The sequence below is a fragment of the Vitis vinifera genome, chromosome 5, assembly GCF_030704535.1.
Source record: "Vitis vinifera cultivar Pinot Noir 40024 chromosome 5, ASM3070453v1".
In the NCBI taxonomy this organism is placed as follows: Eukaryota; Viridiplantae; Streptophyta; class Magnoliopsida; order Vitales; family Vitaceae; genus Vitis; species Vitis vinifera.
Window position 1 is genome coordinate 5,108,676 of NC_081809.1, and position 72,089 is coordinate 5,180,764.

A 72,089-nucleotide genomic window follows, 5' to 3' on the forward strand; every position below is an offset into this window, starting at 1 on the left:
ACCCATATCAATTAATGACCCAAGATACCTAGTTATAATACTCGAGAACAAAAATGAAAAGGTTGCATCTACAAATATGGGGTCATGTTTCCCTATGATCAAACCTTTAGTGCAAGATTCATAGACTTATCCTAATGAATGGATTTTAGCATTTTTAGAGTGAATCATGTTTTAAAAAAAGTAATGCTTGACTTTCTCATGGGATATTTATGTATAAATATTTTTTATTTTATATAACAAAAAACTGTATATTATATTGTTTATGTAATATAGACAATTCAACAAATTTATTAAGAATGGTATATCGATTAATGGCGGGGATAACCTAATTTTGATATTTTTGCTATTGAACTTTCCATCCAAAACATGCTTGACGAGAGATAGGAATTTAAAAAATGTTGAAAGATATTTTTGTCTAAAATATATGGATGCTAGCAAATTAATGTGATTGCTAGAAAATGGTGAAATATCATAACCTTACTTATTTGAATGGGTGAATTAAGCTATTAAAAACTTTTTAAAAAGTTTCCGTTTATATTATAAATAAGTAATAATTAATGCAAATTAGTAAAGAGTGAGGGGAAGAAAGATGTAAATGCCAGCAATCCTACTACTCTTCCCGATCTCCTTTCCAAGTAAGGGTTCTACAAAACAAAGCTTCAAACCAAGCCTCCAATCTTATACGCTCTGATTTATGGCTCCAATTGGTGTTATACTCCCTTCAAGTTCAACATCAATTTGAAACCAATCAACTTTGATCAAATAAATACAATTTTAATACGCTCAATCTTAACACATTGATGCTCAATACAAACAAATAGTTAGGATGAAATCAAGATGGGGCATTAAAGGATTTGCAAGTGAATGATTCAACGTACTTGAATTGAGAGTTTTGAATGAGAGCAAAAGATAGGTAAACAAGTTAATGCGAGCGTTTTCTTATCAATAAATGCATGAGGCCTCTCCAATTTATGGAAAACAGTCTTGAATATCTAGAATAACAAAAGTTATTATTGACCAGTCAAGTTTCGATTTAATTGATTGATTAATCGTTAATACATTTAATACTCAGCAAGTAATTGTTTGTCCCTTTTAAGATTCAATTGACTTTCAACCAAGCCTATATATATATATATATATATATATATATATCAAGGGGTGGTTAGGTGTGATTGAGCACCTCTAGATAGCACATAAGTGCTCTCAAGTAGTGTTTGAATGGCTAATGGAACACATAAGTGTCCGATTTTAAATTCAATTTCAAATAAAAAATGCTCTAACTTCTTAATTCTCTAAAGCCCATTTCATGCCACTTGTAAAAGTTATTATCATTTTCATAACTCTTTACACTTGTGCTATTCTTAATTTATTTTTTAGTATCCTTGAATCTTCATTGAAGTGTAAGTCATAAGAAAATATAAAATGTCTTAAACCAAAATGAATGAAACAAAACTCTTTAACTTACTAATCAGACTAATGAACTAACACAAACATTTTATATAGGATTAGAAAATTTAATACTAATAAATGATTGTTTTTATTAGTGGGAAGTAGATTATATTAAAAAGTAGTCAAGGTTTTGCTAGTGACATTTAGACCAACGATACATATTGCTTTGACGCTAAATTTTTTTTTGGACAAAATGTAGACTCCTCATGTAATAATGAAGAGGTTAAAATAAAATTACAATACAAATCACATTAAAACTATTATGGAAGTTTGTTTTTCCTATTAGTATTTTAACATAGACTTTGATGTAATTGTTTTCATTTTTTTTTTTACCTTTTTTACTAAACATTAACACGTAGTTCTCACATTAAGAGTGAACCAATAGAAATCTCTTGTGCTCTTGTGCTTATATATATTCAAATACTTATACATATTAGGATTAAATCACCTTAATCTTATTTTTTGAAAATAATAATAAACAAATACAAAAAATTAAAGGACAAGAACACATAGGATTTGTACTCATTCTGAAAATAGAATAACAAAAAAAAAAAGAGTAATAAATAAAATAATGAGCAAAGGTAGTAAAACCCTCTTAATTATGAGGAAAACCTTCACAAAGCAAGATCGAAAAAACATTCATTATGAAGACAAAATTATAACATCTCTTTTGATAACATAAAAGCTTACAAAAGTTTGACAAACTTTTTTTTTGGATGAATAGTATAAAAGTGGAGGCCTTATTTTATAGCATAAGGAAGCTCCCTCTTTCAAATTTCCTCCTGATTTTTTTTTCTTTTTTCATAATTGCATGTGTCGACACTTTGAATACATAGAAAACATGTTGAGAATTTCATGTTACCTTGGTTAAATTCAAGAAATCATTGAACTCAAGACTACTTTATTGAGATGATTGTATAGTCTTTATGTTAGTATCTGCTACTAACTTTTATATGGTTGTATTAGCAAAGTGCATGTTACAAATGGTGTGTCCATCATTGTTAATCATCACAATCAATCCTAAACCCATCATCTATTTTCAATCAGCCCCTTTGCCAAAATTCAGTTTCTCTTTCCCTCTTTTCAAATGTATTCAAAAGTCTTTTTAATTACATTGAAGAAATTATTCACAAAAAGCAAAAATAAAAATAAAAATAAATAAATCCATGCCTCCTATTTTGTGTAAAAATGAGAGTTCAATTCTGAGGAGTATGGTATAAGTGATGGTATTAATAATGAGGATTTGACTTGGTGGGACTTTGTGAGAATGATGCAGTCTAAATCACCCACTCTCAATCACATGAATTGGATTTCTTATTTAACTTTAACAAACACTCCCAACACCACCTAACTTAACCAATCTTCCCCTTCAGAAGACACACAATCTATTTAATGCTCTTCGTGTGGACTTTTGGGTTTGATGTGGTGGGTGATGTTGAAGGAATAGAACCGGATTACCATCCTACCACCATAGGAAATTATTGGTTCCCACTTCAGTACCTTCTAGCCTCGGCATTCCTCCAAAGAAGGAATGTTCGGATGTATTCCGATTAATTTCTTTGATGCTTAAGTTGACTTAGAAGAATAAATTTAAGAGGGGAAATTTTTCATAACTGTTTTCTTTACCATTCTTCTTATTTTATTGAATTGAGTTTCTATAACCTTCATTTTTAATTTAGTATTCATATTGTAACATCATTTCAATAATATTGTATATCCTACGAATGGGTCAAACTCGAAACAAGGTACTTATCGAAATGACCCATAAATGAAATGCCTATTCAAATAACCTATTATCAATGCGTCGACAAGATTAAAAGAAATTCATATTTATATAGTGTTAGAAACTTTTCTCCCCTATTTGATGTGGGATGTCACAAACATTCCTATATAGACACAACGTTCTCGTTTTGTTCCATGGGATTACGGGACCAAATGGATTAATACTCTTATGGGACATCGGTTCTGATACCATTTGTATTAGTTTACTCCCAACTATATAGATATTGTCCACTTTGAATCCAAATGGACCCTCATGATTTTAAAACACATTTATAGAATTAAGAGAAATTCATACTTATATAGTGTCATGAACTTTCTCCCGATATGAGATATCAAAATAATAGAATAAAATTAAGGTAAAAAGTAATTAAAAGATAAGATGGAATTCATTTTTGGGGAGGTATCTCTTTCTTAGTGCGGATGACCAAGTCATAAACAAATTGAAAAATGGAAAATAGTTGACTAATTGTATATCCCTATTGTAAAATATGGCCATTTTCAAATGTAATTAATAGGGTCAAAGGCTACATCTTTTATCTTTTATAAGAGAGCAATCACTGAAGCCCATGTTTTGAAGCTCTGTTTCAATCACAAAAGTGTGAAGTATTCTCCACCCAAAATGCTACCCAAAAGTAATCAAAGATGAAAGAATAAAACTAGATGGAAAGATGGAAGTACTATGTCATCAAACTACCCATTTAAAAAAAATAGAAAAAGAAAAAATTAAATGTGGGATATGGCAACACGCGTTATAAAATCGCGTGGGAACAGTAAAAGAGGAGCGGTGACCCAAATCGTGGAGCACAGGCAGGTGACACAAAAAGTAGGGCTTTGAAAAGGGCCGGGGGGAGTGGGGCCCAAGGTTGTTTAACTGTGTCCATAGAAGACAGCATTGTTACAAATAAGATAACAACCAGAAAATCAGGGGGGAAGTGGGTCCCACTTTCCCATTTGTCAGATGTGTCAGAATGTCCAAAATTCCACACCCACACCCTTATTTATTTAATAATATTACTTTTTTCTATCACGATTCACAGATACATATATCTCACTAGAGACTAGAGAGAGAGAGGGGGGAGCGGGGCCACATTCAATGCTGCGCCGTCCCACCATTTTAGGGTGGTCCCCACTACCTGGACAGTCATTCTGAGATTTCGGTGGTGGAGCCCACCCCACCCACATTCCCCCTTTTTGAAATTGACTGTGAGGGTGCTGTCACTCTAGCATTCTAGCATTCTAGCACTTTTGCGGTGTTCTGATTGGGCCTTGGGCGTCATAGGATGAGAGGCGGGTGATTCTAGGGTTTCTTTAAGAAAGCGCAAATGTACGACATTGGAGGAACAGCAACCGTCTTCAATCCGTCAAAACTAAAATATTGTCCTCCGTCCCATGATGTGATGGCGGACCTATGTGGCAGTTTCCTCATTTCCAAAAAAAAAAATAAATCGTTCAAGGGTGTTTTTGGTAATCAACAATTTTCATTTTTCTTTTAATTTCCAACATATTAATTCAAATCAAATGTGACCCAATCCCTCCAACCATATATAAAGTATTTTCAAGTGCCGTCTGTTTTTAGTAAGTTTAAAAATAAATAATTTTAACGTTAAAAAATATTAAATATATTTACTAATTCTAATTTTAATTTTAATTTTATAAATGAAAGGTAAAAACATATTTTGTGTTATTTCAATATTCATATGGTAGTTTATAAAATAAACTGTAACATATAATTTCTAATCCCGTGATTAGAAACTCCTAGATTAATAATTTAAGAACTTAAATTTTTTTTGTTTTTTACTTTCAGGGTAACAAGAAAATTATCTTTTTAGGTTAAAGATTTAGACCGATGATAAAACTAGTAGAATTTACCCCTTATTGGTATTGATGGAACATTTTTTGCAATAGGTCTAATTGCTTTTTATTAAACAAACTTGAACTGGGTAATATTGGATTGTCCTTAATGATAATTTGAAAAGATAAATTTCCGTATATTATTTAATGATATGAGAGAAATTTGGCAAACTAACCCACTTGAAAAAAAAAATAATTTTTAACAAAAACCAAATCATTTATCAAACAACTCTCTATGCATGTGGTCAATCTAATTTCTTAATCTCAAAATATCATTTGATTACATCAAATTATGTTAAAAAATAGTACATGACCTAAAAATAATAATTAATTAAAAAAGTCATTATTATAAGCTTATTTAGATAATCTGATTCCAGTTGTATATTCCAAAGTTCCCAAATACCCAAGCACTTAATTTTTTAAGCCACCTTGATTATTTTAATGAAATTTTCATTATTTTAACCAAAAGATTCTATGCATATTATGTATGATTAAACTAATGAAATTTCCATTATTATATTCAAAGATTCTATGTTTTTGTTTTTTTTATTCAATACAATATTACGGAATGGGAAGCCCAAAAAAAAAACTTTACTAAAATAAGAGGAGATAAGAATCATGAGATCAAATCATGGTCATCATCGCCAAACATCTCTTGGTTTTGGACTTCATTAATTAGTCCCAAAATAAAAATAAAACCTAGTCATCCCGTTATTCAAACTTTCATTAAAAATTAATAAATTCTTTTTAAATAATAAAATTTAATTAAAGACATTTGATCGTGGTATATTGAGTTAAAATTTTATAAATTTAATTTTTTTTTAAATATCGATATTTTAACATAGAACTTGATTGGATAGTTTTTGATAGCTTAAATTTTATCTGTCTTTTTATACTGGCATTATGATTTTTTTAATATAGTCGGTGATAGCGGGGAAATTTCATTATTTTGATAATAAAAATGTGACAACATATGAAGATTTAGCTGAATAGGGGCGATTTGGGACAAAATTTAGATGTAATTATGAAAATTTAAAGGTATTGTGAATTCATGGGTATTAAAAAATGCAAAAGAAATGGAGTAGTCAGAGCTTGGATCTCCCACAAAAATAAAATATGGCACCTGTCATTATCTACCCATCAACTCTTATTATTATTATTTTTAATTTTATTTAAAGCAAAGTATGTTTGAAAGTGGGCCCCACATAAAATTCATTAATCACAACATTTTTCCCAAGACGGTATTTTTGGATTAGTTTAAGAGAGGTAGAGATCGATTATTAATGGAAACTTGAAAGGGACTAAAGGCCAAATAGGCCATGAAATACTGTTCTTAATTTGGAGATTGTGGTGCCAACCAGAATAATGTTGTTTTGTTGTTTGGCAAAAGAAATTTAATTTTGTACATAGGAATCATCCATCGACCCTAAAGTATGGTTAATAGGGAGGGCCAAGGTGATGATCTAAGCCACGTGGACACAAACTTCAACACACCGTGCTGACTAGACACCCCAATGTTTATTAACAAATGTTAATATACTATGATTCGATACATTAATTAGCTTATCTTATCTACAACTGGGAATTATTGGATTATGATATTCCAATCATCAAATTAAATAATCTTAAAAAAATGAAAGTAAAAATTCAAAGGGGAATAATAAGGGGTTTTGAAAGCATTATGGATCCACTCAGGAGATGGGGGGTTTAGTGGGGGAATCCTAGAAGAGGAAGCAACTTCTGAGAAGGTGGGTTGGAAATTGTTGTGCCCCATTTCACATGTCCTTTTATGATGAATATGAACAAAGAGGGGAGGAAAATAGGGGCATGGGGCATGTGGTTTGAGGTGAGTACTTGTCATTATTGTTGTTCTTACTGTCACCGTTTTGGTTAAGGTGGGTGAGGGTTTGTTTCATTTGAACAGATGGGATTAGAGACCATGTTGTGACTGATAAACCCAGATGATGATGACGACATTGACCCCCATGGATTGAAACAGAGGAGGAAAGAGGACAGAGATGGTCAAGACCCTGTTTTTCTAGTTTAAAGTCAAAACCCACCTCCTGATATTAAAGAAAGTGGCAGTTTGATCTTATAATTTTATATGGAGTAGTAGGATGCTTTACATCCAAATGCAGGCTTTTACATTGTTGGGCTAGACCCATGATGATTAAAAGTAAATGTGGGCCTCAATAAATTTGAGTTTGGGTTGTTTTATGTTGAAACTATTGCCCATGATCACCACATGAAATTGGACTCTCTAAACACAACTTTTGACAACAAATATTATTGGTAAAGAAGTTGGTGAGTGTGACACTTGAATCCTTTCAGAGCATCCTAAATCAGCTAGATGCTATGAAAAGGGGTCTTAATGCCCACATGAATGCTCCTTTGTTGCAGTGTTCTGTACCTAAGAGTTCAGAGAATTTGTTGTAAGCCTATTCCAAAGGGTATATTGTCCATGAAAGAAACAAAAAGGAAGATTTCTAATACAGGTGGTGCACATGCCCTTGTTATAGAACATGGGAAAAGAAATAGGAGTCATAGGACAACAAAATTCACGGCAACTTCAGGGAGAAAGTCAGATGCTTTCATTATGGTAAGAAGGCCATATGAAAAGGAATTGACATATCTGAAAAAGGGAACACAAGGGACAAACTATATAAAAAAATAAAAATAAAAATAAGAAGGAAAAGAATAATGGAGCCACTACAAATAAGAATAGTGAGGCTTTAGTGCTAGAAATTGATGAGTGTTTTCATATAGTGGTCATAGACTTGACTGGATTGTAAAGACTGTTACCCCCTCTTATACTATGCTTTACTTGAAGTTAGTCGTCAAACCACACACCTGGAGACTTTGGTGTAGTTAGGGTGATAAATCTAATTCTCCAAGATTGTGAGAAGGGTAACATATGCCTTGAACGTAATGTTAGGTGCAAGTTGACCTTGAGAAATCCGATGTCTAGTTGCAGACCCAAATGAAAGTCTGCTAGAATTGATCTGTTGTGATATTTGAAACCTAGAGGTGTTGGGCCTCTTGGGGGAACAAATAACTTTGTTAGTTTCATTGATGATGCTACCAGAAAGGTATGTGTGTACTTGTTGAGAACAAAGGGATATTGGTTTGCCAATAGTTTGACACCTCCAAGCCATAAGGAATATGAAGAAATTGAAATTTCTTAGGTTTGATAATGAATGTGAGTTCCCTAGAAAAAACTAGGAGTCTTAGGTCTAATAAAGGAGGTGATCATACCACTCAAAAGGAATTTAAAACTTATTACTCCAAACATGGAATACGACATGAGAAAACAATTCCTAGTACCCCCACAGTACAATGGTATGATGGAGAGGATGAACCATGCGTAGCATGAGTTGTTTCCTTGCAGAAAAACATTGAATAGCAAATGAGCGTTCAAATTGAAAAAAAGAAAAAAGTACAAAACTCATTTGATGGTTAAAAGCTTTATGCAAAATAAGAAATTTACAAATGGCAGGGAAGGATTTGTACTGAAAGAAAAATAACACATGGTCTGGAAATTGAAGAACACTTTTATAGGCTGAAGCATGGAGTAAGAAGTTCGAATTTGGGACAACAACAATAGATGCTTCTGTCTGAGTACATTGGTGGCTATTTTGGTAAGCTATTTCCATTTGTAAATGATATTCTAGTCCTTGATAAGATGTTGAATTGATGTTCGGGCTAGAAAAAGTCGAAGAATTTATGGATCAATCCAAAATTTCAATTGCCAGAGCCAGAGCCAGAGCATATAAGCAAATAATATGTCTAACAAATGGAAAGAAGAATGAAAGGAATCCAATCTTCCAGTATAAAAAAGGTAGTTAACAATAGGAGTAAAATTCCATCCAAAACAATTCATCCCCAATATGACACCCAGGATAAATAAACCTGTGAACTCTGCTGTTGCCCTTGTGTTCCTATTTCTATGCTACTTTCTCAGAGGTACTTCTAATGCAACAGAGTTTTGGGGTAGATTACAACCCCCCCCCCCAACCAAAAGAAGAAGAAAAAAAAAGGGGTTAATAATTTTCAACAGATTGGTCATTTGAGACTGTTGATTCTGACAACTCGTCTTTCAATGCGAGTAACTCCTTTTCCTGCTGTTTCTTAAGAAAATTCTGTGCAGTTGCAGTCACAATCTTGAAAAAGAAGTTGATGAGCATGAGCCAGACAACCGTATTCCAGATTGAAGCAAATGACAGATCCCATTTCTTCACCTGAGCATGGATTTTTTTTAAATGAAGAAAATACAAATAAAAACCAATTATCAATAACCACAGATAATAATTAAATTAAAATGATTTTATCTTCAGAAAATGGAAAAATTAGAAAGATGCCCAGCATAGCGTAGCACCACCGACCTTCATATTTGAGGGCACAGGAGGTGAGGGTGCCAGGTATTTATCTCTCATTGCGTTCAGTTTGGAAATGAGGTTGGGCAGGACAGAAGCAAAACCAGGTATAAGACTAAGCACCCAAATTAACTCATTCTCTATCCAATCAAGGAGTTGATTATTGCAAACTGAAATAATGAAAACTGTCTGCAGAGAGGAATCAAAAGAAACCTGATTAGAAATCAATATATATTAGGGCTTTAAGAATGAGATTTCCCCAACAAAGACAATAAAATTCACACATTTCATTTCTTCTTCTTTTGAATTACGTCTCTTTATTTTTCTGGCTATTAATCAAAGTAGATAAAGAGTGTCAACACTAAAGCAGCAAAGGCAAAACAACAAAAATTGAAATAATTTGCAAAGCAAATAACTAGGAACAACACTACTGGTGTGAGGAAACGAAAAAGGGAAGGTGGAAAAGAAGAGCAGCAATATTACATCTATGCTATGTCTGAAATATCAAGAATATGAAAGTGAGAACTACACAAACCTGTATGTGAGTTTTAATAATTGCCTTTCCAATGAATGTTGCAAGAAAAAACTTCCAAAATGGAATCCCAAATTGTCCACACATTATGCCAGCAAGGTCAAATAGAGGATTCGGCACCTAAAACAATACAACAGTTAACCAGGAGGTACATATCAATAAATTGCTAATCAGAAATATCTAGACTTACTTTTTCTCAAACGCAAAGTCTGCATCTTCATATGAAGGTAAATTCTGCTTAAGATCTATATTATTTAAGATTATAAATTGCTGTATAACACTTAAAACCCAGTTGCCAATTTCAATCTGATACGATCTGTGCTAGAAGCTCTCCCTCTATGCATACTTGAAAGTAAAAATTTTGAAGAACTTAGCATATTTGGTAGATAGACTGTTTCTTCAGCAACATAGACCTTATATAAAACATATAAAAACATAGTGAAGTTGCTGGCACATTAAGTAGAGAATTGTTTGTATGTTTGCATGAGATATAAATGCTGAGAGAGACACAGATCAACACTATGCCTATTAGTTTGGAGTTAATGAAAAGCATGTCAGATGAAAAATCAATGTTAAAGAAACATATAATCAAGGTTGTTGATGCATACTGGCCTTCCAGGCCAATTGTTACCACAAAATCTACCACGAACTATTTTCTAATAAAAGCAACAAATTTACCCTTTAAATGCTGAAAAATATGAGATTCTAATAGAAGGCAACCATAAATTATTTAAATAAACAAAATGACTTATTATAGTAGTGGGGGTGCATTGAAGCAGTCATGTAGAAAAGAAAATGTCACTCATTGCAGCATTGACAAACCAATTCTGCAATAAAGCCAGGAAATGAGGATGATGAAACCCAAACTAACCGAAGCAAGCACCAGAATGGTAAAGAAGTTCAAGTGTTGCGAATGTGATAGAAACCAGCGTTTAATCTGTTTAAGATGAGTAGATACGACTCCATCATCTTCAGGCGAGGAAGCATCCAATTCTTCTATGGCATCTGATTTGCTACCTGACAAACTTGCTGCAGAAGTAATAGGTTAAGGTAAGATTACACTCAAAATAAAGGTTCTTCAAGCTATCGAAGCAACAATCTGTACAACCCATTTCTGCCAAATCAATCATTGTAAAAAGAAATAATCACAACCTTGCTAGTCATAGAAGCACAAAAGACATCTATCCCAGATAAAAAACAATCCATCCAATATAAAATCTAAATTAATTACTATGTAATTTGAACCTCAGAAGGGCCAAGAGCAAATATCTGAAGATGGGAAATTGCAAATAGGGTTGCTGGCAATGCAAAATCATTAATGCAGATTCACAAAAATAACTCTTGCATATCCTGTAGCAGTCTTTTGAGGTTTGTGCAACTTAAAATCTAAATGTCTATCAACTATCAACTTCTGCAGCATGCCATGCCAACTCAACTCTCCACCCTTGCCACACCCACACATAGAGATGGAGTCCCCCTGGGTGCCCAGGAATGTAATGATTTCCAAGTTTGATGGCAAAGCAGCATGTGCAAATAATAATATTTCCAAATGGTTTCAATCTACTTGACAAGATGGATGCTTGAATCAGTCTTTCATAAATCATGAAACTCAAAGATACTAGATAAAGCTTTTAACTTAAACCTTAAGTTTAGGTACACAAGATTTTAACTTCGAGTTTCAGTACCTTCAGTTGCTTCCAGAAAATTAACCCATTGAATGTAGGTGTATGATGACTTATAGAAGTCAAGTAGCTAAAACAACCCTAGGATAAATAAGACAAAGGCATCCTTACCACGAAGGTGGTGTTTTGTTACATTAAATTCCGTTTACAACTTCACATTGATCTAGACACAACATTAGGTTTCCCAAAGAATCAGAATTAATTTGTTTTTTCAATAAGGTACTTCCAAAACGTGTTCTTTATTTTTGTAATCATATCATAATAAATATCACATAAAATTCTGTTCTCATACCAGCTTTTGAGATAAAATATGGAGGAAGCTCCCCAAGTGCCGTCCCAATACCCCACAGAACAGCCTCTACCTGAACCTGGGGTAATATGCTACTAAGTGGAACCCGCAAGGCATGTAATGATGAAAACACTGGAGGCCCAAATTCAGAACAATCCTTATCAAGCCACGAGGGGCCACTTTTTAATCGTATTGTATCATATGGAGCACTTTTTATGTCGACTCGACCGCATTGCATGGCTTTTATTGTGAATAGCGCAATATGAGGCCCCAGATAAAGGACAAAAGTGTGCAAACCAGACCCTGCGCAAATAATAATAATAATTAAAAATAATAATAGTAATAAAGGAAAAGAAAAGAAAACAAGATAAAGGTTACTGATTTGTGGAATAGCAACTTGAGGTATAAGAATCCAAATGTTTCCAGTCATAAAAGTTGTACAAAAGTCCCACCAAAAAGGAACCAAAAAAATAAAGGAGATGCCTTTCAACTATCAGAGAATGCAATGATTTTTATTTGAATTCTGCCAAATATGCCAAATTAATGTACTACCACTTTTGCATTTAAAATATATGAATCATGCAAATTGATACTTTGAGAGAATGCTAAAAACAAAATGCACCATTGAAGAAATCCTTAAATGGTTTCAATTGTCCTGTCCTATATTAGTTTTAATCATGCCCTCCTTTGCTGATTAGGACAAAGAAAAAAGGCATTGAAAATGGAGCCTGACAGAAATAAATTGGATTGGATTTTGAGAAGCTATGAATTGACACTAAAATATTTTTATAGAGGGGATCCATCTTTAATGAGGATTGAAAATTAAAATCCACTGTTCATCAAAGCAATGTATGGTATTCTCAATTAAAGGCTTCTGTTGACATTTGAAAGTCGGATACGTTATTTAAGAAAAGGTGCTCCACTTCATAAAACATGAGGTGCCAAAATTAACCTTATTAATCTACAGATAAGGCACCTTGTACCTAGGGTCACCAAAAACCGTAATGTTGTTCAACTCAATTCACACAGTTGTAATTACTGTTATTGGATTGATGCAGCATCCATTCTACTAATTGAATAGTTAATCATTGTTATATAGTAGACTCATCTCATTTTTGTCTCAGCAGGAATATCCATCTTTTCATGCACAATGATTTACTTTATTTTATTTTCTAAGATAGATGTGATTGAAAGTCTATCACACAGTTCACATCTTAGATACTGACACTCATCTAATATGTCATTGTCATGTAGATAACCAACAGAGTTGAGCTCGATCAAATCCTTAATTGAGATAGAGACTACAAAAAAGAACATTAAGCCACATATTGTTCCATCCTTCCTAAAGAATTTTTTTATTTCAGAAGGATAATAACGGGATATATACATTATGACCATAAAATGTTTAGGGCAAGATGCAAACTTCCAGACTTTGGTAGACAAAGGAAACTAATATATTTTGATTTCTCCGAGATATGCGGCTCTCCGTGATCTTAATGGTTAAAGCACAGCAAAAGTTTGAAGGCATTACTAGAGGTCTTGAAAAAAAAAAAATATGAAATTTTGGACCTGTCAACTTAGTCGATTGTCAAAATGTACAAGTTGTTTTTCAGTTGGTTATTAAATCAACATGACTGGGTGCAGTTATTTATTTCAATTATTCAACTAGCTGGATCAGGTTGAATGACTATCTTTTTTGGTGGGTGGAATGACTATAGCTACATTTTCATGCATATAAGTAACGTATCGACGCACAAACAAACAACAGAAAAAAAGGTATTAGCCTACCATCCCTTTTAGATTATAATTTATTGTTATGAAACATAACAGTGCTATGTCAACCACTATTAACTATATCCAAATACCAACCATTCCACATTACCAAGATTACTCATGAGGGCACTAAATTGCATGATCTTGTATGTAAATTTTGCTTACCAAGACCAATAGAAGACGCAATGCCAAGAGCTATCCACCACAATCCAAACAGGAAATATTGATGAAGCTCCTGAACATGCTGCAGAAAAAGTCATTACCATGTATTTGTTATTTTCAATTAAAGAGTCCAAACAACATACCAAGATGGATGAGAAAAGTAAATGAAAGATCATACATTACAAACCTAAAACAAACGTGTACATGTAATTTAACATCCACAGCAGGGAAATTAAGTAGCTTAAAGATTAAAACAGTTCTTTAAATGACATCATGAGCCCCATAAGCACAAAAGTATAGAATAGATGGTTGAATTTATTTACACAGTAATGATGTGAACTGCCCTTGAGCATGATAACCAGTTGCTTAGAGTTCTGAAAAACATATTTTTCTGTCTGCTCACCAGAATTTAACATGTTACCAATTAAAGACCTACTTAAAACAAGCCTGAATATAAATACCTTTTCATGAGGCCCATCAATGGCCATCAGCACAAACCCAAGAGCCATAGCCACAACACTTAAAAGCATAACCCAACCACCTTTCGCCAAAAGGTATGCTACTGATTGCTTAACATGTTGGACAACGACCAAAATGAAAAACTTTAATACTTTGAATGGTTCTGTTTTTAGGGTCAAATTTTCCATCTCCTGCTGCTGCCTTTCACGGAGTCCTGCAAAAAGTAGCAATTGCATAACTTTACTGGAATTTAATGTCTTTAAACTTCTTTCCTTCAGAGATTGAGATCCCACTGTGTTCTCTTCTCTTTCTGTCTCTTTTTTTAAAAGAAAAGAAATACACGATGAGCATCAAAAAATATCCCCATTAATTTATAGATAAGATTGCAACCATGTTAATAAATAATGGATAGAAAAGCACAATAATTCTGCAAGTGCAGCTAATTAAAAATAATATATGTTTCTATATTGCTCAAACATTAAAGAAAATCAAAACTCATTTTTCTAACGATTTTTTTTAACCTTTCACTTGCCAATCCACAAGCAAACAGGGCACTCCTCCTTTTTACCTTCAAATCCCTTGAAATTGCAACCTCGTAATATGCTATTTATAAAAATGTTTTTTTAATAAATAAATTTTATATTAAAGAATAAGCTTAGTATATATGTAATTGCAAAAGTGCAAAACCTATAAATGTGACAAAATAGCTGTCAAGGTTTTACGCATTCCACACAACACAGGCAGGGAAAGTCCAGCAGGGAGCATAAGATGGCAACAGAGAGAAGTCATATCAAACATATAAAAAAATGTACAATGTGTATATCTAAAAGGCAAAAAACACCCAACCTCAACAATGGAAAACAAGAAACCTCAAGTTGCAAGGGATTAGGGTAGGGAAGTGGATATCCACATTCAATTTCCCGAAAGAGAAGAAAAAAAATTATCTGTCAAAAAAAAAAAGTAAGAGAATGAAAACAAGATGTAAGGAACTCCAAGCTCTACGAAAATCAGCAAGGTAGATTCCTTTAGCTATACAAGGGCAAAGTCAGCAAATTAGCAATATGGAACTCGATATTGTCCCCAAATAATTGAATTCATAAGATTCCCATTATTTAGATGAAAAGATTGAAAGGAAGGAATTCTTCCATGAAGTAAGACCTTTGGAGTGCACAGCCTGGCTGGAATGACAATGAATAAGCTCATGGAGGGCAAATCGCACACCCAAATCTAACTAGAAAATCTAATTCAAATGGCTGTACCAGGGTCCATGAATGAGAAGATGGCGTTACCTAAATGTCAGGACATTGTCTAAAACTACAGCTTCCTTATTCATTTTATGAAAACAACCACCCCATATTTCATTGTATTGTTGCATCTAACCTCCAAAAAGGGAGGGAAAAGGAGAAAGACATTTTTTTAATGAAAAAAAAAAAAGCAGAGGACCAGCCTCTAATATAAGATTCTAATCTCTCAGTGCTTGATAAATTGTTTAATATCATGATCGTATTAACAATCCTGTCGAATTTGACATACAAGTTTAGGCCACAAACAGGGATAAGCAATTTAAGAATTACACTCAAGCATTTCATACTGCTAACCAGAATGCTGTACATTGAAATTGTCTATTCTCTATGTGTTAATATGTGATTGAACATGGGGCTAAAACTTGTAATCGTCAAAGATTACCAATGCCCATAATAAGGGACACACTTTTTCTCATGAATCATATGATCTGGACCTTAATGCCCTGTTTGATTATCGAGAAAATGTAGAAAAAGATTAAAAGAAAAAACAGAAATTTTGATTTTAGATTTTCCATCATTTGAAACCCTAGAATAGAACCGATTCACTTGTTTCAGCTAAGCTTTTTATTTTTTAATCATTGCTTTTCGCCTTTAGAATCCAAAACAACACAAATCATAAACTGGAAAGAAAAGAAAAAAAATTTGAGACCCGTGTTCTCACACCGATCAGACGGACAATATTTTCCCACCGAGATTCCAACTCGGTGAAAAAACCATTTCATCAAAATTCCCCCCAACAAAAGCTCGATAAAACCTACAAATGATATAATAAACAATTCCAAGGGCTCCAAATCACAATCACCGAACTCAACAAATAAATTAACAAAGAGAGAGATAGAGAGCAGGCCGACCTGATATTGCCATCTCTAGAGACCCAGAAGAAGAAGATGCAGAAGAAGGAGAAGCGACTTCATTTCTGGACCCCATTATGCCCACATGCTACAACCAATAAACCATACAAATCCCGACCTCCTTCGACTATCCGGACGCTTTCTTCTCAGAGAAATTGTCTCTGCATGCGAAAGGGGGAGACGATCTTCAGAGAAAATTGACGAAATCGGACAGATCTAGACGGAGCAGAAGGAGAAGGGCAAGAGTTGGCGTGAAGACCCCCTTGTGAAAAAGAGCTTTTATCGCTCTCTGATGGGGCTTCATTTGCAACTGACAACTCTCCACCTATATTATGTGCTTTCTCTTTCGGTTTTTTTCACCGTGTGGATGACAAGGAAATTAATTTTTGTTTTTGTTTCCTAATGCGTAATTAACACATCATTTTCCATTATTTTTTAATTTTTTTTTCCTTTTTTACATACATATTTTAATTATATGCAATAAATAAACCTACAATTATTTATTTAAAGAGATAAATACTTCAATTTCCAATATATTTATGGAAATAATTTTAAAAATGATAAAAATAAAATAAAATAAAATACCGATATTCTATTCTTCTACACCATCCAAATTATTATTAAAATTTAGGAGTTGCTTCAAAGTAGTAACGTATGTGTAATGTGGTCCATTTTCTAGTCTTTTAATTACTCCATGTTTCCCTCATGCTTTGCAGTTGATTGCGTGCATGGTGATTAGGATATATATATTGGACCAGTTGTACACGGCATTTTAATTTTAAACGAAGGTCCAATAACATAGCCCAGCCCAAATCACGGGTCAACAATATTGGCTGTAAAGTCATATTCTCCAAGAAAAGAATTCCATTGTGCTGCTGACTGCAAGGGTGTGACATGTCGCCACGTAATCAACTTCCTTATCAACTGAAGTCTTTCGGTGATTTCCTAATTAAGATGCCAATGGTAATTTCATTCGTAAAGCAAAAGAAATGCTACACGTCAACGTCATGCAGACCAGAGCACGGGAGAAAACAAAATCGAGCTTCGAGAGAAATTCAAAGCAAGTTCCTTTCCTTGGATTGAATTGCTCCATCCGGCAAGGGTGGTCTGCAGATGGGATGAGAAGGAAGAATCCTTTGTGTTGGTGTACAACGCGAAGCAAACAAAAACAAATATATTTATTTGGAAAGCACAGGATTGGGATCGAATGGAAGAACCCCAATTGGAGGAGGAGCACCGTAGGAGTGGTGAAAGGGAGGAAAAAGAGTTGCGACCGTGTCCACAAAGTTAGGGGAAGGGGACGTCGGGTGGGGAGGAGGGCATTTCTCCCGAATTCCAAGAAGATAGAGTCAATTGATTGATTTGTGTCGTTTCAGAAGGCACGTGAAAGGAATACAATGATTGCATGGCTGCCTGCAATCGCAACTGGTAGCGGAAGCTTACCGGGAAGGTCGCCTTCTTTGGACTATATATGGAGTGTCGGATACTTATTCTCACTTTAGTTCAGCCAATAAGGTCCGGTGGGGTCTCTTCCGAGTTCCGACCTCATTTCATTCCATCTCGCATAATTGCTTGCAAACAAATTTGGTCATGCTACAGATTTCGTCATCCTTGTTACAGTTGAGAGTCATGTTTGCTTTATTATATTTGTTCATGGCTAGGCGGTTCTAAGAGTAGAGAAAGAGGAACATAGGAAAAAATACGACGTTCAGGACTAATGAATATTCATATGACAATAATGTCGAGAGGATAAACCTCGATTCTTAATCTAATTCAAACTCTATCTCATACTCCAACTCAAACTAATAACAAATAAATAAATACTTTTAATTTTATAATATTATTTTATTATCTTGATTTGATTAATCTATATCTTGGTTTTATTTTGCATGCTTTTTCATATTTTTTATTATTTGTATTCATTCCATTATTTACATTTTTGTCTAATAATTTAATTTTCTTTTAATTAATTTTGGAAGACTGAGTTTGATGGATACCTTAATTTTTTTTTTCTAAATGAATGTAATGATAAATGATTTGAAATTATATATATTTGATAGTTAATATTTTATTCAATTTCTCTTACATCTTCTACAAATAAAATTTTGAGTTTTATGACTGTTTTGAATTGTTTTTTAGAATAGATTTTTTGTTCTTCAAAACAAAAAACAATAGAAATCAAATTTGATAGTTAAAATTGTTTTCCATTTTTTATTTTTAAGATAAGAAACATAATTTTTTTTAAAATATTTTTCATTTATTTTTTTATAGTTGTTTTAAGAAATAATTATACAAACATGAATAATAATTAAAAAAATAAAACACTAGATATAAAAATATTAAAAATAGATTAAAAATATTTTATGTTTTCAAACAGATTTTGTTTTAAAAAAAAATCAAAGAATGATTTTCAAAAAACTATTCTAAAAAATTACTTTTGAAAACAATTACTAAACAAATCCTTAATTTTCAACATTAAGATGAATGATATCCTTGAATTAATTGAGTTGGGCATGAATTAATTTTTTTTATGCCTAATTTCAACCCCATGAATCAATCTTGTGGAGTGAGAGAGAAACATAATTTGATCCTCATTATGAAAATTTTTCTCTTGGGTGCTTAAGGCTATGTTTAATTTATCCTAAAGACAAAAAATGATTTTCACCTTGTCCCGACTTCATCTTAACGTTGTGGTGGGCCTAATGGTTACGGCCTGGTTTGGACTGATTTGGGCTTGCTTAGTGGGCTCCGATCTTTAATTTGGGTTGGAGTCTGGTCCAAGTAGAACGAGGTTGGGCTCCGAGCCAGTTGTTCAGTCTGGCCACCATTCACGCCTGGATGCACCAGGGGCTTCACTAATTTGTGTCTCTGCATTTGCTTGAAGGAATCCCAAATCCCATAAAACTCGAATTGAAAATCTAAAAATTCTTTCGTCAAATCCTTTGAAATCGTTTTGGTTTATAAATTCCTTCCATTCGATTTAATTTAATTAATCTGACTTAGGCCTAAAATAAATTAATTTAAAATATTATTTTTGAGAATATAATTTCCCCCATTCCATAAAATAAAATGAAAGAAATATAAATTATTAAAAATATCATCAAAATAAATCATTTAAGCAAACTTCCGAAACAAATTCTAGGTTTTTAATTTTTTATTTTGTTAATAATCTTTTTTTTGTATATAATTTTTTTAAAGTGTTTTTAGTTTATCACATTTTGTCTGTATTTGGTAATAACTTTTTGTTGCGTTTTTAGCCTTTGTAATACTTAAAAATAAAAATTTTGAAGTGTTAAAATACTTTTTAAAATCACTACTAAAAGAAACTCTTTTGCTGGTAATGTTATAATTACAAATATATATATATATATATATATATATATTTGCTTTTTCTTCTTATTTATATTTTTGTTATAACCCATTTTTAATTCATAATATTTTGGTTAATAATACTTTTCCTAGAAATGTTTTCAAAGAAAATTGTTTAAGCTTCATTGGGTATACTCCTTGTTTTTTATTTTGAAAACTTTTACATAAAAGAAGAAACTCTTATGTAAAAATTATAAACTTACTTTATGTTATTAAAAATTATTTTAAAAATATTAAAAATTGAGAGAATAATTTTTTTAATACCTTAATGTTTTTAATTAGTTTTTAAAAATTAATATAGGTCTCTAAATTTTTTTATATTTTATATAAAAGTTACTATTGTTATCCATTTTTTTAAAAATGGAAAATAATAAATGGATTTATTATATAATAAAAAAATGATTTTTATTTATTTATTAAGAATCACCTCTAAAGTGATTGTCCAAAAATCATCTTTTAAATGTTTTTTAAATATTTTAAAAGTAATTTTTAAATATGTATCAAATATGAAATACCTAATTTCTATGAGAGAGTGTTTATCAAGGAGTGCTTCTATCACCTCTTAAAATTATGTCTCAAATGACCTCTTAAACCATGTAATTTTATTACAATTATTACTACATTAGTTTGCTTAATTTAAGTAGTGAAAATTTTGTTTCATTCATCCTAATTTGGGAGTTTTCTACTTTATTATGTGTTACTCTCTATTGAAATCTTAAAGTTATTATGTAATCAATCTAAAATGACATAGCTAAGTATAAAAAAATTTAGAAATGACTAATTTTATTAAAATATGACATAAAATAAACTTTAGATTTTTAATTGAGCTAAAATATTTTTAATTAATTAAATTAAAAACTTTACAAAAGTTTAAACTTGATGCAAGAGATTTTCTTTTTTTCAAATTTTATATCCCAATTTGTTTTATTTTATTTATTTTTTTAATTTTTAAAATTTGGTTTTTGAAAACTTTAGGATTCTATCCATACGATTTCATGTCTATATATACTATGCCAAAATTCTTTGATCTTGATGCAAATTTTGGTAACTAATTATTAGCGTTTTTCTCACATTCTTAGGTTAGTGAAAGAGATATGTGTACTGGGTGTATATGTGGTGCTACATGGTGGACATGAAGACTAAATAAATACCATGGAGTAAAACCTGAGGATAAGTAAGAGTATTTAATTGTTGTTTTCTAGAAATAATTTTTAAAAATAAAGTAAAATAGGAAATAATATTTAGATAATAAATAAAATTTGTTTTCATCGGTTTTTAACTTATTTTTAAAAACAAGTTTTAAAAAGCATGATCAAACGAGCTTTAAATTTATGCATTTTTCTTATAATAGTGAATTTGTGCTCTACGATCTTGAGATCCCATGTCTTTTTATATCCAAAAAGCCTTTATTACACTTTATGGATGATTTTTCATGTAAAAATCTTGATACTTTGAGGATTGATTTTTCTTCTTCTTCCATTTTCTTTTCTTAATCTACAAACTTTCAACAACCATAAGGTTAAAAATTTATGAAGATTCCATGATACAAACAAGATTACATACAGCATAAAGATAGGAAAAGAATCTGTACCATGAACCTAGCAAACTCAAAACAATATCCAATACAATACACACATCCTAACAGGATATGGTCGGCCAGTTAGGAAAGATTTAATAAAGAAAATAAAATGTTGAACAAGAAATTATAAGAAATCAAGAAGTCACGGGATCAAATCTTTTAAATGATGTTGACTTCTTTTATAAAAGATTATTGAATTTTCTTAAAGTAAAAGTCTTTTTCACTCTAGAAATGAAAAACTTTCCCATAAAAAAAAAAGTTTAAAAAAGAAAAGGGATAATTAATGAATTGTAGTTTGGAACCTTCTTTTTGAAAGTTTTGGAGGACCATGTTGCAGTCTTCTTATTTTATCTTGAAATTTTTAGAAGGAAGGATTGTTAATATATGAATTTAGGTTAATAATTTTGTTTCGATGATTACTAGTTTGAAATATGTTACAACGGTTAATATTAAAAACACCATTTCACTAGCTCAAAAAAGTCTTAAAGTCAAAATTTTGTTTTAAAAAATTTTAAAACCCTTTCAAATAGGAAATATAGGGGTCGATGATTCAAGTTGTCAAACTTTAATATAGTTTTGAAATGTTTCACTAAATATAAGAGATGTGAAAAAGACATATCGGTATTAATCTATATAAGACTTGTATGATAATAGAATCCAGACTAAATGAAACATTATACCATTTTTTATATTAAGTGAATTGTTATTGTGAGCAATAAACTTATAATTTTGTATCTATAAAACTTAAGACAATATCTAAAGATGATTTTCCATATATATATATAGATTAAGACTATAATATTTTTGATTGGTGGATAAAAAAGGGTTATAATTAATTTTATTTATTTAACATAATTTAGGGGTAAAAGAAATTAATTTAAGTATTATTTTTAAGTGTATGATTTTTTCCATTTCATAAATAAATCGAAGAAATGTAAATTATTACCAATATCATCAAAATAAATAAATTTTATATATTAATTATGGAATATATTTGTTGGACAGCCCATGGGTCTTTTTAATAGTTCATTGTATGAACTTCCAAGGGCAAAATAAATAATTTTAGCTATCTTCCAAAAGAGAGGAATAATATTTGTATCTAATTTAGTTAAAGTGTAGTGCTTTTGTTAAATTGTCTTTAATTTATAATATTTTTGTAAAAGTAACGGTTTTATTCGAAAACATTTGTAAAGGTAAACACTTAGGCTTTATTTGGAACCATTTCCTATTTTTAAGAAATAAAATTCTTGTATAAAAAAAGTTTAAATTTACTTTATGTGCTTAAAATTTATTTATTTTTAAAAAATTAAATTTAAGATAATAAATTTTTTAATACCTCAAAATTTAATTAATTTATAAAAATCATTATTTTTTTTTGTTAATCTTTAAAAGTTTTTATATTTTATATAGAAATCACAAAGAGAGATATATCAAAATGTTTTTATAATATTTGGATATAAATTAAACAAGTGCTTGGATAGAATTTTTTTTATAATTTATTATATAACAAAAAAATGGAAAAATAATCTATCAAGTGTTATCCAAAAATCACCTTAAACATTTTTCTAATTTTTTAAAGTAATTTTTAAAAGATTTTCAAACATCAAATACCTAATTTCCAAGGGGAAACATATTTAACCTTTCTCAAAAGTACATCTCAAATGGTCTCCTAAACCACACAACATTATTATAACCCAAGGTTAAATATAAAAAGATCTCATGATACAAACAAAATTACATATAGGTCATGTTTGGTACATGAGAATGAATAGTCTGTTTCCATTCTCATTTTTTTTTAATATGAATGAATTTAGTAATTCTCATTTTTATATTTAGATGGATACAAATTTAAAGTTGAAATGATTATTAGTGATAAAATCAAAGTTCCACTTTTAAGCAAGATTTTATTTTTATTAAAAAATTATCTTATTCCTTTCTTATCGACACTTTAATTATCCAGATATGAGAATATATAAGAAAAAGAATGAGATGCTTATTTCTATTCATCATTCCCACTTACCAAATATACCAACAAGGTAATGATGGTAAAAAATCAATACCATCTGATGGAAAAAAAATCATGTAATCAATATAATTCTTTCAAGTTCACAAGAGGGAAATTTGAAATATGATTCATATATAGTCATATTATAATTCATGCATAGTTGTCTTGCCTTATCAAGGCTTCCATTGTATATGTATAATCAATACATAATACACAACCATTTTTCTATATATAGTAAACCTTCATATGGTATCAATGTATAAAACTTTGACGAGTAGAATTTGATATTTTTTTTTTTACAGTGGCTGAAATTACTACTAACAATGTCCAAAGCAATGTTGCTGGCATCCTAACCACCCAAACCATTCAAGAAGTAAATATTATCTCCTTCAACATGGTCGTACAATTGTCCCTCAAATTGACACCCTCAAACTTTCCTTCTTAGTTTGCTCAGTTTATGTCGCTACTGCATGACCCTTTGTCCAAAGGTGTCTACATGTCACAATCACCTGGTTTCATAGACTCTAATATGCCCAACCATGTGTGTAAATTGAGTAAAGCATTGTATGGACTTCGACAAGCTCCCCGAGCATGAGTTGATTCCTTATCTCTTTTGGCTTCTATAACTCCAAGGTTGATACATCACTCTTCATACACTCTAAAGGTGATGCTCTTATATATCTTTTGGTGTATATTGATGACATCATAATCAATCGTAATACAAAATCTCTTCTTAATGACTTCATTTAGTCTCTTTTCCAATCATTTTTATCAAAGACTTGAGTGATTTATACTTCTTTCTTGGATTAGAAGTCATTTCCACCCTTATAGGCATGTTTTTATCTCAACACATCTACATACTTGATTTGCTTAAGCGGACTAACATGAGTGAAGCTAAAGAAGTTACCACTTCTTTATTATCTACCACATCACTTTCTCTCTATGATGGTTCTACTCCAATAGATCCCAGGCTTTATCGAAGAGTTGTGGGAGCTTTACAATATCCTTTATTTACACGCCCTGATATTTTCTTTGTTGTTAATAAGTTATCTCAATTTATGCACAACTATCCACTCTTCATTAGGGTACTACTAAGCATTTACTTCACTACTTGAAAGGGACACTACATTATGGTTCGTTCCTGAATACTCCACTTTCCTTCCATGCTTATTTTGACGCAAATTAAGCTAAGGATGACAATTTTGTGGGTTAATCAAGTTACTCGCTTCACCCTACCCCTATTAAGATGGGGATGGAAATATGATAATCAGGTATGGAACGGGTCTGGGAGGGTATGGATTTTCTAGTGATCTACCCCGCCATGCTTCGTCCCAAATGTATAATTACCATTTTACCCTTATACTGTTACATAATACCAAGAATCTCCTTTGTATAAATAATCACTTCTTTTTACAAATTTATGGTTCCTTTCATAGCTTCAATCATATGAAAGCTCTAGATTTTCTCATTTTTGTTGCTCTAAAACCGTACTTTGTGTTCTAAAACTAGATTGTAGGCAACATATTGTTAGGGTATTGTGGATTTTTTATTTTTTTTTTCATATACGAGAATCCTAAATTTTGACTTTTAATCCTCTTTCTCCCTCTCTTTTTCTCTCTACAACACCTTTTCAATGTTGTGTTATATTTGATTGAGTTTTGGGCTTTGAGAATTTAGGCAATTTCCCTTATTTTTTATTTTTTATTTTTATTTTTTTGAAACTGGATCTTGAATTGGCATTGGTAGAAGGATACTAGCAAATAGTTTGAAGGAAAAGGAAAGAATAGTATGTGGTGGTGGTTAAGTATCTCTATGAATGTGTTTTGGAAAGTTGTGTCTTTGAACCTCTATTGTAGAGTAATTATGTAATTTCCTTGACCTAGGCTCTTGAAATTCTTTGACTTTGATACTATTACCCCCATATGGGATCCAATCCCTTTGTCCTTTTTCCTTACTATGTACACAGGATTAACTAAACATATTCAAACACATTTCTTATAGTTTTCATTCCAAACTGATGTCTTTTTTTTTTTTCCCTCTACAATTGCTCAAAATTTGCTACTAATTTTCTTCCAAGATTTGTTGTTGGTTTTCATCTGTGATTTGTTGTTAGGTTTTATTTGTTGATTTTCTTCATGACTAGACCTAACTTGCCTCAAAAACATAACTGAGACGGAGATGGTATTATCATTTTTTTTGGTAAATGGGAATAGGGTACATCAACCCCACCTCGCCCCGGGTTTGGGATGATGATGGGAAAAAAATTATAAAACTAGGATAGGAATCGGGTAGGGGTGCTCCATCCCAAACCCACTTCATTGTCATCCTTGTATTAGGCTGGTGAAAGGGATGATCGAAACTCAACTAGTGTCTACGTCCTTTATTTGGGTTCCAATCCTATCTTGTGGGGCTCCAAAAAGTAGCGAACAGTAGTCCGCTCCTCTATTGAAGCTAAATGTTGTGTAGTTACCAGTGCAACTGCAGAACTAAATTGGGTACAAACCTTACTTTTAGAGCTTCATATCTCTTTGCCCACATCCCCTATCATTTAATGTGATAATGTTGGTATAATATATCTTTGTGTAAATCTCGTCTTTCATTCCTGCATGAAGTATATTCCTTTGGATTTTCACTTTGTTAGAGATCAAGATGGTAAGGGCTCTCTTTGTGTCTTTCACATTGGTATAACGGATCAATTTGCTAACTATCTTACTAGACCACCGTTTTGACAAAGATTCTTACTAGACCACCGTTTTGACAAAGATTCTTTCACTTTTAATCCAAGATTGGTGTTCTCAATGAAATCACCATCTTGTGGAGGCATAACGAAGAAAATCATACTCTCACCCATAATCATAGAACGATTATAGGGTAATGGAGAAAATCTCACAATCATGGAGCGGTTTCTAGGTAATAGAAAAAATCATACAATCAATATAATTCTTTGGAGAGAAATTTGAAATATGATTCATATACAGTTGTATTATAATTCATGCACAGTTATCTTGCCTTATCAAGACTTCCTTTGTAAATAAATATAGTATAGTCAACATAATACACAACCATTTTTCTATATACAGCAAACCTTCATACCATCGATCTTGCAATCCGAAACAATATCCAATACAATACATACATCCAAAGGATATGGTCGGCCACCAAAGGGCATTAGCCATGGACAAACACACAAGAAAAGCATCATTTGTTTCACTATAAAAACTATAATAAAAAGGCATTCTAGTACTTTTTTCTTTAAGCATAGTGGAAATTGGAATCCTAATCTTACGAGAATTCCAATGTCTTATCACAAGGACCCTACTTCACACTGTGCCCTGTTTTCAACGTACAGGAAAATAACTCCATCAAAGACATCACCTTCATAAAATAATGATCACATGTTGGATTTTTTAACCACGACTTGGAGAGGAGTATCATTTTCCATTCAATGCCAAGAGACCCGGCGGGTGGGTGTGTGTCACATGGAGTAGCTCATCAGTGATTCAGTATTAATGAACCCACCACCCCAGAGGCTGACAAACCATGACTGCCTGTCTCCAAACCCCGACCCAAATTATTAGAGGACATCCAAGGGTCCTTATCAGATCATGAAGGCTCATTTTAATCCAAAAAGCCCACATCCGCCTGCACCTCTTCATGCATTAAAAGTAATTCCAAGGTGTAAAGTTTAATTTTCAGTGCAATGATGGCTTATAATATGAGCTTATTCGGCATTGGAAGCCCTCCGGCATGCAAAGAAATTCGGACCGTGAGTTGAGCCAAGGTGTCATGTGGAACCAAAAGGTAATGTCATTGTTGTCCTTGCCTCGTGAACCACGGAGCTCGGAGGTGACACCCTAAAAGCGAATTTAAAAATCTTGTTACATTTCTCTGTCAGGGTAATTTTATAATATTAAAAATACACTTTTTGGTACCTCTAATTATTTTCTTCCCCAAATTTTGTGTTGAAAGGTTCAAAATTACCCAAATTATCTCAATTAAACCTAAATTTTACAAGTTTAAGCTTCTAATTAAATGAATATTCAACATGATATTAAATTTAAATTTAACGAAAAATATATGATTCACTTATTCATAATTTGCATATTTGTTTTTTATCTTCTTGAATTTATGAATGTTTTCAAAATCTTTCAAACTCTTTTATGATGTTTTTTAAAAGGAAATACCGTTTAAAAATTTGAAACAGTTTTTAACTTGTTTTTTTATAATTTTAAATATTTATTAAACATAACTTTATGTATAATATTTTATTTTTAAAAATAATCTAATAAAATAAATCAATATAACTTAAAATAATTAAAATATATTTTCAGCTTTCAAAACCAATATTAAAACATTATTCTCTATTAAAAAAATAAAAATAGATTAAAAAAAACAAATAGGTCCCAAATAAATTCCTATTCTCATAAAAATAAGGTATTTTCTATGGTATTTTTTGAAAATATATTTTAATTTATTTAAGATGTTTTAAGATTGTTTTAAAAAATAATTATATAAATGTTGAAAATAATTAAAAATAAAACACCATAGTTATTTTTAAGAAATATTTGAAAATAAAAAAAATAGGTTAAAAATATTTCAGATTCTCAAACAAATTCTTATTTAAAAAAAATTATCAAAAATGTGTTTTTAAACAATTATTCTAAAAAACCAACAATATTCCTAATTATCTATTCTTTTTTGTTTTTAAAAAAAATCTATTTTTCAAACTAACTTCAAAGACACTCTAAATTTTTCACCCTCAAAAGTGGAAAATAAATTTTAGCATATTCTCTTCCTCACCTTTTGATCTTTTTGAATCGGTTCGGCCTTTTTTTTTTTCTAGCGCAAGAAGGGATTACTTTAATTTATCTTTCTTATTTTTATTCTTCCTTTTTTCCCCTCTTTCTCTTTAATTCAGATTCTTTTCCGTGGCTCACAAGCAGGGAATCATCAACCCGCCCGGAATGCAAAGCCTAAAAGTAGGATTTTGCCCTTCTGTTTTAGTTCATAGTTGGAGGGGATGAGATCCTAGACCAAAGTGGAGGCGGTATACTTTGTATTAATAAAATAGGCAAGGAAAATAGCAACTACTTCCACAGTCCCACCTAACCAATTGTACAATCGTAAGTTGGACAAAATACATTCGGCAAACAACTACAAACCTACACAATCATTGAGCAGGATCCAAGCTTTTTACCTTCAATAGTGTGGCAAATCTTCCTGTTTTATTTTGGCAGCTGTACGTGTGTGGGGGCCAACCACATTGCAATAATATTGTGAGTCATAACTCATCTGGCCATGACCCATGAAATGGAGTGGTTGGGTCATGGCCCATGGGGGGAGATATAATTGATTAATACCCACGTGTATGAGAACAGACGAGGAAGGAGGAGGAAAAGAGAAAGAAATGTCCCCTTTCCCCCATTAAAAAATTTCAGAATATTAATCTTCACATGTGTACAAATGTGGATCTAGCTGTTAAAATGCCAATTTCTTAGGCCAAATGAGAATTCATACAAGCAAGGCTTTGACTTGAATTACGAAGATATTTCCAAAAATTTTGGTTGACGAATGGAAGTAATTAAGTTAAGTTGACGGCGTTTTAGTCATTAAATATCAAATTTTTAGTTTTATCACCAACTTCAATCACCTTGAATGATAAGGGGATGGGCAAGGGCGAATAAGCCGATATTCCTTGCTAGAAAGGGAAAGCAAGCACAAGACTGTAGAGTATAGAGCACTTTTTCAACGCAAAGGAATACTTTCAGGAAGGTACTTGTGTTAAATACCTTAATTTGATCATTGGCTTCCAGAGTAGGCAAAGTGATTTGAGCAATACCTTAGCTATACGGAGACATAGGCGTCGCATATTCAAATTGTCTGGTTTCATACCCTCGGATTTTTAGTGTGGAAAAGTAAACAACCCATGAAAGTGGGTATATGGTTCTTTCCAAATCTCTACTACCAGCCACCGACCAACCACCTTGTGGCTAATGCCCAGGCCCCAAATGAATGATGCTGCCCACCTCTCATTTCAACATCGTAGTTATAACGAACGTACCCCTAGTTTCTTTTATTAAAATCTAAAATTTAAAACAATGGGGATGAGACCTAGTACAATAATTCGTCACGCGTATACAATGTGATGGTAGTTTCATTCATTAAAGCTATGTTCCGAAAAGCACAAGTAATAATTTATTAATTTTAATTTTAATTTTTTTTTTACTTTTAATTTTATTCATATTACATTTTCTTTTAAATTTTGTTTTGATATTCAACATAATCTAAGAATATATTTGACAATAATTTTAAGAAGTGTTTTTAATTTTTTTAATATCAGAGAAATAAAAAATTTCAAATATTAAAAATGTTAGAAATATTTTTTAAAACCATTGTCAAATGTACTCTAAATCTATTTATGTTTGTTTTTTTTTTTTTTCTTTCTAATTTTTCCTCTTTATTTTCTTTTTTCTTGAATTTTCTCTCAAAATTTTGAGAACCAACATAACGTAAGGTTTTGTTGGGTTCCAAAAAATACTAAAGAAAAAAAAATGTTAACTCATATTTATCCTATAAAAAATATAAAAAAAATCAAACATAATTATGATTAATTAAAATTTATATATTTTCAAATTATTTAATCTTTAATGAAAGAATTTATAGATTGTTAACTCATATTTATCCTATAAAAAAATACTAAAGAAAGAAAAAAAATGTGAACTCATATTTATCCGATAAAAAATATAAAAAAAAATCAAACATAATTAAGATTAATTAAAAATTTATATATTTTTAAATTATTTAATCTTTAATGAAAGAATTAAAATAAATGAAGTGGGCTTGAAATAATAGAAAAAAAAAATCCCATATCATGATCCCATTTGGGAATGTTTTCAAAAAAATAAAAGCAATTCTTAAAAACATACAAACAGTTTTCTAAATTTATTTTCTATGAAAATAGTTTTACATTTACATACAAAAATTTTCAAAACATTTTTCATATTTTAAATTAAATAACCTAAAATTTGTTCTAAAAAATGATTTGTTTTTATACCAAAGTGTTTAGGTCAAAAATTTATCAACAGTATTTTCCAAGTTAAAAAAGTATTTTCAAAAACAGTTTTCAAACCACCATAGTATCTTCATTTTGTCATTATTCAATGTTTGAAAATCAACCGTTTAAGTTAAAATTCCATGATGCAAAGTGAAATTGCAGGAGCATGTATGTACCAGAATTCCACTTAAAAGAAGCCAAGAACTTTAAAATCTGTGATTGAAAGTTGGCCAGGAGTGATCCATACAGGTCTTCATCGTCTACTCTCAAGTCAATATCATTTGGCTGGGTTAGATGCTAACGTGATAAGCATCCGCCTTCCCTAAACTGTTTCCCACCTTAAAATATTTACCATTTCTTGGATCTCGTCACCCTCATAAATGTCCGATTAGAAAACCCTTGGCTACTCGAAGTAATTTACAAGTTGCAATACTCCAAATATGTCTCTTTCATGTGAAATAAACAGCTATAAAGAAAGACCCACAAGCAGCACAACCAGCCAGCCAGCTTCCATTTCACACAACGGATGAAGAACCAAGAAGAAGCAGCCAAAGAAAAGCAAATTGATTTTTAAATATGATTACAGGACTATAAAGACGATTAACATGGGCTGCTAAAAGAGGAATCAAAAGTCTTCCCACGAATGAAGATGAGACCATGTGTGAATGAGAGGAGAGAGTGTATGAACCAGCGAACCCCGCCAGGGAAAAAAAAATTTAAGAACTTGAAAATTATGTTTGGGCAAACATGGGTGGAATCAGGTCCTTTGATTTCTCTTTAATAAAGAGATAAAGAGGGAAATTCCTTTTAGGACCCTACCAGTGCTTGTGACTGTTTTAAGGGTCGTCAATGAAAAGTCAGCCTACCAGATGTTAAGACATCAAAGAAAAATACTGTTTGCATCTATAATATGCAGTCCAGTTTTGAGCATCCCCATTGAAGAAACCCTCATTCAAATTTGTATTTGATTGCAGTTCTCTCAACACCCCTTTTAGTCTTTCCAGGAGAGAAGCTTCAATGGCGTCCACTTCAGAGACGATAGGGGGATTTTTTGAGAAAGTTTGTGGAAGTAATAGTAAGAAGTCGAAGGACAGGGAGGATGAAAGCCAGAAGATCGAAGGGAGAGTGGTGTTGATGAAGAAGAATGTGATGGACTTGAATGATAGCAAGGCCTCCTTGATTGACAGCGTTTATGAATTGGTGGGCAAACACGTATCTCTGCAGCTAATCAGTGCTACTCATGCCGACCCAGGTCAGCTTCTCTGCATCTAAAACTAGCTGGAATAGCCTAAGACTGTTAAAGAAGACGAGGGCTTCTTTTGAATTGAAAATTAAAGAAGTGTTGTATTCCTTCTCCAATCAAAGTAAAAAAAAAAAAATCCAATTTTTTGTTTATATCTTGCAGACAGGCTTAATTAATTAAGCAAAGCTTTTCAGTTCTATTTAATGTTCTGAAAAGGAAAATTCCAGATCATATAGTAGCTCTAGTAATGGCTTGAGAAATGTTGGTTTGATTTAACTAAAATGTAGTTGTAAATTGTGTGTACATTCAGAAAACAATTTGGGAGGAAAAATTGGGAAGGCGACATGTTTGCAGAAATGGAATTGCACAGGTCCAGCAATAACAGCCAGAGAAACTGAATTTGCAGTTACATTTGACTGGGAAGAGGGGATGGGTGTTCCTGGAGCTCTCAGAGTCAGCAACCATCACCACAGTGAGTTCTACCTAAGTTCAGTCACCTTAGAAGACGTTCCAGGACAGGGTCGGATCCATTTTGTGTGCAATTCTTGGGTTTTCCCCGTGCGATACACGAATGAGCGGGTGTTCTTCTCAAACAAGGTAATGTGTTTTTAGATCATCTGAAGTGTGAGATAAAGCTATATCTGAACTTCCACTATAATTCACCTGTAGCCCATTGCCAAGATGATTCTCCCAGTTCAATCATTAGATATCATTGAAAATCCATCAAGATCATTACAGGGGAAGACCCAAAACTCCAGACATTAACTTTATGGATTTGATTTAGCATCCTGGGCCATATTGCCTGTCTCTCTGTCATGATTTCCATCTCTCTCTTTTTTCCATGGTAATTACTGAAAGCTTTTTCTTCTTCTTTTAGTCGGAAACTCATATTTTATCTTTCCCACTACCAAAATATCCTTTACTTAGTTGACAGGGTTCAGATTTTTTAAAGCTAGCACAGGTTTTTATGGTGTGCATATGCCTCCTTGGCTCCTACAGGTTCAAAAGCTAATTTAAGGCAAAGATGGTATATGTAGGCTGGTGAAAGTCACTAGAAAGGAAAAGGGAAACTTAACGAAAGTGAATTTTACACAATCAACATTGTGTGAATTGAGTAAATATATGCTAATAAGCAAGTTCAAGATTTGTGTACAGGCCTATCTTCCATGTCATACACCAGAGCCTTTACGCCAGTACAGGGAAGAAGAACTGGTGAAACTTCGTGGAAATGGACAAGGTGAGCGCAAAACATGGGAAAGAATCTATGACTATGATGTCTACAATGATTTGGGAAATCCAGATAAGGGTCCAAGCCATGCACGCCCTATTCTGGGTGGATCTGAAGATTACCCTTATCCCCGCAGAGGAAGAACAGGGCGGGAAAGGACAAAAACCGGTAAGATACCTAAACCTTGTGGCAAGGTAAAAATAGTGATCCTCATAGGTTCATATATATATATATATGAGTGGCATTCCGTTTTGATCATCTCTATTTTACAATTTTTTTCCTACTATCATTATAACAGATCCTTGCAGCGAGAAAAGATTGTCACTCCTACGTTTAGATATTTATGTTCCAAGGGATGAACGGTTTAGTCAGGTGAAGTTCTCAGATGTCCTTGCCTATGCTGTCAAATCCCTTGTTCAGGTATTGATCCCGGAGATCAGATCTTTATTCGACAAGACTGTCAACGAATTTGACTCCTTTCAAGATGTACTGAACATCTATGAAGTAGGGATTAATGGACAAAATGGAGGAACACACGGTACAGTTAGGGACTGCATATCATGGGAGTTTATCAGGGAACTCGCCCATTCAGATGTAGGATTTCATAAATTTCCAATGCCTGATGTAATAAAAGGTAAATAGATTTTGTTTAGGTATCTCATTTGGCTTTCAATAGGTTGGAGACTTCAATATTTACTAATATTCTTAATCATCTTGCATATTAATTATGAGGCTACTGTCAAATACTTGCAGAAAATACTACTGCTTGGAGGACAGATGAAGAGTTTGGACGAGAAATGCTGGCAGGAGTAAACCCTGTTATAATCCGTCGCCTAGAAGTAAAATTGAATTTCCAACCGATAAGTTTGGATTTTATGGTTCTTTTGCTTCAGTGACTAACTAGTATGCTATATGCAGGAGTTTCCCCCGGTCAGCAAGCTAGATATTAATAAATATGGCAATCAAACCAGTACAATAACCAAAGAGCATATCGAGAAAAACATGAATGGTCTCACTGTCGATCAAGTACTATTCCTGCTTTATTTGTTTTGTCACTAATTCTAATTCCTACTATGTTCTTGTCAACACTAACAACCATTTCTTCTGGAAAAAAAAAAAAACATAGGCAATTAAGAACGACAAGCTGTTCATATTAGATTATCATGATGCATTGATGCCATTCCTGAGCCGGATAAACTCAACTAGCACAAAGACATATGCCACAAGAACACTCCTTTTCCTGAAAGAAGATGGGACATTGAAACCGTTGGCAATTGAGTTAAGCTTACCACATCCACAAGGGGAAAGTTATGGAGCCACCAGCCAAGTCTACACTCCAGCAGAAGATGGTGTTGAAGGTTCAGTTTGGCAGCTCGCCAAAGCTTATGCTGCAGTGAATGATTCTGGCTACCATCAACTCATTAGTCACTGGTATGTTTATGAGATTAAAATTCTGGATGGTGGCAAAGCAAGAATTTTGGCTCCAGTTTAGAATGGGTACCTCAATACTTCTGATTATGGTTGCAGGTTGAACACCCATGCAGTAATAGAACCATTTGTGATTGCAACAAACAGACAATTGAGTGTGCTTCACCCCATATATAAGCTTCTGCATCCTCACTTCCGTGATACAATGAACATAAATGCCTTGGCCAGGCACATTCTCATCAATGCAGGTGGGTTTCTTGAGATGACAGTTTTTCCTGGTAAATATGCACTGGAAATGTCTGCTGTGATTTATAAGAACTGGAATTTCACTGAGCAGGGGCTTCCTGCTGATTTACTTAAGAGGTAATCCGAAGAGCTGCACACAAAGAATATTGTCCATTCCATTGCTCTTTGTTGAAATCAATTTTAATTTGATCTATTTCCTTTCAGAGGTGTAGCAGTTGAGGACCCAAACTACCGCCATGGGCTCAGGCTTCTGATAGAGGATTACCCCTATGCTGTTGATGGGCTAGAAGTTTGGTCTGCAATTGAAACTTGGGTCACTGAATACTGCTCGTTCTACTACCCTACAGATGACTTGATTCAATGTGACACCGAACTGCAGTCATGGTGGATGGAGCTCCGCAACAAGGGTCATGGTGACAAGAAAGATGAGCCATGGTGGTCAGAGATGCAGACACTAGTTGATCTTACCAAAACATGCACAATTATCATTTGGGTGGCTTCTGCCCTCCATGCAGCTGTCAATTTTGGGCAATACCCTTATGCTGGCTACCTTCCAAACCGCCCAACCATAAGCCGCCGCTTCATGCCTGAGCCAGGCACTCCAGAGTATCAAGAGCTTGAGAGAAACCCTGACTTAGCCTTCCTGAAAACAATTACAGCCCAGCTACAAACCCTTCTTGGTGTGTCCCTAATAGAGATTTTGTCTCGGCATTCTACTGATGAGATTTACCTTGGGCAGAGAGACACTCCTGAATGGACTTCAGATGCTGAGCCCCTGGCGGCATTTGAGAGATTTGGCAGCAGGCTGAGGGGCATTGAAACAAGAATTAACCAAATGAACCAAGACAGGAGATGGAATAACCGATTTGGGCCTGTTGAGATGCAATACACCTTGCTCTATCCCAACACCTCAGATTACTCAAGACAGGGTGGCCTCGCTGGCAAGGGAATTCCTAATAGTGTCTCAATCTAAATTTTTTGTTGAAATGATTAGTGAGTGTTTGTTTGTGAAGCAAGGAAATACTTTTGGTTCAAAATCTTTGTATCTTCGAACTTTCTTGATCACATAGTGAAGGCAAGTAAAATATGCAGATTCTCAAACATGCTATGCAATCATCCACATGCCACATAAATGTTATTTTGCAACTATGTATGCTTATATGAAAATTGTATTTTCAGATTTGCATACATGTTCTCCATATACACACACACATGGTATCCCAAAAGAATCCAAAGGACTAAGGTGCACAACAATCAGCTAATGCAATCGAAAACCTGACAAGATATCCTTGATGGTCATTTTTCTTGGCCGGACTAGCTTCCTTCTAGAATCTGCATCCTCTCTAGTTTTGCAGCATTTCCCTGGATTTTGTCCATCCCATATATACATTAGTTACTGGAAGCCCTTGAAACCACACTCCCCTACCCAAAAGGGGAAAATACAGGGGAAGGTGGGATTTCATCCCAGGTCTCTACCACCTTCACTGGCCAACACCCTTCAAGCAGGGGCTTTGACTATCAACAGAGGCTTTTCTATAAATTGATTGCATCCATGATTCAAACTTAAATCACTGAAAGTAGAAACGTTTTGGTAAAGAAAATGCTTCTACAGATTGCCACACTCAAACCGTATTAAAATTGGTTTGATCTTTGATCCAACCTGAGTCCAATTGTAAAGAATCCCCACATTCTAAAATTATCAAGCAAAATACATAACACAATATGAGTACAAAAAAGAGCGTAGAAATCCAAATTGAATGCACAAAATAAGAGGTAAATATGGAAAACAGAAAATTAAAAATGAGAAACAAGAATAACAAGATGAATATTAATCAGAAACTTAAGGGAACAGAATGTAAGAAAAATAAAGAGAAGAATTATCAAAAGGTTAACATCAGTATTGACTTACCTGTTGCAATGAACAAAACTAAAACCCCCCAACCCAATACCATCGCCATCAAAATAACCTGAAAATTGAATGACACCCCAGCATCACAGTAAAACCTAACTCTCTCTCTCTCTCTCTCATTGTGTGCATGCGACAGGTGTCAAAGCCCTGGCCTTCTGTCACTGTTATCCGCGTCCTACCTGGATTTATGCCTAGAAATCCAAAACGGCGTCGTTTGATTCTATTTGAGGATGTTTTAGGATTATTTCCATTCCTATAAGTGTGAGTTCTTAAAAAAAAAAATCTTACTAATATTATAATCCATTTTGTTCTTCAAGAAAGAAACTTTATTTTAATGCTTGAGTACACAAAAAGACTCTCATTCTCTTGTTTATTAGATTCAATTTCCCTTAATTTTATTAAAAGAAAAAAAAAATTAAACTTTTTTTTAACTATGTTTGGTTCTCAAAAAATATCTGAGAAAAAAAATGTTAAAGAAAATAGTTTTCTCATATTTAGTTTTATTAAAATAAAATTAAATATAATTAAAATAAATCTAAATTTTATATATATTTAAATTATTTAATTTTGTTATAATAGATAAAAATAAGTAAAATGAGTTTAAAGAAATATATAAAAATAATTTATTAAATTTAAATTAAAATTTTATTTTTATTTTTATTTTTTTATTTCTACTTTTCTCCTCTATCTTATTTCCTTTACATTTTCCCTTAAAATTTTCAAGAATTAAACATAACATAGAAAATACTTTCTTTTCCTCACACTCAAACAAAATTCTCAAAAGGATAAGAATAGATTCACTTAAAATTTAATATTTCTATTTTTGGATGAAGTACAAATATAAGAATAAATTATAATCAAAATACATTAATTAATAAGATTAATTTCATTCACTTCCCTTGAAATTTTAGTTAAATACCATTAGTCTCATAGGCATAAAATTTAAAAGGGTTTTTTCTTTTTCTTTTTTTAATTTTTTAATTATGTAGGAATTATTTTATGATTAATAAAACTTTTATAATATCAATTTTTTAAAATTATAGTTATTAATTGCAGTTTGGACTTATGATTAAACCAAAAATCATAAAGTAATTTTAAGCAAAAGTTATATTTCACATGTCAAATTGTTTAAAGTGATCAAACTTAGTAAATGAAATTGATCAATATTTTAAAATACCTTTTATACATGACTCTTGTACAATTAAATACTAGAAACTTTATTTAAGAAAATATTTTAAAATAAAAAGAGAATTTGTTATCAAAGTTAGTCAACTAAACATTTATTGTAAATACTCATTCCCTTCCATATAGAGATTGTATGGTAATAAATGCTCATTCTAGGCTAGATATGTTCATATGATTTTAAAATGAGCTCATATGAATTAGGATAGTCCTCTATAGTCTGCATATACGATGTTATAAACTTCTCTTCCTAATTAATATAGGGTATTACATTCATCTTTTGATATAAATATAAAGTTCTCGTTGTATCTTATGAGATTGTAGGATCACTCAAACTGACATATACTTTTTGTAGCTATGTAAGATAAACAAAGTCTCACATTAGGATTAGAGAATGATTTTGATACTATTTTAGAGTTACTCACTCTTTTTTGTGTGAATATTATCTGTTTTAAGCCCAATAAAATGTGTCGATTCTTGAAGATATAAAAAACTTTTACTTCTCTTAAAAATAAGGATTTCTCCTTCAATTACATGGCGGTGCTTCCCTTTTTTAATGCCAATTTTTTTTATGTATTGTTAAGAATAATATTTTTCACTTTACGTGTTTTTTCTCAATCATAAGTTTGCAGTGTTTAACTTTTTGTTAGGTGCATTCTATTTCTTTTTGCCTAAGTCACCAAGTCAAGTAGTTTTACTAGTTGTTAAGAGAGAGTGATGCCCTTGAGCACTTGAGATGGATATTATCAATTTTCATGCATCTTCAGTTGTAATATTACTTATAACGAACTTTGCATTCCATGACTTTGTGCGGTGATATAGAATGATCGACTTTAATATTATTTATGATGATCCACATTTTCATTATGTAAATATTATCCGTTTTGTATCCAACTAACTCCATTTTAAAATGGGTATATATATAAATCTTAGTCTATATTTATCTTAAAAATGTTCTTCAAAGTAGTATGTCCTTGCCACATCGGTATCAATAAAAATATATTTTATTTATTTGTTTTGTTCATGTTAAAACTGTAGGTTTTGACCTTAAACCTAAAATTATAATAACCAACTATGATTTTGAAGCGAAAAATTAAAAGAAGAAATAAAGTGGGTATTAATATGATTGGAATACTAATTTGGTGAATATTTTTAGAAGTAATTTAGATTTAGAATTTCCTTTTTTTTTTAAAAAAGAATTTTTTTTGTTAAAAACCCGATATGTGTGGTAAAGTTAAAACTTAAAAGATAGAAAAAAAAAAAATTGTGCTACCACTATTGTAGAAAAGTTCGGCATTTGCTGAATAGATAAAAATAAAATACAATATTGTAGCACAATAAAATGTAAAAACTAAAAACCCTTTAGCCTTGGAATAAACCTTGACCAATTAGGGAAGATATATGAAGAAAAAGGTAAGGTATGGGTAAGAGGGCGTATCAAAATCAGGCATTCTAATTGGTCCAGTGCATATTCCCTTATCCACCAGACCTACATCACCCACTTCTCCGCCACTCATCCAAAATCCTACAAAACTCGATCTCCGACTCAAAAGCCTTCTCTCATGATCCTGATCCTCAACTCACACTACAACCCTTAGCACCACCACCCACCTTCTCTCATGGCCATGGCTACCCAAGCTTCCCTCTTCACCCCCACACTCTCCGGCGACCGTGTTACCGTCCCATGGAAATCATCGTCTTCACTCTCCTTCACCACCCCAAAACTACCCAAATCCTCCGTTGCGCCCAGGACCACTATAAGGGCCATGGCGGAGGAAGCACCGACAAAAGAAGCCCCTGTTGGCTTCACCCCGCCTGAATTGGATCCCAACACCCCTTCTCCCATCTTCGGCGGCAGCACCGGAGGCTTGCTCCGCAAGGCCCAAGTGGAAGAGTTCTACGTCATCACATGGGACTCTCCCAAGGAACAAATATTTGAAATGCCCACTGGTGGTGCCGCCATAATGAGGCAAGGTCCCAATCTGCTCAAGTTGGCCAGGAAGGAGCAGTGCTTGGCGCTTGGAACAAGGCTGAGGTCCAAGTACAAGATCAAGTACCAGTTTTACAGGGTGTTCCCCAATGGCGAGGTGCAGTACTTGCACCCCAAGGATGGGGTCTATCCCGAGAAGGTGAACCCAGGTCGCCAAGGGGTTGGGGTGAATTTCAGGTCCATTGGGAAGAACGTGAACCCCATTGAGGTCAAATTCACTGGGAAGCAAGCGTATGATTTGTGAGGAGAGAGATGGTGTTGTGTGTGAGATTAATTATGTGAGTATTTTGTGCTGTTTCTTCTATTTGTATTACTCCTTTCTTAAATGCTACTCCATAAACATGAAATATTGATTGTCTTATCTGATCTGAATGGTCCATACAAATTCTCCATTAGAAGCAGCTGAGGAAACCCCTCACAAGAGGATCATGTCCTCCTTAGGTTTCTTCACAACCAGGCCATAAACCCCAATTAGATTGGCTTGGGCTTCCATTACTCTTCTTTTACCTTCTCATAATATTTGCTGACTTCTGCAATTTAATTAAGATTGGGTTCTTTGTTTGATTTTGGGAACATTTGAAGGTGCACTTTGTACTGCAGTCCCAACTCCCAAAACCAATGCTACATAGGCAATGGTAATTGTAAATTTCTTTGTGATCGAGGAATTGAATCATGCTGAATGTTGTGTGTATCACCATTTGGTGTGACGTATGCTCATAAATAAATTTATGACCAACCTTAATTCCCTAGTGCTAGGCTCTATTGAAATTACCTCTATATATTTTTGCTTTTAATAGTCTAAACTTGTGAGCCTTGTGTTATGAGAGGGCATGAATCTTGTGATTTGTTTGTGTAGCTTCCATTGAATGATCACGAGTTTAAACCTTACTACTTATTTATTTGAGTTTGAATCTCATTATTTACTAATTATTTTGTTCTCATTACTTTAGTTCGATCTTCACTTACTAGTACTTAATTTAACTTTTTAGATTAATTTGGCTCATATAGTAGGTGAGTTTGAACTTCATTATTGGTTTGTTTAACTTATGCCATGAGTAACTTAGGTCTACTATCTAACAACTTAGGTCTAATAAGCTTGTGTATCGTTACTTTTGATGTCATTCCATCCAATGCTCTCAAAAGGGCATTATGACCCTTTGACTTATGGATCCCTCTTTACAATGTTGGTACCAGAATTATTTTACTTTATTATATCAATTAACTTGATATAATAAGATAGTACCATTTTTTGAAGTAAGTTATATTGGTAAAAGCTTTATGATTTACTCCATTGGAAGATCAAAAAATGAAAATAAGGTAAAACCCGATTATGTTTGTAATCAATTTAAACCTAATCCAAATTGGAAAAAAAAAAAAAAAACTCAATCTAAACTAGATAAAACTTTATCTTTAGCCCAATATGTTCTACTTCAATTGGACATGAGATTAGGTTAGGCTTGGTCAATCTAGTTAAAATAAAGGATTCTATATCAAAATTTGAGTTAGTTAGATTAGTTGATTCGAAGCCTCCTACAATGTTTTTTTTTCCCCTAATCTTTATTTTTATACATTTACACCAAATTTTATAATTGCATTATAATCCATTTATTGATTCTTTTTCCCTAGAGAAATGAGGTAGTACATAATATACTCGTGGTCTGATATTTTTATTCTTTAAAATTACTTAATTTTAAAAATTATATAGAATAAATATTATGTTATACATAATAATAAATTATAAATATTATAAAAATATTAAACTATAAATATTATTCAAACTTATTGCTCCATCAAGCCAAATCTAAATTGAATTCAAATTGAAAAAACTTAATCCAGTCCAAATCTAATACCAAAAAGGATAGTCAAGTTCAAATAAATCAATTCGATTGAATTGTATCCCTCCTTTTTCATACAGAGACTTACAAATCTATAAGAATATTAAACCCTGCGAAGCTAAACTCCCTCAATCCAAATATTGAAAACATCAACATCCTTAATAGATTTATGTGCTGTTAATTCTTCTTCGGTTGTGTTTCACATAAATGATCATATATATTATTTTATAGATATTTGTATTTTTTTGTGTCATACGAGATATGAAAATGAAACTAGTTAGTTACAATATCATAGAAAAATCATATTACTGGCTAATAAATCGAAAGTGGAGCGCAGTTATTACTTCCTCCTTGAGCCACATATTGGCTAGGGATGTGCTCTTAACTACCCAATACAAGTGTAAGTCACTTATAAACCGGACTTGAAGTTTAAATGCTTGGAAGCTCTACCACTGAAAAAATTAGACTAAACTTTGTTCTGTATGAATGGGTAAAGAGTATAACCTAATTGGCCATCACAATTGTTGTTGTGTTATCTCATGATATTTTATGAAGCCTAAGAAAAAAGGGAGACTTGCGTGAGATTGGCTATTGATTGTTATGTAAACTATGATCATTGAGAGCAATAATTAAGGGTCTGTTTGGTTGGTGTTTTCAAGAACTGTTTTTTGTTCTTGAAAACAAAAAATACTAAAAAGTTGTTTGGTTGAAAAAATTGTTTTTGTTTTTCTTATTCTCCGTGTTCTCAAAATGACACTTTTTAGAGAACAAAAAAAATATTATTTTCCCCGTTTTTTTATTATTTACAGAACAAAAAAAGTCATAAAGAGAACATCTGTTCTCCATGTTTTTTTTTCTCTTCCCGTTCTCATATTTCCTCTTTTCCAGCATAGTGGCAGCATCTCCAGTAGCAAGAAATGAAGGTAACTCCACCAACACATTTGTGTTTTCTTTTTATTTTTGCATATGTTGAAGTTATTTTTGGTAGATCTAGTAAAATAGACTTATTTTGATAACATTTGTTGAGAAAAATGTTATATTTGGGTAAAGAAATATTAGTTCTGTTATTCGAATGAGATCTGAGCTTTTTCTTTTTTATCATGTGTTGTTAGTTTTTTATTTTTCCCATTTATATTTTCTCGTATATAAGCTGAGAAAAGTGGGGAATGAGAATGAAAATAGAAAAAAAAATTCTTGATTTTTCTCGTTTCTCAGTTTTGATTTTTTTTGAGTTGTTTTGTTCAAGAAAAACAAAAAACTTGCTTAAGGACATGGAAAAGAAAGAAAACGAGTTACTTTGAGAGGGTTTTGTGGGTGACTTTTTTCTCAATTTTGAAGAAGACGAGAGACAGCTGAGGGTGAGGGTAGTAATATGTAAATAAGGTAATAATATTGGGTAAAGACTTTTCTCAATAGTAGAATGGGTGGAGATATTTTTAAGGGACATGGTTGGTAAAAAAAATTCATACATAAAGTGCAAATCTATTGGTCAAAGCATATTAGTTAGTAAAATCTATTGGTCAACTCGAACAAAACACCATCTTCAGCCGTGGGATCCCTTGGAAAGTGACCATCTTCAAACTTCACCTTACTTGCATTTATTTTCATGTCCTATTTATTTTATTTACAAGCTTGTTAGGTGAAAATTAATTGTAAAAATTAAATTAATTCTTTTTAAAACTTTTTATCTCATCTTAATAGAATATACTATAACTTTTAATAAAATTAAAGATTAAATCAAGAAAACAATGTTAATAAAAATGATTTTATCATATTTGATTTATTTAAAAAAAATATAAAAAAATATTAATATTGATATTAGTGAGATACATACATCATATTTTATTTTATTTTTAATAATTTATCAACTTATATAAAAATTTTAAAATGAAATAATTTTTTTAATTTAAATGAATTGTGTATATAAAAATTATTTATAAATTTATAATATAAAGTTACTTGAAAAAAACATTTTATTAATTGGAAAAAAAAACATCTTTCAAACATGTTTTTGGTTTTACTTGTTCTAAAAAACTTTTTTATTAACTCAACTAACATGTTTTTTTTGTTTTTTGTTTTATTTTGAGAACAAAAACTATTTTTCAAAATTTAGTTCCTAAACAAATTTTTTTTTTTTTCTAAAACTATTCTTAAAAACTATTATCAAAAACTATTTCCATAGTAGTTTTAAAAAACAGCAATCAAACATGCCCTAAATTTTTCTCCACCAAAAAATTAGTTTTGTCAATGTTTTAAACGATCCATTGATTTGGATCATCGGTCTTGAATATCCTTTCAGGCTGTTTTAACGTTGAATCACTTAAGGACTCGTGACTCAATCGCTTACGTTGGCTAATCATATGGATTGGTTTTTCACAGAACTAATTGGACCTCTCTTTGAACTTTTTTTCTTTTATGTGTTCCAAAATTTGTCAACACAACACCATGACGAAAGATCCGAGGACTTGACTTCATTTGATTGCAGCGACTAGGCAGAGATGGGCTTGGTGACAAATCGAAGGCCAGGATGAGTGGGCTTGGGCCCAGATCATTTGACTTTGGGCCCGCTTTGAATTCTACATCCAGGTTTGACTGCCGGATGTTCTCCGGGTCGGCATTGAACTCATAATTTGGTTATTCGTAACCCGCATCAACCACTCAGTTTTAAGCCTTTACTAATGTAAAAACATTTGAAATTGGCATCTACAGCTCCCAAGGATTGGTCGTCGAGAATCTTGAGATCAGTCCTTTTAAATTCCGGATGCTGTACTGTCTATCCATACCGGCCATTGTAATTGGACTTTTGCATTTAAAAACAAATAGTTCACCGCACCACATGAAAAGCATACCTATGAGATAATGACAATGTCTTGGAAGCAATGGCCTCGTCTCGAAAACGAATCTTACTTTGATAATAACTCTTTAGGGAGGTAATCAAATTACTTATAATATTTCGAAGAATCAAAAGTCACCCGACAACATCCATCCATTCTGCCAAGTGTCCTTTTGAGTGTACCAAGTGTGTGTTTTCTCGTGATTCAAGCCAATCTTAAATAATGGAAATGACACGTTGGCACCTATCTTATCTGCCACGTACATCCACAATCCTCAAAAGCATTGACAAGCTGGCATACATGGATGGTCAATACATAATCTCGCTGAAGCACTTATAAGTTATAACCATAATAAATATTATAATTACAAGTACAGGGAACTTATTGTTATTAGTGAAAGTACAACGATACATGCAGAATTACTTTTACTATTTGGACAATGGACGGACATTATGGACACTACAGAGGGTATCTGTACATAATCAGGACCCAGCACAACACTTAAGCACCGACGGGGGTGGTTGGGAGAGTGGCATCCAGTTCGCTTCCTGTACGCTTGATTCTCTGATCCTCGCCGTCTTTCCCACCTAGCCATATTTCAGGAATTACTTGCGCAAGATTGTGCACCGTCTCCAGTACATAATCTGCTTCTTTGGTCTTCATTGTTTTTCCGACCTTGGGTACAAAAGGAGAAATTAAATTAATAGTTATCACCACATGATGATCAGAAAAAGTTAGAACACTTGCGACTATGAGTTGGGTGTCGATTTTCCATGTGGAAGGTGGGTAACAAAAGTCACATGTGACAGCCAAGATTTAAGATCCGGTGATTTAATCAACAATGGTGAGCCCAATCATATTGACTAGGTGTTGGAATGGCAGCAGACGCCAAGCACAAAAGGGAATAATATCTCAACTTAAAATAGAAGAGGATGGAATTACTTAAGACAATCGATCTCCTAATTGATTTTTCCAAATTTAGCAGCCAAAGCCACGCTTTTCTACCTAATTCTGTTTGGAGATGTTATCAAATCAATTGCCTGACAAATCGTCATGAATAGCAACAAAAAGTAGAAGTGAGGTAAAATTACCAAAACGGTTCGTAGGCCCAAAGCTTTTCCGGCAGCAATATTGCGGACGTTGTCGTCGAGGAACAGCTGCCAGAAGAAAACAAAACTCATCAATCGATCAATCAATCCTAGTTGTAATAGATTTTTAAAAAAAAATCGCAGTGAGCTCAGATAAGATAAGGAGAGAGAAAAAAATCTGTTTCTCAGCATACCGTACGAGGAGGATTGACATTGGCAGCATCAAGGGCGATTTTCATGGCGTCCAATGATGGTTTCAGAATAACCGGAAACTCATCAAGGCGAGTCGATTTCGGGAGGTTCGGATTCATTGTCTCGAAGCAAATGATCTGATCGAAGCAATCTTGCAATCCCAGCCTGTCCAATACCTTAATCGCATGGTTTCGATCGGAATTGGTGAGAATCTGTATAAATGAGAAAGAAAAGGATTACAAAACTGAAATCATTGTATTTGAAGTTGAATTTGAAAATTGCTTTTTGAACTTACAATTTTTCTGAGAGCGATGCTTCTCAGAAGGCTACGGAGTTGTGAATCAGGTTTGATCAATTCATACGGCAGTCTTCCGTGCACGAAACTGATAGCAAGCAGATTTTGTTAAATTAAATTCACAAAAGTCAAAGCATTTACAAGCTTATGAAAATCTATTCACATAACACGAATCGAATTCACAAACCTGTGGTAATCATCAGCATCGATGTTATAGCCTAATGCCTGCAACGACAGAGAAATCGCTCAAATTAAAACTCTAAACAGAAACTTCTGGAAAAAGTAAAGGTTAGGTTGCTGTGCTTTAAAGTCTCAAGAGTAATTACCCGCAAACCGGCTAGAGTGCTGCCGTAATTTTTGAAGAGCTCGACTCGGAGACTTGAAGCTTTTGTTTCTCCAAATCCGCATTTCTGAACTAGAAATTCTGAAGAAAGAAAAATAAAATAAGAACATCAATAATTGAGACATGGCGAGCTACAGAAGTACCTTCTGTGCATAGTTTTCTAAGGAAATCGACTTTACCTTCTATGTTTCGTTTGCAAGCTTCGGAAATTCCTGTCTTTGAATGGTATAATGTATCGTCCAAATCTGCTTCGAACGACTTCAGATGATCAATATACATTACAGTGTTAGAGAGATAGAGAGAGAGAGGGGGAGGGAGAGAAACGCACCGAAAACAAGGCAATCAAAGGGAGAAGTGGAATCTCGAAGAGACTTGCCGCAGAAATCCATGGGTGAAGCCGTGAAGAAGACGTGTGAATTTGGGAGGAAGAGAGAGCTGAAAGCCTGAAACAGAGAGTGGTGGAATTGGGCATTGGGACCTCGTTTCAGGAGCTATTTATAGGCAGGAGGCAGAGAGGGGCTCCTCCAAAGAAAGAGACGTCTGACGGTGCGAGGCGTGTAGATGGGACCCACACGTTGAGTTGCTAATCGGGGGAGGACGAAAATGGGCATGACATCAACGTGGTGATATAGGGGCGCTGATTGGGTGAATTTGACTGCCCTTTCCATGTGCCAATCGGGATTAGTTTATCACACGTTTGTGGATAAGGCAACCTTAACATACCTTTAATGTTATTTTTGTAAGAAGATAATGTCCTATAATGATAATACCAACTTCATTTTTCACAAATCAGAAAGTCCTTATGGAAGGCTATAATTAAGAGGTTGCTGCTGCTATTAGTAATATCCCTTTCGTTAAACATAATATTTTTTTGTTATATTTTTTCACATATATCATTTTTAATAAAGAACTATCTCTAACATCTTCTCAACATATTAAACCTAAATTCTAGTTGATTAAGGTTATGAATCACATACAAAATATAATGAATGACGAAATTCAATCATCTTATGATAATTTTTAAGTAAGATTTATAACTATATTTTTTTAAAAACCATTCCAATTAAATATTGTTTATTTTAAAATTTTAATAATAATTTTTATTTAAAAATTGAGTTATGAATTTCACATTAAAACATTGAATATAATAAAATCATTTTACATAATATACTTTTGGTGAAAAAAATTATTTTATAATTTATTAATTAAAGAAATTATTTTGTTTTAAAATATAAGAAGAATATGAAAAACAATAGAGTGTGAAAAAATAAAAGAAATGAAAAGAAAAAAAAAAACAAAGTTTACATGGGGTGGGGGGTTGGGGGACTTCTCTCAATAGTACGGTAATTTAAAAAAGTTATGCTTAAATTATTGTAGTAGAAGAAATTATTACAAATATATGGTAGTTTTTGCCACCTAGGAGCGAGGAGATAGGGTAAACGGATAAAATTTTTTTTAAACCAAAATCATCTTTTCAAATTTCAAAAGACGAAATCGTCTCTTCAAGAGACGAGTTACATGAAAAAAATATTTTTAAATATTCCCCATTTATTAAAAAAAAATCCTTAAGCTCTCTTTAAGAGATGAGTTCTATGAAAATATATATATATATATATATATATATTTTAAAATTCTCAAATTATAAAATTAAAAAAAAAATGATTCTTCATGGGAACTCGTCTCTTGAAAAATTTCCAAATTAAAAAAATAAAAATTCCTCAAGGAACTTTGTTATTAGGAGTGGTTAGATGGCAAAGAAAAGAAAATCACCCGGGACCACCATATATTTAAGAGATTTGAGAGCAAAACATGTGGTCCCCACATATTAAATAGGTTTGGGAGCAAAACATGTGGCTGCATGCATAAGAGAGAGGATGGAAGGATATTTGAGTGGGGGAAAAGTCAAGGAAAAATATGGGTATTACGCATGAGAGAGAATAAAAAGACGTTTGAGTGGTAAAAGACTTCCATGAAAATATATATATATATATATATATATATATATATATATTTATTTATTTTTAAAAAAAAATTTCCAAATTATAAAAAAAATAAAAATAAAAACAATTCCTTAAGAGAACTCGTCTCTTGAAGAGATGAGTTCTCATGAAAAAATATATATATTTTTTAAAATAATTTCCAAATTAAAAAAAAAAATAAACAATTCCTCAAGACGAGTTCCCATGAAAAAAAATATATTTTTTAAAAAAATTCCCAAAATTAAGAAAAAAAAAAAAAAACAATTCCTCAAGGGAACTCGTCTCTTGAAGAGACGTGAAAAAAAAAAATATATATTTTTTTAAAAAAATTCCCAAATTAAAAAAAAACAATTCATCAAGACAAGTTCCCATGAAAAAAAATATATTTTTTATAAAAAAATTCCCAAATTAATAATAAAAAAAATAAAAAATAAATAAAAACAATTCCTCAAGGGAACTCGTCTCTTCAAGAGACGAGTTCCCATGAAAAAAAATTCCCCAATTATAAAAAAAAAAAAAAAAAAAAAATTTCTAAGGGAACTCGTCTCTTTTGAAATTTGTTTAAAATCATCTTTTGAAAAGACGATTTCGTCTTTTGAAATTTGAAAAGATGATTTTGGTTTTAAAAAAAAATTATCCGTTCACCCTTTCTCCTCTCTTCTAGGTGGCAAAAACTACCATATATTTGTAATAACTTCTTTTACTACAATAATTTAAGTATAACTTTTTTAAATTACCATACTATTGAGAAAAGTCCAGGGGTTGGGTGGGTAGAGAAAGGAAGATAAAAATAAAAGAAAAAGAATGCTAAAATGTAGGGTGGGGTTGGAAATAAAAAATAAAAAAAGGGATGCCATTGGGCCATGAGGTTGGGAATGAGAGAGGAGAGAGGGGAGAGATGGGGAAGAAATAATGGATGGTAGTTTAGAAATATAAAATATTATATTAATAAAAATGATGTTGCAAATAGCAATTAAGATAATTAATAACCAGCCACGCCACACCATTCTGAGTTAAACTCGACCGTGGACATGTTCTTTACTGTATGGAGCTTGTCTTCCTTAGCAAAATAATTTCATTTATTTATTTATTTTGGTATTGTTGATGGCTATCACTTCTAGTGCCACCTCATCCATGTCATCAATGGAATCCAACTAGTGACCTAAAGCTACCCTCTTCCATGAGGTGGTTTAGGAATCATATTAGCACATAACACCTATTGTGGTCGCACATTTTCTAGTGACAATTTTTTTTTTTTCCTTTTTTGAATTAACCATTTGGGAAGAAGTTTATGAGCTTTAAGCAGTTATACCGGAATCCGGATTACTGACTTTCGGCTAATTTTGATATTTTATATAATGATATTAGTAACTTTTGGAGATATCTTATGATTTCATGGTTTATTAAAACTTCAAATATATCATGAGGGAAGTAGAATTCGTCCATTGTGAATTTGTAGACTTCAAAATTTGTTTTAAGGTCTTTTTATTCAAAGTTTTAACTCCAATTTTTATTTAAAATTTTTTTAAACTCATTGAATTAGAAACATTTTTGCCCCTTGTTCTAGACCCATAGACCTTTTATTTATTTTATTTTGTTTTGTTTTTGTTTTTGTTTTATTTTATATTATTTATTTTTTACGGAAAAGATATAATTGAAAAGAAAATTATAATCTTTTTAGGGTAAAATCATAATTTTTAATGGAAAATCGTTTTTTTTTAAATAGAAAACTAAGAACATGTTTAATAATAATTTTAAGAAATGTTTTTAACTTTTCTAATACTTGAAAGATAAAAGTTTTTAAGTGTTAAAAATGTTAAAATCGTTTCTTATAATCACTATTAAACGGATTCTAAGATTTTGAGAGAAAGAAAGAGGATTATATATATATATATTTTAAGAAAAAAAATTCCAATTATGGAAAGTGCATTGGAAAGAAAGTTGGATTTCACAAAAAATTATTAAAAGAAAAGAAAAGAATATAAAGAGAATAATATTTTAAAATAGAAGATTAAGATTTTGAGAGAAAGGTACAAAATCTTTTTTTTTTTAGGCTATGTTTGGTTCTCATAAAATTTGAGGGAAAATGCAAGGGAAAGAAAATACAAAGGAAAAGTAGAAGGAAAATAAAAAATAAATTAAAAGTCTATAAATTATTTTTTTTTGTTACTTCAAACTCATTTTATTTATTTTAACTCATCATTATAAAGATTAAATAATTTAAAAATACATAAGTTTTTAATTAATTTTAATTATATTTGATTTTCTTTTATATTTTTCATAGGACAACCAAACATAAAAAAATCATTTTCTTTTGTATTTTTCTTCTTTTCTTAGTATTTTCGGGAACCAAACATAATTAAGAAAAAACTCCAATTTTGGAAAGGGCAATGTTGGAAAGGAAGTTGGATTTCCAAAAAATTATAAAAAGAAAAGAGAGGGCTAGTAGGAGAACAAGAAGAGAAAAATATATATATTTTTTTTGGCCATATAAGAATTTAATGGATTAGAGATGTATACTTTCTGTTAAATCTATTTGTTTAATTGTTTTTATTTTTATTTGTATCTTTGTTGTTGTATTGTAATTAATTAGAATGTTCAAAAGTTATATGATTTAATTTGTATAAATGAGATTGGGTTTGATAATTTAGATAATGATCTCTTGTATCATGAGGTTATGTTGTTTATTTATTTTATTTATTCCATACAGAAAGATTTTCCCTGTCATCCTAACAATAAGAAATGAGATTGAGTTTGATCTAGAATTTATTATAGATTCATAGGTTGTCTTTTTCTAAATATGAACTTACTTTTAAAGTTTATTTTATTTTTATTTAAAAAAAATAAGAAAATGAGTGACAACTCAACTTTTAAAATAAAAATAAAAATGAGTCTCCTCATAGAATGAGATACACATGAAAAATATGGATCCATATAATTGAACATAATACATTGGATGAATTTCCTTATCTATCATTGGGTCAATTGGTTTAATATTTATATTAAGTGACTCGAGCAAAATCATTATTGTATCACTTTGTCCCTTTTAGGACAAACAAGTATTTTAGTTATTACTTTGGTCTATCTTTGCATAGAATGGATAAGCTCTTCATTTGTCCTCAATTCATAGAAGCATGTGCGAAAGTTAAGATGTCACAACTGTTGAGGCCTCGCGTCCCTGGTGTTCCACGCAGTTGCCAAATGAATGGACGCACGATCTCAATCAATATAGTTTCCTGGTTCAGTCGTTCCTGCAAAAGGCGTTGGGACAGGGTGTCCGGACGCACCCTTCGATGGTTTTGTCAGCCATGGTCAGAGAGATAAATCAGCTGACCTTTTACTAGATATAACAAGCTTACCCTTCTCTTTGTGCGAAGATCCATATATATCGTATCAGAAGCTCTGTCTCCCTCTTTAATGATAGGGAGATATTTTGGCTTGTCATGATGCCTCTAGGTGGTGACAGGGCCATCATCACTCATAGGGCGGCTGACAGAGGTCGTGGGAGGCTCCGCAGCTGTCAGAGATCGTAGGAAGTGACTTGCCATCATTCTTGTCCTTTCACTCTGTAGGTGGCGGAACGTGGGCTGTGACAAGCTGTCGGAATGACGTAGTAAGACTTGCTTACTTTAGTCAACGATCCAGATAAACATATCCGGATGGAATATGTCGGTCGTCCGAATGTGATATGACGATCGTCCGGATGTAATGTTTGTGAGTGTCGTGTGCTTCTTCTTGAGGAAGTTCGGATAGGAGAAGCGCGCCACGTGCCTCCTTTGGGGGAAATCCGGATGGAGCTCATCAGGATAGAAATGTGTGTCACGTGTCATCAGGAGGAGGGGTCCCTACAACAACAAGTATTTTAGTTGTTACTTAGGTCTATCTTTGCATAGAATGAATAAGCTCTTCATTTGTACCTCAATTCATAAAGGCATATGTGAAAGTTAGGATGTCACTATCCAATGAGGATCATAAGCAAATATGTAATAATGATTTTCATATCCAAGAGGAATAAACCAACATTTCAATAACCTATTTGTTTTGTTAGTTCGTAATTATATGGTAGGACTACAATTTAGACGGATTAGTTGGATTGGTGGGTGACTCTTATTTAATTTAAATTAAGAAATAATTAACTAAAGTCTAAAGCAATTTGATCTTTGATCGGGGCATTTAATTTAGTCTCAACTTAACCTTATTTTTTTAAACTTGGATTAATTATATTTGATTATGGTTGTTTGGATTGATCTGATTTTATGATTCAAAATTGACCCATGATATTTTTTAATATATTTATATTAAATTTAAATAATAAATGAGATAAAATTTCAAAATAATAATAAAAAATAAAAATAGTTTATACTTTCATATAAAATAGAACATAATATGATATAAATATAATTTAATACTTCTCCTTAAAAATCCAAAAAAAAATATATATAGATATACTAAACATGATTGTTAAAACCCACCCAAAAGTCGGATTTGGTTAGGATTGGATCGAGTCAAGTTGAGTCAACTTACCCAAGTTGCACTTTCACTAAATGTAGGTAATTAGATTGAAGCTAATGTACCAAAGAAGTCTATTACTAAGAATATTTTCTCTTATTTTTAATTTTTTTTGTGTAGTTGTTGTAATAAAGAGAATTCACCTGATTGTTGGAGCGGGATTCATTTGACTAACAATATCAACATTCCTTTTGTCTGCAGGAAGCAGATGGTTCAATGATGGTCAAAGTTGGCGCACTTACCTATAAAAGTTGCTGTGGAAGGAAAAAGTTGTAAAAGGTTTGAGTAAAAAGCACTAAATCTTCTTAAATGCATAAAATGGATAGCATATGAATAAAATTTTAAAATAAAGACAAAAATAGAACCTTCATACTTGTTTTAATCTAATTAAAAAAATGTACTTGTTTTCTTCAAATTAATTGTTTGAAATGTGAATTAAATACTTAGAAAATGTTATAAGAAACATTCTTCATAAATAAGAAGTGAAACAAGGGACACAGAAAGGAAGTGAAATAATCTAAAATGATTAAAAGAAAGAAATGTATTGAGATTAATGGTGAGAAAAAATTTATTATATCTACAATATCAAAGTTTATTTGAAATTTCCTATTTATTAATGTAAATGATTAGCTAGTAGAAGTAAGTTGGTTATAAAAGTGTAATTTGAGTAGACCAGTTGATTGCCTATTTTCTTCTCTTATCAACTACTCTTCATCTAACCGCTTTAGTCAAGCAATTATGTGCTTGTTTCTTAATTTCATCAAACCTCGCTCTCAACGCAAACGATAGTCAGGGAGTCTACGAGGGGTAATACTGATCCAATTATGTCCATAAGCGTACCTGGCAAGACTAGCTTGGGAAAGAGGAAGTGTAGTTTAGGAAAAGGTCAATGCAAGGATCTTACTTCGAAGCAATCTCTGAAGTTTTCCCTTATCCGAATGGGTCTTGCAATAAAATAGGATTTCATATTGAGATCCAAATATATGCTTTGACAAGGATTTTGTTCGATGAGATTTATTGGTATTTCCAATCCACGGACAAATAACCTAAGCTTAACCCATACATAAAACTCACCCAAGCCCAATCCAAACTAAGGTTCAAGTTATGTTCTTTAATTCAAGTCCAATTCAAGGTTGTTTTTCGAAACTTTTTTTTAAACACAATTAATAAATATAAATTCCGATTGATTGAGTTAGTTGAGTTAATAATTATCACAAGGCTTAACATCCATTTTTAAAAAATATTTTATCATCATAACACTAAATTCAAGAACAAAAAATATGGTAATAATTTTGAAGGGGATACTAACAAGGGATTTGAAATATTAGCTATTTATAGTATTGTTTTAACTAAGATATAACCAATTTAGATAATTAAAGAAAAATGAGTGCCAAAGGAAGGCTATAAAAAGAGACATCAAATTGAATATTGATTGATTTAATATCACTTTTATTGACTCTTGAATATTAAATTATATTTTGATATTTGAAATTTTACCCACAAAATTTTTAATATCATTAAAATTGGCCTAATTGAGTTTGAAAATTAAGAATATAAAGTTTGTTTGCAAGTGATTATAGACAACATTTTTAAGTTAAAAAAAGTTTTTTGAAAAAATATTAGATGTTTGGTAAAATTTAGAAAATATTTTTAAAATTTTGAAAAATCATTTATAGCATTTTTCTTGAAAAAAAAATACTTAAAAATCACTTATAACATTTTCTTGAAAAAAATACTTGATAAACAATTCATTTACAAATACTTAGAGTGTATTTGAGAGTGATCGTATAAAATGTTTCTAACATTTTTAATGATTAAAGGATGAAAATTTCAAGTGTTATAAAAATTAGAAACACTTCATAAAATCATTATCAAACACACTTTTAGAGTGTGTTTGGTAGAAATTATAGGAAGCTCTTTTAGCATTTCGAACATTTGAAATTTTTTATCTTTCAAGTGTTAGAAGAGTTAAAAAAATTTTCTAAAATTATTGTCAAACAAGTTTTTAATGAAAAAAATGTTTTCAGTGAAAACTTTTCAAGTATGTAAGGATTACCCAAACTACTTATAGGAATACTTAAACATCATATCTCATGTTATAACTCATTCAAAATCTCATATTAATAACCAAAAAAAAAACAAGATCATGTTATAACCCAAAAACAACAATATCATATTATAACCCAAAATCAAGATCATATGTCATAACCCAAAATCAAGATTATGTTAAATCATTAAGAAAAATAAATCAGAAGTGTACTTGGATCCATTGTAATGTAGTAAAATAAAGTTTTAGTCTTTCACATCAAAACTTTTCTTCTCTAGAGAGAAAAGTCTTATTTCACTCAATGATGAGATATACGTAAATTCTCTAAAAAATCTGTTTAGATTGAGACCTTAACCTATTTATATTTATATTTATATTTTATTTTTGACCCATCATAAAAATAAAATAAAATCAAGTGGTCTTTTCACATTAATGGTCATATTTAATGAAATGCCTAAGCCCAATAAAAAAACTCTTATCAAATCATAATAATGGACTAAACAAAGATGATAACTAATAATTTATGATTAATTAATATATGTGACCCCACTTTAATAATTTCCCGATAGAATGACTACTATGATCAAGATAAAGTGATGTTTTGTGGAATATTGACACATTAAAGTATCACTTTAAAGATGCTCTTTTTGAAATATTCATATTGTGGAATCACGTGGGATAATAAAATAATATTTACGTATATAATTATTGAGAGTTAATATATTTTTTTTAACATTTATAATTGGATTTTAGTTAAAATTAATACTAAAATATTTAACAATCCACGTTGGATTTTAATGTAAATACATAAATTTTTTTATTGAAATTAGTTATTGTTTGAGGGGATCCACATAACTTTAGTAATCCTATTTTCATCAAATGGGACATAGATAAAGTTATTTATAATTAAAAGCGGGTGGTGAAGTTGGTTACTAATATTCCAAGGCACGTGAAAAACAAGACGAATTGAAAGTTACTAATATTTTAAGACATGTGATTGTTATGACGAATTTAAAACCAAGCATCTTTGGAGAGGATAGTGCTGCCAATTGCACCCGTCAGTAGCATGACATATGCGACTAAATTCATGGTTTTTTTTATTTATTTTAAAACCTTTATATCATCATTTATGTTTTAATTTTATTTTAAAAAATGAAATTATAATGAAAAAAAAAAGTTCAAATAGAGTGAGAAGAAAGAAGATGAGAATGGTTTCGTTATTTTTTATAAATATTTTGACATTTAAAAAGAATTAAATATCAAGGCTAATAAAAAAAAAAAGGAATTAGAATGCATCATGAGGGTGATTGGTCTATGACTATTTTTTTAGTTGAGAAAATTATATAAACATATACTATTTATAAAATATGGATGAAAAGAATATTAAAAAAATTATATGTATAAGGGGTGCATTTCGAGAAAAATAATTTTCATTTCATATATCATAGTGTCTTATCTTATATTACCCAAAAATGTCATTATATGTCAATCCAATTGATATAATGATGATATATCGTTCAAAAAAAGCTTTAAGCTTAAAATAATGTTACTTTAATATTAAAATAGTGATACTTTAATACGAGATCACATGTCAAGGCATTTGAAATAATGCAAAGTCATACCATTTTAATGCATGAAAGGACAATTTTTTTTTTTTTTTTTTACATTTTCATCCATATTCTGTAAATAATGTTTTAGTTGACCGTAAAACTAGCAAATGCTTCCCATGGTATTTCGTCTTTTGTATTTAATTATATTTTGTTTGGAAGAGCCGCTCTTTTGCCAACCTTCATTTTACGGAATGTTGTAGCAATTCATTGGATGGTTACACATGACAGCTGTAGAAACAAAAGCGAAAGACAATATTGATACGTTTCATAGAAAAATATTATCCAACATATTTCAATCAGAGGTGGTTTTGATTATGGACGGTGATGGAGAGTGGTACCCACCACCATGAAATGGTGAAGCACGACTACCCCACAATCAACATATACAAATAAGAAAGACAAGTACACAAGGATCATTCATGGATACATATATATATTTGGGTCCTCATCATCCACCACCACTGGTTCCTTGGAGGATGGTGATGGGCGATGGGGTGTGGTGCCCACCACATTACATGATAGAACCAGACCACCTCATGGGCCTACGATTATTGGATGTATGACGACTTGATGAACTTAATTAATGTAGACTGAAATTAAAAAACATTAGAAAAAGTTTGATAGTGTAGATTGGTCATATGAAGAAGAGTGGGGGGTCTGTCCTAGCCAACGCCCAACAGTGGGAGTGGTAACAGGTTGGGTCCTTGTCATCCACCACTACAGAGCCTGTCTGGGGTGGTGAGTTTGGATGATTGCGTTTTCAATTTTAGTGTATTTGTGTGTCTGATCTGATGTGTATGTTTTGGTGCATCTAGTCATTTAGTGGTTTAGTGCGGATACAGATCAGTATGATTTTGAATTTTTGAGACGAATGGCAGTTCAACATGGCTTAAGTCATGTTGGCCCATCACATCTCCAACAAGCCCAATTTGCCCCAGTTACTTCAAATTCAAATCTTTACCCAAAGCTTTAATTTGGGGTGGCAATCATTGCCATTTGACAGACGAAGGCTTGACTTCAGTTATAAATTCCGAACCATACGGATGGGTACTATCCAACAGCCCATGGCTTCCCCCTACTAGGCCAACCCACAAATTTTGTTCTTCAATGGACCGCACAAGATGTCTTTCCTGTCCAGATAAACTAGTGTTTCATTCTTTGTTTAAATAGAAGTACACGAAAATAGTCTTATTTAATATAGAATTAATTGGTTAAAAGGAATGAAATAATTTTTATATTTGTAAATCTAATATCTTTTATGCTTCCCATGTTTTTTTTTTTTTATAAAAAATGAGGACATTTTTTATAAAAAAAAGTAACTAAAAATTGATAAAATATAAAATTTCAAAATTTGAATTTTCAATTAAATTTGGATTTTTGACGAGCCTTTTAATCAAATAACCTTTTAATATAATGTAGCAAAATCAAAATTTGTATCATACACATGTAAGAAGTAAAAAGAATGCTAGTAAACATTGATTTTTGTTTGATTTTTCATTTTTAAAAAATGAAGTCTTGTATTGTACAAATACCATTGAAGTAAGACAAGTTTTCTTTGGATTAAATAAAAAGAATTTTGATCATTGAAATGTTGAATTATGAAGTATGAATTAGTCTTATTGTATTATGTAGGGATGCGGGGGTCAAGATTACTACTAAAGTAAGACAAGTTTTCTTTAGATCAAATAAAAAGAATTTTGATAATTGAAATGTTGAATTGTAAAACATGAATTAGCCTTATTGCTATACAAGGGATGTTAGGGGACAAGTTTCCCATTGAGTTCATAGGGATTAAGTTGTCCATTTACTTTGCAGGAGTTTAAGGGGCAACATCTTTGAAAAATCTTTTTGATTATCGAAAGATGAATTTGTCCATATTATATTTTAAATCCTTTTGTGATTTAAGTGCTCGTTTTAGAGAAAAAAATTAGAATGCAGTTGCAATTGAGAGGAGAAGGGGAGCCTTCATTATTATATCCCTTATTTTTCATTTGATTAGTGAATTTTCAAGTATTAATACATGTCGTGAATGTTGTGATCATATTAATTATCGATGTTAAATTTTTTTTTTCTTTATTTTTGCTCGTGTGTCTGATTTGATTAACAAATATGATTGTAAAAATAATGCATATTCATAATTAAGAGTTAATTATAAAAAAATTCTAACCACTCTGTGAAACAATGAAGACAATCAATATAAAAAATGGTATCTTTCAAATCCTAATTGTAGCTTGATATAACTTTCTACTCCTTGAGAATCAATGAATTGTGAACCAGAACATTCGCTCTCAATTTCAGATTCAGACCATAAATTTCCTCAGAGAAACACAAACAAGATTCCATTACCATTATATATCATTCATCTCAAGTAACTACATCAGCAGAAAGAGTGAAGAAAAAGAAAAAGAGCAATACAAAGCTGAGACAACCAAGAGAAATGGAAAAAGAGAAAGAGCAATACTATGTCGCAGTTGCAGTCTTCCAAGTATTATGTGCTTATGGTAGGGGCTCCCTTATCTGCCATTTTTCTCAAGCCTGATATTATTTGAGGGCAGTACCATGGCCATATATAAACCTTGCTGTTCCCTCTGTGTACACTTGAGTCTCATTGTCCAATCTGTGAATATCCATCTCAAATTAGTATCTGAAAAATAATTATAATTGGGTATATAGATGAGAACAAAATGGGATTGGCCTTACGAAGTTCGAACAACTTTGCTCAGGGTAGAGGCTGATGAAAATGTCTTCCCATCAATGTATCTGTTCTCCCCTTTGATCCTCTGTTTCATTCTCAGGTCCAACTCTTCAGCATTCAGCAAAAATGGCGAATCTGATGCCTGCCATTTGGAAATATTCTTAGGATCCATTATTGAATGAATGCATATCGTGAGAATAGATCGATGTGACATGCATAGGTGCCCTATTTTCTAGGGAAAAAAATGTTTTGCATGATTGGATGGTGGGGAAGTTGTAGAAAAGTGATGGATTTTCTTGTGCTCCAAACAGGGGAAGTGGAAGATTCCTTGAAAAAGAAAAGGTCACTTTGAGTGTATTAGTTACTATACCATAACCCATCCCCAAATATCAGCAAAGGAAGGAATATGGGCTGAATAAGCCACAACATCTGCACAACGGAGGAAACAAGACAAACAAGTTGAGTTCCCAATCTAAGAAAACTGTAAAGAGGCATACATACTTTTGTTTTCACATGTTACTTACGTTTGAAGACCTGCCTTAGGGTGTTGTGAATGCAAGAGAAAACCTCTGTATGGCTGAAAACCCCTGCTGGTCCTGCCTGCAAAGATTACAAAACATGAATAGATTAATTTCCTCCCTCTTCCTCTCTCACTCTCTCCCTCTCCCTCTGTTGCATACCTGTGTGACAAAGATGCCACCCGGACTTAGCCTAGGTTTGACAGTGGACTCATAAAAGGATTTGGTGTAGAGCTGATAACATGGGCCTCCTTCTATTGGGTCAGCCAGGTCACCTATGATTACGTCGAAACACTCTTCTCTGCTCTCTAGCTCGGCCCTGCCATTCACCAAAACAAATAATTTAAATTCAGCAATATCATCATCACTAACAATATCAATAGCATCAACTAATAATGGGCTGAGGAAGGAACCTGGCATCGTTGATGACAAGCTCAAGTCTGGGATCACAGAAAGCTTCTCTGTTTACCACCAAGTATGATTTGCAGAAATCCACCACCTCCTGCTCCATGGAACAATATTAAGTATGTAATATAAAACTTGTATTTTGACATTTGTCAAGAGGATTGGTTTCTCCCCCAACTTTCTCTTTCCACTCATTTCCTTGTGTATGTATGCTAGGCAACTTTAAGAAATTGTTTTCACTTTAGTATTCGCTATTCACACATGTTTGCCCCGGAAAGGGTTACTAGTAAAGTTACATTAGCTGCTTTCACTGTTCTTGATCTTATCTTTTGTGGATATATGAAGTCAAAGGCAAAAAAAAAAAAAAAAAAAAAAGCCTAAAACGAGGAAAAATAAGATATTGTTCACATCTACAGGAATTAGAAAGAAAATTAATGATAGAAAATATCTTAAAGAATCAGCAATGCATGAAAAGGAGAGAAAAGAAAGTCGAGGATTGAAATAAAAAGAGCAAAAAAGGAGGTTACCTCATCAATGTCACACATGACAACCTTCTCTACAGTCTTATGTCTCAGTATTTCTCTTGCAGTGGAACCTTCACCTCCCCCCATGATGAAGATGCTCTTTGGACTGAAAATGCATACAAAAATGATCAGCTTATGGAGAATCTTCACCATAGTATGATAAAAAGAAATGGGATTTAAGCTTTCTCAGCCGCTCAAACCATCGATAGAAGAGAAAAAGAAGTACTTTGGATGATGAAGAAGTGCAGGATGGACAAGGGATTCATGGTAGATGAATTCATCAATCTCAGCACTTTGAAGCTTTCCATCAATGACTAAAGCCTGTCGTAGAAAACAGGGAAAATACTTAGAAACTTACAGGGGTATGATACAAAATATAGATTTTGAAAATACCCCGTATATAAAATTTCAGACCTTCCCAAAGGGCTTCGTGTCCAGCAGTGCAATGTCCTGGTACTGCGTAGCTCCGGTATGCAAAATGCTGCCATAGAAGGGAAAAAGTTATTTTTAATCTTTCAAATGATGGAGGTGTTAAGCTAGGAAAAAAAAGACTGTAATTATATTATATTATGAAATGTTGTCTCACTTTTCACTGACCATGAGATTGAATTAGCAAGTGGCATAGAGATTTTGCGCTTTTAAGAATGATAATGTTTTTTTTTTCAAAGGAACTCCACCAACACAATTATTCTGTAAGTGCCATATAGGTGTAAAAGCACAGCCAAAACCTAAAAGCCCATCACAGCAGACAGCTAGCTAGGCCTTTAGTTTTGTCTCACCCATATAAAAGGTGTTACTTCTTTTGCCTCCTTGTGAAGCTTCTTCAAGATTTTGTCCACACATCTTTTCATCAAACAAAAAAATAAATAAGACAAAAGCAAGATAACTCCCCAGACACCCACTACCTAAAACCAGGCCAATACCTGTGCCAACACTACCTGAAAGAAAAAAATGAATACAAAGACAAAAAAAAAAACATAGAGAGAGAGAGAGAGAGAGAGAGAGAATATTTCCTCAAATATTTCTTGGTCTGAGACATGGAGCAATTGATAAAGGTTAGAATTAACAAGAGAATGAAGAAGAGTTTGACTTTTTGTGACTGATCTCAGTTGAAACAAGGGTTAATTGAAATGGAAAACCTACTCATAAATGGGATATAAAGATTAACATGCGAGGATTAATACCTATTGAGCGCAAAGCACCATCTCAAGTTCTCTTCAATCTCTTCCTCATACCAACAACTCTTCCTATAACCAGCCAGTGAATGGCTTTTTCCATTAACTTCATTGCCATTGGAGCATGAAATATCACCCATTTTCCTATATAACTCAAAAGTACTCTACACAGAGAGAGTTGGAGATAGAGAGGGAGATGAGGAAGAGGCAAGTGGTGGAGAGAGCAGGGGGCTGGGCGCAGAATATAAGAAGGGGAAGGTGGCAGGGAAATCGAAAAGGACTATGATTCGAGTTGGGCATGGAAGAGTTGGAAATCTATTCAAGTGGAAGTGTGCTAGCTTCAACACTGAAAAGAGCAGATAAAATCCTCATGGATTTTCGCAACTGTTACTATAAAAAAAAAAAAGAAAAAAAAAAGTGGAAGGACAAAGTGCGATTTCTAAGGTGGATTTGGGCGCGTGATTTCTGTGATATTATCATATTAATTTCAGCCATGTCGTTTTCCTTCCCCTCTACTCAATATTTTATCATACTCTTCTCTCGGGGGAGCACACCTACGTGATATTCTTTAGCATGTGCCTCTGCAGACTAATGCGATAAGTCATCAGACTGAAAGCTTTTGGTGGGCATTACGTGATTGAATTGGCGACTTGAAAACCCTTGTAAAGGTCCAATTGCCTATCATTGTCTAGTATTAGCCGAATTATATATACTACAATACTTTTAACGTAATAAACTTGTAAAATTTTAGTCAATATCTGAAGTTTTTGTTCTTCGGGACAAGCATTCCATTAGAGTTTTAGACTATCAGCCGAAGTTGAGACAAAGCACAGTCAGCAAGACTGGATTACAATCATTTTATTTGAAATACATAAGAGGATGAAGGTGCAAAGTCATGACAATCGACTGGCAACAGGTTGTAAATAGAATAATTTGAATTAAAATAAAGAATGTATAAGAAGTGAATGGATCTAGATGTTGATTATAAGCTTAAGTTTTGGAGACAAAGTAAATTGTAGAACAAAAATAGAGAAAAGAGATGGCATGTGTGATGATGGTGCACAGTAGGGCATTCATGCATCAAATAGAAATGATTTTCAGAGGAAGAAAAGGGATAAAAGATGATGATTGTTGGGTGACAAATACCGAAAATTAGGGTTATTCTTTCTTTCTTTGTAATTTTTTGTTTTTAAAATTTTTTGGGGTGCTTCGGAAACTTGTGCAAAGTCTTGGAAGAGAGCGTGCAGTGGGAACCATCATCATATTCTCTTGCTCCAAAAGATGAACGGCGTGCCATGCCAGGCGCACTCATCATCACCATCACAATCGTCATCAATCCTCCCAACAACAACACACAAAAGAATTCAACCCCACCATGAGAACACTAAAACCCTAAAACCCTAAAAGCCCAGTTGAGAGAGCTCACCACTGAATACCGATCATGGGTTTTTAGCCACGTGTCAGAAGGTGATGGGCCCCACATGAACCCACTTTGCGGGGCCTGCAGCAACCCCATCACCACAGTGGAAGAACTGGTGATGTCAGACTGCCATCAGCGTGATGTGCCCTCTCCTCTTGGTTCCACTTCCACCCAAGGGTGATGAAGCTAGTGGGCACTAGAGAAAAGGTTTATGGTTTTGGGTGCGGATGTGTTTTCAGCTTGTTCATGCAGGCCAACTATGAATACAAAAAGAATGCATCCTTTTGGGGTTTTGGTGGTGATGATGGATTCACCCACCTCTTGTTTTGGAAAGTTATGATGGTCCCATACCCAATCCTCCTTGCTTCTCTCTTGTGTTCCCCTTATTCATCATCACCTGTGAAAAATGATTATACTGCCCAAAGCTTCAACCTACTCATCAAATCATGAATTTGGTTCATCAAACCTTTTCTTTTCTTTTCTTTTCTTTTCTTTTTTCTTTTTGGATTTCAATCCCTTCCATTTGGTATGAGTCATTGAGATGCGTTTCGTTCCCCAGGTGGTACCGTAATTTGGCTTATGCATGACATACTCTTAAAAATTTTCAGGTCTTTAATTCAGTGCAGACAACTGGCTCTTCCACAGTTCCACTGTATCTGATGCTTGATGGGAGAGATTGGCTTCGGGCTATTAGACTTGTCACCCTCGTTTTGAGAGCGACTAAAAATTACGTCAGGCTGTTGCAATTTGGAGACTTGTACCTGAGTATAAACAGACTCGGACCATGCTGCGGCGCTAACGTACTTGAAAATCAATTTACAAACTATCTGAAAATATTTATTATTTATTTATTTAGAAATGTCATAATCTATGAAGTTCTCTTTGGATTGGTTTTTCATACGGTAGTCAACCGGCTGAAGCTTGGTAACCTGAGTTTACATTTTCATGTTTGATTCGCGGGGGAGAATGCAAAGGAAATAAAATATCGAGGAAAAGTAAAAGAAATAAAAAGTAAAAGAAAATAAAAAATAAAATTAAAGATGATAAATTAAATTATTTACTACTTCAAACTTATTTTATTTATTTTAATTCATCAATATAAAAATTAAATAATCTTAAAATATATAAATTTTAATTATATTTAATTTTCTTTAAAATATTTTATAGGATAATCAAACATTAGAAAATAATTTTTTTAATAATTTTTTTTTGTATTTTTCGGGACCAAAGATAACCTTAAAAAAATAAAATAATTGAATAAAAATCAAAAGGAAAATGCTGAATTAGCTACCGAAATTGTTTCTACCAATCAAAAGATTCTAAACTATTAAATATATATGATAAGATTTACATTATTAAATAAGGATATAATAGAATGAGATTAAGATATAAGAATACAAATAAGTGAAATTAAGTTATAAATAAATAAAATTAAGGTATAAATAATGAAATATAAAAATGTATATACGATACTGATTAGTGATAGAAACCTAGTGAAATGCATATATACATTTACCATAATGCATTTATAAAATAAAACTATGTTAATATTTTTTAAATAATTATTGTATTTAATGAATCAATATTATTATTATATAATTCTAAATATTTAAACATTTTTTATAACATATAATATTTTTAAATATAACTCTAAAAGATATATTTTGTATATTTAAATGTTTTTATTAGTATATAAAAAATTATACATTTTATATATTTAATAATATATAGTCCAAGAAGCAATCCTAAGGAACCATCGACTTTGTTTAATTTGGGTACGTGTTATCGAATGCGGACTTTGTTTAATTTGAGTGCGTCTTATCAAATGGGGGAAAGGGTGTTGATTAATTAATACTCAAAGCTGAGGAATTTTCTACTTCAAACAGGGGCTATAACTCATTTGGAGTAACCTTTTTTTTCTTAGTTTTTTTTTTCTTTTTCTTTTTTTAGTTGGATATATGCTAAATTCTATTGAGGACTAATGGTGGAAACCATTGAAAAACACAATAGAAGAGATGGAAAAAATTGTCTTAAGGTGTATTTCAAGAGATCAAAGACAAAAAAAATAAGACTAAAAAATGTTAAAAAAAGATTTAGGGTTTGATTGACAACTATTTACAAAAATAGTTTTTTTATTTTTCAGAATAAAGAAAAATATATTTAACTATAAGAAAATAGAAAACAAAATATTTTCAAAGAATATCTTTTAGTTATTTTTATTTATCTTCTTAAAATTGTTTTTAAAAATAATTATATAAATATAAAAAATGGTTTAAGATAAAACATTATATGTAAAAGTTATTTTTAAAACATATTTAAAAACATAAAAAACTTATTAAAAACACTAAAGATTCACAAATAGATATTTGTTTTATGAAACATTATAGAATAATTTTAAAAAATTGTTTTTAAAAATTGTTTTTGAAAATAATTATCAAATCAGGCCTTAAAGTTTGAATGCAAGTAGTGGAGGAGAAAAAGGAGTTCACTAAAGTATAGGAGCACAATACACAAAAGAAATAGTTGGAGTATATTATAGGTGAGAGAAACAAAGAACAATGACAGTATGTGTGAGAAAAAAGATTATAGGTAGTGAACCGAAGGGTTTCTTCACTCAAGCCAAGTAGAAAATGCCTGAGCAAAGCTAGCCAAAAATTGAGTATGCATAGATGAAGTGAAAAATGAGCATTACCCATAAGCATCCTCACCAACAAAAGTAGTTTGCATAAGCGAACATGGGATTAATTGCGTGTGACTTGAGAGCATCACAAGGACACGTAATTAGCCTCTTGAAACCCTTTACGCATAGTTACTTGATGCTTGGAATGCCTGCTTACAAGTTTGCTTATTAAGTGAACTAGACAAAGGCTTGAATAGTTTTCCTAGGCACTAAGGAGAACAATCAAGGCTCATTGATCTAATCATGTGCAAGTGACTTAACTCTATGAAATCCAAAAAGATTCAAAGAGAAAAAAGGGAGAAAAGAAAATTTAGGGTTTCTTATTATGAATTTTCTTAAAAATAGGTACCATGCAAATAGAATTTAAATACATCTAATGAAAGATAGTAAAAAAAAAAAAGATTAACTTACCTTTACCACTAAAAGAGAAAGATAGTAATTCTAATATAGTAAATAACTCTAATAGTCTCCAATTGAGAAATGATCAAGTAATTCCTAAAAGCTATAAAACTCTATGAGACCATTAATGATTCACTCATTTTAGATTTTTTCTTTATATTAAAGACGTATTCTATTAAGATTTAAATAGGGGTTGCCTTACATTCTATGTGTAAGCTATGATTTTTCTCATATATACAAAGATTCATAGAGAAAGGCATCACACTTTGTTCTTCCTTTTTTCAGTTTTTAATAAAGCTTTTAGTTTCCTTTCATTTATCCTCAAATATTAGTTTTCTTTATGGATTGTGAGTGCAAAATCCCAACCATGGGAGGCAAAGAGTTAGTTCTTGAGATGTAGCATGAGGTAGATAATATAGACCAAGAGCAACAATAGTTCGATAAAATTTGTTAGCTTAATCTTGTTTTTTTGTTTAACTTGTTGAAGTAGATCCTCTATATAGTTTGGTTTAGAAGAGATACAACAAATGCTTACCAAGGTTTTATGATACTTGTGGACACCTTGGTCACTACATAATTTGGTTTGATTTGTTGTAATTGAGTGTAAAGTGAATTTGTAAGATGGATATGAGATATCAATGCAATAAATATGAAACTAAATTGACCAAATAATGATATGTTTGTTAGAGTTGATATCTAAGTTCACTAAAGAAGTCCCTTTCATTATTACTATGTTAGCTGTTAAAATTTGATTTGCTTGTCTAGGACTTGACCTTGGTGCTCGTCCATAACAATCAAAGTCGAATCGCGATCCCATTAACAAAGCAAATACAATGAAGCAACAATTAGTAACATAAAAAAGCGACCATAAGCTGGAAAGTCTTGACCAATTGTGGAAATAACAAAAATCTTTTCAAATTCTTGAAGCGAATTACTCTTAAGATGCAATTTGATCTCAAATAAATTATGATCTTAAACTCTACATCATAATTGCTCTCTCTTGTTCTGAATGTGAAAATGGATTGTGAAAACTCCAAAATCGTTATTTATAGAGTCAATTCAATTGTTTTCTTCATTTGATAAAAAAAAGCAATTTTTTCATTAGAAATTACTTATTTTTTAGATTCTTAGATATAATTAAAGAATTTACTTTGTTAACAGCTTAAATAACCAAGTATGTTGATTCGAGGTATGGTATCTGAATACTACATACACATTGTAGTTGTTCTTTCTCTGAATTTTCTTGATTGGAATAATTTATATTAAAAACAAAGTAAATGGGTCAGCTACTGCTTGAAAAGGGTAATATGCTCAATGAATACATTATGCATGGTTGAAGGGTAATGGCATTAAGCCAACATCTTACCTGAGAAATATTTTCAGGCTTCAATGCTTGAAATCTATTTTGGCAGCTGAAAATACATTCTTGGGGAAAAAAAAAATACATCTTATACATTTTAAACCTACGGATCTGTTTGGTTTTCATAAAAAATTTGAACTTTCAGTACACTTTTTTTCTTTCACTCGTCCTCCTTGGGCCTTGTCCTTTCTAATGGGCTGAAAGGTCGTTCAACTATAGAGGCATATGCACCAATCCATTTTGGGGTGCTTGGAGGTCAGTCTAAGTTCAGACTAAATGATAGAAACTCGATCCATGTTACACTATAGCCATTAACACAAGTATATAAAACTCTTACAAGATGAGGTCTAGAAGAGGGTCAGCCCTCACAATTACAAAGAAAACTAAAGATAATAATTCCAAGCATTTTATTCATGATATCTTAAAGTACATATTTTTACCTTGTTTGTTTGGACTTTGGATGCATATATTTTAAAAAGTTTTAATTTTCTTAAATGTGTTGGACCCCCGGATTTGATAAAATTTTGTATTTATTAAAAACTTAAAATCCATTTGATAATGTTTTTTGGAAGCATTTCTAATATTTTTAGTTCTTAATTTTTTTTATTAAAAATATTATTTTAAGTATTAAAAAGACTAGAAATACTTTTTGAGAATACTGTTAAATTAAATTTTAGTAATTTTGTTTTTTCTCATCCATAGGGATGAAAAAAAAAACAATTCACAACTTATTTTTACTATGAAGATAAAAAAAAAAAAAAGATGAGCAACTTGTTTTTATTTTTGCCTTCATTTATAACAATCCAACTTTTTGCCAATATTAGTCAAAGTGTTGTTATGTAAATTTATATTAATTATTGAATAAAAAAAATAAAATGACATGAATTTTAATGTTTTTATTTAGGGAAGCATTTTAGTGAGTATTAGAAAATCTTAGGGTTATGTTTAGTTCTCAAAAAATTTGAGAGAAATAAAATAGAAAAGAAAAGTAAAAGAAAACAAAAAAAGAAAAAAAAAGGTTCAAAGTCAAAAAAATTACTTTTATATATTTCTTTAAACTCATTTTACTTATTTTTCTCTGTTATAAAATGAAGAAATAATTTTAAAATATATAAATTATTAAATAATTTTAATTATATATATATATATATATATATATATATATATATATATATATATATATATATATATATATATATATATATATATATATATATATAATAAATATAAGAAAATTATTTTTCTTATTATTGTTTTTTTTCTTTAGTACATCGAACGGATGAGACCAGCGGGTCAAAAGAAAGATGCCAACCATTATGGTGCACAACTCCTTTGATAGATATAGGTAACAATATTTTATATTAATGTTGTTTACAAATTTTTATAATATAAAACATTTAAACAAATATAAATATTTATATTGATGTTTGTTTTATAATAATTATTAACAATAAATATGAAAATAAATTAAATAATATAAATTAATTAATATAATATTTTTAAAATTTTAAAATAATAAAATGTATAAATATGTAGATAAAATTAAATGTTATAATTTTCTTTTCATATGTAAATATTATACATATTTTATTTAATAAAATTTGATATATTAATACATTTAAATTTATGTTTATCATTTAATAGACATATCAAATACAAAAAAATGAAATTCTATAATTTTAATATTATATAAAATTCTTAAATTTATTTTTAATTTTAATAAAATATAAATTATATATTTATGACATCACTAGTTCGACTATCGATCCGACCAGTGAATTATGAATCGATAATTTTTTCAGTTCAATGATCGCTCTGATTTTGAAAACATCGGTATTTTGTCACAATTTGATGATATCTTTTTCATAATAATGTGGGTAAGCCCTGCTTCTTGAATCTTGAGCCTTGTTGGCTGAATGCCAAGGTTGAAAATTATGGTCTTACTTTTGTCGACTTGTGTGGTAGATTGGGCTTCATATGGTAGTCTTATGTTCCTGTGCTTTCTGATGTTTATTTTAATTTGAGGTGCTTAATTAATTTCCTCGTTTTGTTTTCTTAATTGGAATATCATATTTTTCACAATATTTTCAAGCTATCATTTAACCGATTTTGCTTAATTTTATTAGAATAGGGTAGAATCTAATTGCAAACCTCTGATCTTGTTGTCTGAAAATTAATTTTTTTAGCCATCCAAGGTGATCATCTCCCACGTATACAAAAAAGGAAAAAAGAAAAATTGACAGAATATCCTAACGAAAAACAAACCATGATGAATGAAAAGAAGAACAAGACATAAATTCCAAGCTTCAAATGTGATACAGGGGCTGCTGGCTAAGACTTAAAATTCAAAGATGTAGAATTCAGAATGTTGGGGCATGGACCAGGGGTGGGACGGCCACCTCCACTGTGCCTTCCAACATCTGAATCACCTTCTTCATGGTTGGACGTAGAACTGGGTCCGGATGAACACACCACAAACCAACCATTGCCATTCTCTCGAACCTTTTGAAATCATCCGACACTTCTGGATCATGCTTAACCACCGCCTCTAGCTTACCCTTTCTCACACAAGTCAGAACCCAATCCACGAGAATAAGGTCATCTTCTTCCGATTCTTCCTCAACCCGGTTCAGCTCTATGTGCTTTCTGCAGCATATGATCTCAAGCAGCAGCACCCCAAAACTGTAGACATCAACCTTGGCCGTTACTGGAACATTTTTGAGCCATTCTGGTGCCATGTATCCCATTGTTCCTCTCACATTGGTGCTTGTTCTAGTCTGATCTTTCATCAATAGCTTCGCCAGGCCAAACTCTGCAATTTTGGGATTGAATTGACTATCAAGTAACACGTTCTGGGGCTTTATATCACAGTGAATGATTTGGGTTTCACATTCATCATGTAAATACGAGAGCCCACGTGCAATTGCCAGAACAATTTGAGCTCTATGATCCCAGCATGGTTTCTCACCCTCGGAAAATAGAAAACCAGACAGAGTCCCATTTGTCATCAGCTCATAGACTAGAAGTCTATGACTTTGCTCATCACAGAAACCCAACAGCTTGACTAAATTTTTGTGATGGGTTTGGCCTATTACCCTCAACTCTGTCAGAAATTCTTTGTCACCTTGTTCCATCACTCTCTCCAGCTTCTTCACAGCAATCTTTATCTGCTTATCTTCCAAATTTAGAATCCCACTATATACTGTCCCGAATGATCCTCTTCCGATTTTGTTTTTGAACCCATCGGTTGCTTCATGCAACTCCCTATATGTGAATTTTTTCAAGTTGATCTCTGCAGGATTTGCAAGGAATTTTCTTGCTCTGGATAGTCTAGCTATAGGGTTATATATTGCAAAGGCAGCAAACAGGAGAGCAAGCATGGTGCTTATTGAAAGGCATACCTTCAGAATCATCTGAGAGCGAGGCTCTTTCTTCCCCGCTATTAGACCATCAGTCTTCCCTTGCTCTACCACTGGAACCTTGATGATGGTTTGTATCCCATTAGTAGAAGGGCTGCTCTGTCTGGCATTCATAAAAGGAATCCTCTTCTTGCGGCAAACGTTGTCTGCTGTTAGGGTAGCTGCCATGCAATAGCAATCATCCATGACTGCCTCCCTGCATTTCTCCAAATCAGAATTGTACAGTCGAGTCATTTCTGTGAATAAGTTGTTCACAATATCCGCATTATCAATCACTTCTATGTTATAATTTGTCACATCAGATGGACTCTTGGAGCACTGTTGCGGTGGGACATTTGGATAGCATCCTTTGGAAGGAACATTAGGATCCATGAGAGAATAACCTGGAAGACAGCTACAAGTAACGTTTTGATTATCGGGAGAAGTACAGTAGCCGTAAACACCGCAAATACCATTGACAGAGCAAGGTTCAGTGGCCGCTTTCCAAACACTTGTCCATCCGCTGCCATTTACCTTAGGGTAAATATACTGCTGGAAATTTCCGGTGTCTTCTACGGTTGCTCTGTGATAATAGCGGTCAACTGGTGTTGGCACATTCGTGGTCAACCGGTAAATGATGGAAGTTAAATTGGTAACATACATCAATGCTGTGCTCTCATTGAACACAAGACTAACGTTGGGCTGTATAGTATCAGTCCACCAGTAACCACTGTCTGCCCATCGGAATGTAGCTAGGACCACATTTCCATCAGTACCCACCTCTAGCATGAATTTTCCGGTAGAGTAGTCCACAGTTCCGTTAGCATTGGAGTAGAGCCTATGGTCCCATGGAACTTTCTGGCCCAGTAAAAGTGTGTCCGTTGGGTTATCAAAACTTTGCCACACCACACTTGAAACAAAGTTTCTTAAGACAAGGTTGCCGTTGTTTTGCAAGGAAGCTGAATTCGCAGCACTGGCGCCGTTGGATATTTGGGAGACGGTTCCGTTGGGGAACGTCAGCACAAGGCTTCCAGCGAGCGTGA

General features: G+C 32.2%; 6 protein-coding genes across 6 annotated transcripts in view; 2 read left to right on the forward strand and 4 right to left on the reverse strand.

The window, feature by feature from the left end:
* Positions 1 to 8,888: 8,888 nt before the first annotated feature.
* On the reverse strand, positions 8,889 to 16,845 carry LOC100246016 (vacuole membrane protein KMS1). The gene is made up of 8 exons (XM_002281747.5): positions 16,508 to 16,845; positions 14,355 to 14,566; positions 13,897 to 13,975; positions 11,962 to 12,261; positions 10,859 to 11,016; positions 9,991 to 10,107; positions 9,465 to 9,644; positions 8,889 to 9,320 (listed from the first exon to the last, which is right to left on the reverse strand). The coding sequence occupies exons 1-8, from the start codon at positions 16,581 to 16,583 to the stop codon at positions 9,123 to 9,125; spliced, it is 1,320 nt and encodes a 439-aa protein (XP_002281783.1). The 5' UTR covers positions 16,584 to 16,845; the 3' UTR covers positions 8,889 to 9,122.
* A 14,181-nt stretch (positions 16,846 to 31,026) lies between these two features.
* LOC100251097 (probable linoleate 9S-lipoxygenase 5) lies at positions 31,027 to 35,760 on the forward strand. Its single transcript, XM_002277971.5, has 9 exons — positions 31,027 to 31,766; positions 32,068 to 32,354; positions 32,913 to 33,153; positions 33,284 to 33,619; positions 33,739 to 33,824; positions 33,904 to 34,011; positions 34,112 to 34,416; positions 34,513 to 34,776; positions 34,864 to 35,760. Exons 1-9 carry the CDS (start codon positions 31,532 to 31,534, stop codon positions 35,630 to 35,632), a joined length of 2,631 nt encoding a protein of 876 aa, XP_002278007.1. The 5' UTR covers positions 31,027 to 31,531; the 3' UTR covers positions 35,633 to 35,760.
* Positions 35,761 to 39,146: 3,386 nt separating this feature from the next.
* Positions 39,147 to 40,106, forward strand: LOC100240928 (photosystem I reaction center subunit II, chloroplastic-like). Its single transcript, XM_002281789.5, has one exon. It carries the CDS (start codon positions 39,370 to 39,372, stop codon positions 39,982 to 39,984), a length of 615 nt encoding a protein of 204 aa, XP_002281825.1. The 5' UTR covers positions 39,147 to 39,369; the 3' UTR covers positions 39,985 to 40,106.
* Positions 40,107 to 44,724: 4,618 nt separating this feature from the next.
* On the reverse strand, positions 44,725 to 46,911 carry LOC100263185 (uncharacterized). Its single transcript, XM_002281818.4, has 8 exons — positions 46,656 to 46,911; positions 46,507 to 46,572; positions 46,311 to 46,408; positions 46,172 to 46,209; positions 45,985 to 46,072; positions 45,692 to 45,901; positions 45,501 to 45,566; positions 44,725 to 45,084 (listed from the first exon to the last, which is right to left on the reverse strand). Exons 1-8 carry the CDS (start codon positions 46,714 to 46,716, stop codon positions 44,911 to 44,913), a joined length of 801 nt encoding a protein of 266 aa, XP_002281854.1. The 5' UTR covers positions 46,717 to 46,911; the 3' UTR covers positions 44,725 to 44,910.
* Positions 46,912 to 58,784: 11,873 nt separating this feature from the next.
* LOC100258046 (thermospermine synthase ACAULIS5) lies at positions 58,785 to 62,225 on the reverse strand. The gene is made up of 10 exons (XM_002281846.4): positions 61,799 to 62,225; positions 61,029 to 61,095; positions 60,841 to 60,935; positions 60,618 to 60,720; positions 60,099 to 60,187; positions 59,848 to 60,004; positions 59,692 to 59,767; positions 59,538 to 59,596; positions 59,173 to 59,309; positions 58,785 to 59,089 (listed from the first exon to the last, which is right to left on the reverse strand). Exons 1-10 carry the CDS (start codon positions 61,927 to 61,929, stop codon positions 59,014 to 59,016), a joined length of 990 nt encoding a protein of 329 aa, XP_002281882.1. The 5' UTR covers positions 61,930 to 62,225; the 3' UTR covers positions 58,785 to 59,013.
* Positions 62,226 to 69,922: 7,697 nt separating this feature from the next.
* The window catches only part of LOC100245961 (G-type lectin S-receptor-like serine/threonine-protein kinase LECRK4), a 2,518-nt gene continuing 351 nt past the window's right edge, over positions 69,923 to 72,089 (reverse strand). Inside the window, exon 1 of the mRNA XM_002277992.3 lies at positions 69,923 to 72,089. This exon is cut by the window's right edge and continues 351 nt beyond it. Coding sequence (XP_002278028.1) covers positions 70,009 to 72,089 — 2,081 coding nt within the window. The 3' untranslated portion in view covers positions 69,923 to 70,008.

Bases quoted from the DNA above. Each gene is read 5' to 3' on its own strand.
- LOC100240928 (XM_002281789.5), top strand. From the start codon at position 39,370: ATGGCCATGGCTACCCAAGCTTCCCTCTTCACCCCCACACTCTCCGGC.
- LOC100263185 (XM_002281818.4), bottom strand. From the start codon at position 46,716: ATGGATTTCTGCGGCAAGTCTCTTCGAGATTCCACTTCTCCCTTTGAT. The intron at 45,902-45,984 runs GTAAGTTCAAAA...TCATTTATACAG, and splicing joins GCATCGCTCTCAGAAAAATT to ATTCTCACCAATTCCGATCG. The intron at 45,085-45,500 runs GTAATTTTACCT...TTTGTACCCAAG, and splicing joins TGGGCCTACGAACCGTTTTG to GTCGGAAAAACAATGAAGAC.
- LOC100258046 (XM_002281846.4), bottom strand. From the start codon at position 61,929: ATGGGTGATATTTCATGCTCCAATGGCAATGAAGTTAATGGAAAAAGC. The intron at 59,597-59,691 runs GTAAGTAACATG...TCCGTTGTGCAG, and splicing joins CCTAAGGCAGGTCTTCAAAC to ATGTTGTGGCTTATTCAGCC. The intron at 59,090-59,172 runs GTAAGGCCAATC...GGATATTCACAG, and splicing joins AGCAAAGTTGTTCGAACTTC to ATTGGACAATGAGACTCAAG.
- LOC100246016 (XM_002281747.5), bottom strand. From the start codon at position 16,583: ATGGGGTCCAGAAATGAAGTCGCTTCTCCTTCTTCTGCATCTTCTTCT. The intron at 14,567-16,507 runs GTCGGCCTGCTC...TACTTTTTGCAG, and splicing joins TCTAGAGATGGCAATATCAG to GACTCCGTGAAAGGCAGCAG. The intron at 11,017-11,961 runs GTATGAGAACAG...TTACTTCTGCAG, and splicing joins ATATTTTATCTCAAAAGCTG to CAAGTTTGTCAGGTAGCAAA.
- LOC100251097 (XM_002277971.5), top strand. From the start codon at position 31,532: ATGGCGTCCACTTCAGAGACGATAGGGGGATTTTTTGAGAAAGTTTGT. The intron at 33,620-33,738 runs GTAAATAGATTT...AAATACTTGCAG, and splicing joins AATGCCTGATGTAATAAAAG to AAAATACTACTGCTTGGAGG. The intron at 33,825-33,903 runs GTAAAATTGAAT...TGCTATATGCAG, and splicing joins TTATAATCCGTCGCCTAGAA to GAGTTTCCCCCGGTCAGCAA.